Below are 72089 nucleotides of genomic sequence, written 5' to 3' on the forward strand. Positions count from 1 at the left end.
TTGGCTGGCTCCCTGATGTGGTTTCTTGGGAATCTTGAAATCTGGGCATAACAGTATCATCTCTTTTAAAACTCTAATTTTACAAATTGGGAAATGAATCTTCACTCTCAGAGCTGGTACTTGGGGAGTTGCAAACCAAGGTCTCCTGGCTCACAGTCCCTTGGGATAAAGTCTGGACCACACCTCTCCTCCGGGAGCATCTCTAGTCTAGACCCCTTGTGCCCGCTCTTCTCTCCCCTGTGTCTCTGCACATCGGGTCCTACTCTCGGGATGCACTTCCATCCTCTTAGACATCTTTTGCTATCCTTCAAGGCTCCCCTCACATGCCACCTGCTCAGGCATTCTCTAGGCTGGGTCAGGCTCTCTTTAGCTGCCTGCACACCACTATGTATGGGTGCGGCATCCTGTCCGGTGGACGGACAGTCCCTTGAGCCTCGAGTCCTGTTCGCCTCTGCATTCTGGTGCCTCCATGAGTGTTTGAAGAAATCAATAGTCCTAACAGTCAACATATGAGAACCTACTATGCACCAGGCACTGTATTTATGTATTAACCCCGTCTTTTCAGACTGCTATTCAAAAGAGAGAGAGAGAGAGAGAGAGAGAGAGAGAGAGAGTGCCACAGATTGGGTGGCTTAGAAAGAGCAGAACTTAATTGCTCACAGTTCTGGAGGCTGGAAGTCCGAGTTCAGGGGGCCAGCATGGTTGTGTGAGGGCCCTTTTCCGATGGCACGCAGGCTGCTGACCTCTGGCTGTGCTCTCACCTGGTTGAAGGGGCTAGGGAGCTCTGTGAAGCCGTTTACAAGCACTAATCTCATTCATCTCCACCCTCATTGACTTAAATGCCTCCCAAAGGCCCCATCACTTAACACCATCACTTTTGGGGGGAGGATTTCAACATGTGAATTTGGGGGACACAGACATTCAGACGATGGCAGACTCACTTCATCCTCCCACTGATCGTAGGAGATGAGTGTGATTCTGACCTAATTTGTCTGTGAAGGAAACAGCTTTTGCTGAAGCCACCCAGCTGGGGAGTGCTGGAGTGAGGCCCCAAACCCTGGTCATTTAGATGCCTTTCGGATCAGTGAGCAACCCCAGTGTGTGTGTAGCTGAGGAAACGGACATTTAGTGAATGATAAAAGGAACTTCCCAGGCCACACAAGCATCCCACAGTGGAAGCCAGGATGTCTTTGAAGCTGATGCTGTTGCCCCCTCACCAGACTGCGTCTACATTTCAGTGGGAAGCGGCGTGGTGCTGACCATACATATTTTAGAAAGACTCATGAGACTTTCCAATTCTCTCTTACAACCCCTACTTTAAATATGCAGTTTGTGGTATAGAGATCCCCAAGGCTCTCCTTTCTTTGTGTGTCTGAGACATGGAACCAGCGTGGGTGAGTGGAGGTCATCTCCCTCCAGCGGAGGGAACCTTCCCTCGTGCTGAGATTGTGAGCACGTGGCTTTTCTCTGGGTTCTGGGAGTGCTCTTTCAATCATACCTGAATGAGGCCCTTTCACTTGAACTTTTCCATCAAAGGGATGCATGGAAGGAACTGAATTGTCTCCACTTGCGGGGTGAGGCTCTGAAGCCTGTCTCTACGGGGGCCTTAGGAAGGACTAGCTACCTGCAATGTGCCCTGGGTCTCTGATGCTCCTCTGCCTTCTCCTCACTAGGAGCTGGGAGATTCCTCCAGCCCGGAGGTGGGGGGCTGGCCGGAGGAACTGTGGGTCCTCGTCTTGCTGCTGGTGGCACTCTCTCCTGGGGACTCTGCATGTCCTGCTTCGTCTCCATGTGCGGCAGTCATGACTTCGGCAGGGAGCTGGCTGTCAGGCCTCCCTATGCTGCTGTAGGTGGCCTCACTGTGTGTAGGTGAGGCTTAAAAATGAAGGAAATATCAACACACTGATGTCCTTGGCTGCAAGGTCTTGGAGCAGGTCTTCCTGGTGAGCTCTTGTTCGTCCTGCTGGCCACAATCCTGCCATGTGCTCTAGCCGTCAGCTCTCAGTGCCATCCTATTTGGCTCCTCGAGGCCTATGAGTGTATTTCTTCTGATCATCAGGTTCCCATTAGACCTGCCTGCAGTTGGACTCTAGTTTGAGTCTACAGATCCTTTGTGAGCACAGTGTCCTTGGTCCACAGTGTCCCTCGGACCACGCAGCTGGTTTGTTGGTGCTGGCCCGGCCCAGTCCATTAAGAGATGGTGAATGGTCACGACGATAGGTTATCAGAGCATTGCCTCAGACCACACAGACAGCTGCCCGGAGTTTCACTGCTGTCTGCTTTGCTACCTAATCAGTCACCATGACCTCCCCCCAGCTGTTCTGACATTCTGTTCTCAAGGCCTAAGGAATGCTCGGGGCTCAGTGGCTTCCTAGTACATGAATTGAAAACACACATAGTGCTAGGGCCTCCATTTCAAGGACCTGGTGGGCACAGTCATGTTTGAGGCAAGGCTAGTGTTATCAAAGGAGGCAGGGAGTGGCAGTGTGAGAGGGACAAGGGCATCCTGATGGTACAGTGTCATGAAACCAAAGGATGAAGGAAACTAATCTTCAGATGCAGCTACTGTAGGAACCTGTCATAGTCACTTATTTCCTTTTCTTGGGGAGCCGAAGTAGGTAGACATTCTTGTTTCCAATAAATAGATGAGGAAACAGAGGCCCAGGAAGACTGCCACCTGGATACAGAACTAGCTAAGTCTGATTCCAGAACCTGCATTCTTTATCTTTTCTTAATATATATTTTTATTGATTTCAGAGAGATAAGGAGAGACAGAAACATCAATGATGAGAGAGAATCAGTGACCAGCTGCCTTCTGCATGCCCCACACTGGGGATTGTGCCCGTAACTCGAGCATGTGCCCTTACTGCGAATCGAACCATGGCCTCCTGGTTCATAGGTTGATGCTTAACCACTGAGCAACACTGGCCAGACAGAACCTGTGTTCTCTTCACTGTACCATCCTGTCAGAATCAGCCCTTAAACCAGGCTCCCGTGCCGAGTAGTTCACTACACATGGAAAGAGCTTCTGAGGCCTGTTCCGTTTGATTTGCATAATTCATTTTTAGAACATTAATTAGCCGGGATGTGTAATAGTTTTGGTGCCAATTTGTGTTTCAATTTCAAATGCAAATACAAATTAGCAAATGTTATTCCTGTGGCACCTTAAGGAGAAAACATTTGCTGCTCGTCGGGAGTATTAATCTTTACATTTCTGAAACTGTGACTGATAGAAGCAATGATACTTCTAATTTGGAGGATTGAGAAAGTCTAGTCTAGTGTTGGGGGTGGGTAAGGGGTGATTCTTTTCCAGCAAAAGAAAGCAGCATGTTAGGTATCCATCTACCATCCATCCATCCATCCATCCATTAAATACTATCCAGCACCAACTCATTGTCAGACTCTGTGGTAGGCCACAAAGATGGTTCCAGAAAGCTCACACACTTAGTGGATGGGAGAGCTACATAAATAAACACTGTAGTGTGATAGGTTTTAGAATAGAGCGAAGCTTTAAGTGGGGGAACAGAAAGACTGGAAGGGCCCAGGAATGCTTCTCAGGGAATGGGACCCTCAGCAAGCCGAGTCTCAAAGTAGAAGTTGGAGAAAGCCAGGTAACGGTGGATTGCTAGTGATGAGAGAAGACCTTCATATGAGATCTGGTGTAGGGGGAACTCCCAGCCATTCTGCCCACCTGGAACTTAGGTTTATTGCAGGTGTAGTAATGGGGGGAATTGGGGTGAGATGATTCACAGCCTTGTCTACAGGCTGCATTGTTTGGAATTCTCCCTGCAGACCTTCGACCGCCATTGACTAAAGTAGCTGGTCAGACTGACATTTTAGAAAGCTCACTCTGAAGCAATGTGGAGAATGTTTGCGGGAAGAAGGCTTTAGATAGGGAGCTAAGAGTCTGTTGGAACAGCCCCCAGAAGAGAAGTGATGATAATGGCAGTAGCACCGGAAGTAGAGAGGAGGGGACACCAGAGGAGATACTTCAGGAATATCACTAGTGGGGTGGTAATCTGGGGCCATGTTTAAGTGCAGAGGCTGTGAATCCGCCCCGCTCTCTCAGTCTTGCCTCTGACCTCGGGCAGGTCTCAATTGCTCTCTGCTTTAGTACGCTCCTCTGTGAAACTGAGATCATAATAACAACAATAACTATCTCAGAGGGTGGCTGTGCACATAACACATATTCCAGACTGAACAGGTCTGATACTGGCGGCAGGATGGCTCCTAACTGAATGTTGGGAGAAAAAAGAGTCAAGAAAAAAATGCCCAGATTTCTGATCTGGAATGGCGGTTGACTTCCAAAGGCATACAGTGGATTTTTACGGGGTCACTCTGGCACATTTTGTTGATTAAAACAATTCACAGACAATCCATATTCAATGGCTTGAATATAGGAGTGTGTGGTCCATTCAGGGCTATTGTTGGTAGGTTAGTCATGTCATGTTCAGCAGTGGCTAAACTCATTACCTTATATTTCCCTGGAAAATATACCAAACCTAAGCAAATGTAAAAATAACTGAAATTTCAGCATCACGTTGAGGAAGATGTGCAGGGAGATAGCTGAGAGAATACAAGTTCCCCCTTATCCACGGGGATATGTTCCAAGACCCCCAGTGGATGCCTGAAAGCATGGATAGAACCTAATCCTGTATATACTGTTTCCCCTTACACATCCATGCTTATGTTAAAGTTTAATTTATAAATAGGCTCAGTAAGAGATTAACAACATTAACAATAAAATAGAACAATTATAACAATTTACTGTAATAAAATGGTGTGAATATGTTTTTTCTCCCTCTTTCAAAATATCCTATTGTAGTGTATTCACCCTTCTTCTTCTTGTGATGATGTGAGATGGTACAATATCTACATGAGGAGATGAACTGAGGCCAGTGACGTAGATATTTTCATAACGTGGTTCACCGTGGGTAACTGAAACTGCAGAAAGCAAAAGGGTGGGTAACAGAAGTCTACCGTGTACGCTTTTATCCAGATAACAGCTACTCAGCTATGGAAACATCAGCACGGGCAAGGCCAACTTTTCTTGGGCAAATTAAAGTTGAATGATGGGATTCTCCACACAGAATGACTGTCCACCTTTTAAGGGCAAATACCAGAATCTAAAGCCTTTGCATACGTCTTTAGAAAGCCAGACTGAAATATATGTTAAGAAAATGTAGCAGCTAGAAGTGACATTTGGCAAGCTAGTGACACTCAAGAGATGGACAACAGAAAACCTTCCTTGAGTGGACCCAATAAAGATGACTTCAATTGGAGCCTCCACGCATTCAGTTCCCCTCTGATTTGGGTAGCATAATGGGAAGAAATTAGGGTTCTAATCCTACCTTCTCTGGGACTCAGTTTTCCTAACTGTAACGAAGGAGGTTAGATAAGTTTTTAAAGGCCCAGTCTCCTCTTTCTGTAATTTCTTGAAGAGTCCTTTGGGTGAAGATACTAAATGTGTCAGTCTGTAATTATTTTATCTATTATATCAGGACAGTCATTTTGCATTGCAGGGTTCCCTCACAAATGAAAAAACAAGGTGTTTCTACAGAAAAAAAATAGTCCTAAGGGTATTTGATGGAGCTAGAGCCTCACATTTATCTAAGGCCATCTACATTTACTTGCTCTAACTCCCAGAGTTTCACTCTTTCCCAGTCAGTGTCATATGCAAAACCTGGCAAGACTGTGAATTCAATTTATATTGTAATTCTGAAACTCGTAGGATTAAACTTTGGGTCCTGACTTTCATCTGTATCAAGCTTGAGGACATAAGAAATGGAGTTTCTTTTAGGGCCAACACAGGAGTTTCCCGGCATTCAGACTGTGCCTTAAGCTAGGCGATTAAGTCAGATCTTGCCATTCTCTTCATTAAACTCTCCAGTGGAGCCAGAGGCAGCACCTCTCCGCTCATCCAAGTTCTTGTAATCATTACTTGCAGCACCACCAGCAGCCTCATCTCTGAGCCCTTCCTCACAGACAACAACCACAGGCCATAACTTACCAGTAAGTACAGTGGGGCCTTGACTTACGAGTTTAATTCGTTCTGTGGCGGAGCTCGTAACTCAAATTACTCGTATGTCAAATCAATTTTCACCATTACAATGAATTGAATGCTGGGCTGATGTTGTGGCATTCACTGTGACGTTTGCTGCGCCAACTAGCGGTGGGGTATCTGAAGCTGGCTCGTAACCCGAATTTTAGCTCGCAACTCAAAGCAAAAAATCGGCTGAGAGACGGCTCATATCTCGAAAAACTCGTTAGTCGGGACACTCGTAAGTCAAGGCCCCACTGTACCTGTTCTGTCCCTACATAGCTACTAGTTGTGGGCCGATAGTACCAGAAACTGGCCTGCTAGTAATCCACGTTCACTAGCTGAGCAGATAAGCAATCTCAGGTGACCAACCTGGAGAGCTGGTTTCCCAGAGTCCATAGGCATCTGTGTCACTGGCCTGTGGGAGTGACGACTGCTCCAGATGCTCTGCTTTTCAGCACCTTGGGGGCCCCCGCGGCTGCTTCTGTTCTGTTCCTCCAGAGTCAGAACCCTCCGGTGCCCCTGCCACTGGGATAGCTGCCTGCTGCTGCCACTCCTAGAGCCACAGCCATGAGAGTTGTCCTGCTGGCACAGCCCTTCCCACCTGGGCAGGACCCGGGAGCCCATACCTGCCTGCTGCTTCTATTGATGCTGCTAGAAGAAAAAGTAGCAAAAACAAAGTGGCTTCTCCCTCCTCCTGCCTTTCAATGTCCTGGCAGTGCCTCCCATTGGCAGAACCAAATCTGGAGCCAGCTGGCGAGGGAGTCTGGGCTTGCATATAGTTTCCACGCTTCCAGCCGCCTGCGTTTCAGAGCAGAGCAAACAATAAAGTGGGGACAGAGCTGTTAGCAATCAGCAAAGTGGTTGGTGCCTATCTTATCGCCAGCCTAGTTACTAGGCACAGTATGGAGTTGGAAAACACTGAACCGCCAGGACAACAATAGCCCTTGTTTTTCCTTCCTGTATCCATGCCATGTAACTTTTTAGCTCCTCTATTAAGAAGGGGGGTCTATTTCTCCGCCTCTTCAGTCTAGGCTTGCCTTATGATTTGCTTTTGGCCAATAAAATATAGCAGAAGGGAGAGTATGCCAGTTCTGAGCCTCAAAGGGCCCTGTGTGCTTCCACTTACTATCTTTGAATCCTGCCTCCATCATGACAAAAAGCCCAGGTGAGCCTGTTGGAGGTTAAGTGACTACCTGGCACAAAGGCAAGTGTGCCAGCTGAGGCCTCTCTAGACCAGTTAGCCCTTGTCACCCTGGCAGCGAACCACCAACACCTGAATGAATTCAGCCAAGAACAGCCCATTCCAGCCTCCCAGACAATTCAAAGTGGTGTGATTCGAAGCCACCTAGTCTCAGCGTTGTTTGTTATGCAGCATTAGCTATCTGATCCATCTGCCCCCAAGACAGCAAAATCCAGCAAAGAGATGACACATCCACACAGAATAGAAGCAAATGACAGAGCATCATTGAATCAGACAGCATCTCATATCCAAAAGGTTTTCAAGAAGGATGCAGAGCTTGTGGACTGAGATTCCATGGAGTCTTCCAGCAAGAGATGAAACTTGAACGGGGCCTTGAAAAATATAAGCAGTATTTCAGTTGATTCTAAAACGCAGCAAAAATCCTTGGAAAAATGGTTATGCCCTCCAACTATTTCATGCAAAGAAGTCTGGTGTAGCAAGTAAAAATTTTGAAGAAGTCATCACTATCTTCTCTTTCATCTACACAAATACTCTTTGTGTGGCTAAAATTGAGACTTGTCACAGTAATTTAACATATTCACACACATGTATTTTTAAAAATGAGTTAAATTATTTTAAATATTTTTCTAATAGGATAATAATTTATGGATACTACAGAAAATTTAGAAATTATACAGAAGAAAAATTTCTCATCTAATCTATAATCCTACCAACTGATGGAGTTATTGTTACAGTTTTAGTATAATGCTTTCTAGTCTTTTTACATAGCTATTTACATAGTTAATATCAAGTGGTAGATGTAATTTGTGTTATTCTTTCCACTTTATATTTTAACGTAAATATTTTCTCATTTATTAAATTGTCTCAGAAATGTAATTTTTAATTTTCATCTTCTGAACGTACCATTGCTTGTTTATGTTTCTCCATTCTGTTGGATATTTATGTTGCTTCTTATTTTGTTCTATTGTAAATAACTCGATGAGAGCCATCTTTCTATAGAGAACACATTTAGATTACTTCTTTAAGACAGCTTGCTTTAGGTGAGCCGATATTTATACACTTTTAAAGGGTCTTGTTGGTATTGTCAAATTCATTCTTTTCTCAGAAAGTGTTCTTTTCCTCCCTTATGCATGAATGATGCCGCTCATTGCATTGCATCTTTCCTGCCTTGAGTATCATCTTAGATATGTATTTGTTGCTGGTTTAATAAATACAAGTTGATAGTCCATTGTTGCTTTAATAAGCATTTCCCTGAGTTTGAGATAGACGGAACGTTTTTCATGCACTTATTGGCTCTTTGTTTCCCTTTTTGTGAATTGACTATTCATGGTCGGGAGAATTGATATTGACATCCAAGTCCTTTTGTGGTTGACCAGCTGTTCCTCGCCTCCCATGGGATATGGGCTGTGCAGTAGGAGAGCTGTCACCTCCTATAAAAATACCTGTAGAATGGGCTGCTGCACATGGCCGTGCTGCAGCTGTTACCTGGATGGCATTGCCAGGGCTCTGCCCTACACAGTCCTTCTCTGCAGGGTGACCTGGAATCTCAAACCTGAGGCTGCATGTCTGTCGTTGCCTCCAGGGTCCTGCACTCTAAGCTACTTGTGCGCTAGGGGTTGTTTGCTGTAAATGATAGAAGCATTTTGAGAGCTTTCAATTTCCCAGCGGTACAAGGACCTGCTGTGACCAAGAGGAAAATGGGAGCCATACGGCTGCGTTGCTTGGGTGGTTTTCAGGGCAATTGTAGGCTGCTTGGCCTGAACTGTCCCCTTTCATCTTGGGCTCCGTGGTGTGAAATGCTGAAGGCTCTGAGAGAGAGCTTTCGAGCCTCATTACCCATCTGGAGTACCATGTGATTCTTCAGTGGGCCACCTGTTATTGCCAGAGGAAACCCCAGATTTGTGTATGAGGACTGGAGGCAATACAGCTATTTTGGGTTAGAGAGGCAGCGTGGTAAGGTGAACGATGAAGATAACTCAGAGATCATCTTGTTGCTGCTCTGTACCCCGTGGCATCAGGACACCCCTTTATTACAGCGTTGCTCACACTAAGGTGGAATTGTCCATCTACTCAAATGCTCTGCCTCAAGATGAGGGGCTCTGCGGAGAATTAGGCAGCATCTCATTAATTCCCAGATCTCCAATGCTCCGTACAGGGGCTGGCACGGAGCAGTTTTTCAGCAAATATTTGTTCAATCAGAAGAATGTTATCATTTGGAATCTGAGGAAAAGAAAGCCTTATGAATCCTTGTGTGAGTAGGCTGTTTGCCAATAAAGTTCCCCAAAGCAGCGAGTGGCAGATGGGTCTGGTCTCAGGGTTGCTGCAGACTCTGCCTTGCGCTCTCTCCTGTGCATGGTCCCGCCCCGGTCTGCCCCCCCCCCCCCCCCCCCCCCCCGCCCCACTGCTATCCAGAGGCTGTGACTGTCCCTGACAAAGACACGAGGAGACCAGGTCCAACTGATTCTTGCCCAAGCCTTGTAGCCAAGGCTTTCCCACCTGGTGTGGTGCTCTGGATAAAATGATGTTGCTCAGAGATATATTGAGGTGCTAACCCCCAGTCCATTAGAATGTGGCTCTACTTGGCAATGGTTAGTGCAGGCGTCATTGGCTAAGTTGAGGTCATACTGGAGTAGGGAACATGGCCATGGGAAGACGGAGGCAGAGAGTGGAGCTTCAGTGCAGAAGCCAAGGACACTCTCAGCTCAGAAGCTGGAAGAAGCAAGGAGGCCTCCTTCCCTAGAGGCTTCGGAGGGAGCATGGCCGGAGGACACCTTGACATTGGACTTCTGGCCTTCAGTTCTGTAAGACAGTAACTTCTCTGTGCTAAGGCACCCAGGGGTAGTACCTGGTCAAGCGGCCCTCGGAAGTGAACACACACGCTTTGGTACAGGCCACCTTTCTGTGGGGGCAGCCTACTTTTCTATGGGGGCACGTGCGGTGCGAGGGTTCACACATGTCCGTGCACACAACCCTCTTCTCCAGAGCTGACCTAGTTTCTGAGAAATGATCAATAGGCCGCGGGCTGGTCTCTGCAGCCTGCACTCGTCCGCCTCTACCCTGGGGTTGCATTTGATTTCCCTGCATGGGTCAGACTGAGAGCTGGTTTTGAAGCCAGAGCTATGTTTTTATCATCCAGCGGGCATTGTGCCTGCTCCCCTGGCTTTGTGTAGGCCACTGGGGAGATACCTTGGGCTCCTTGAAGGCACAGAGGTCCTAGCCATTGCCTTTTTGGGCAGAAACACAGCCAGCTGTTCTTCCAGATTGGATCCTTCCATGGGCCAGAAGGTGGTGCCTGGGGTCTGACACCAGCATCCTCAAAAGAAAGGGAACTAGACTTGCAAGTCCTGCTACTGGATCTCCTTCCCTTCCTCGCCACGGGATCCTGGGCAAGTCACATCTCTGCTCTGGACCTCAGGTTCTCCGTGGACACAGCTGGTCACAACCTGTGTCTCAAAGGGGTTTGTCCCTTCTGCTGCGTCCAGACAGGTCATGGGTACCTGGGCTCAGATGCAGAGGGAGGAGATAGGTGGAAACAAAGGACATGGTTCCACACAGGAACCTGCCTTAGGGTAACGGCAGTAAAAGGAAACCAGGAGCTTGATTTCCTAATGAAATCCTTGTGGCTTGAAGGTCCTACTCAGGCCCAGAAGACCTGGCTGGAGCCCTGATTTGAATACAGTCAGTCAGTGTATATGGGTGTCAGTTCCTCTCTGAGCCTCGTTCCCTACCTGGAAAATACAGGTGAGGATGGCCAGGCAGGGGCCTCTGTGAACTCAGATCAGTGGGCTCCAGTGTACCTGGCAACTCTAAAGCTGTTAGATGCTGAGGTTGAAGCGGGGGTAGGGGGGGTGGTGGTGGGGGGATTGTGTGCATGTTTTCTTCCTTCTCGGTCCCCTTCCCCCACCGGCGGGCCTCTAATGGCTTTGGCATCTCTGCAGTCCATTTCCTGGAGGGTGTAAATTATTTAGTGGATGAACACATCTGCCAGCAGGCCCCAGGCGCAGCCTCTGTGCATGCCCAGAGAGGAGGCTGCAAGTTGGCCCGACCTGCTCCCCGCTCCCCGGAGGCTGCCTCCAGCCTGTGGCGTCCTCCAGGATGGGGACTTCAAGCTGCCCACTAGGGCTGTCCCTAGCTTCCTCTTCTGGTCTGGCCGGCTGTGCTCTGAGCGGTGGGTCCCTCCCTTGGAAGGAAGTTTGGCCTCTTAATGGCCATGAATAATTGATGAGCTTTTAGAGTGGGTTCTGGTGAGAAACACTCCTCCCCATTAGTGACCCTGTATGTCCCTGCGGATGCCCCTCTCCGGGCGCCCTGCCCCTGCACACAGCCTCTGGCTGAGCTGGGCGCTGTGAGTGTTGATGGGAGGGGCCAGGAGGCTCTGAGAGCAGTCAGGGTGCACCCCACCCCCGCCCCAGGGAGGGGCCGGAGGGGCCTGTCTACCCACCTGCTGACAGTGAGGGTAGTTACCCAGCAGGGAGATGTGTGCAAATATCCAAATACAGTTGTTCTTGACCTTGGGGCTGGCGGGGCCAGGTATGTAATGGTTTGTTTGGAGAATTCAAGGAAGCTATAGATGCTCCTCCAAAGGCTGCCCTGGCAAGCCATTTTGGTTGGTCCTCAAGGGTCTCCTGGCTTCCCTGCTAGTGGCTCCTTGTACTGGGGTGAGCCCAGGCTCTGAATTCAGCTGGCTGTCCAGGTCCCAGAATATTTCCTCTTCCCCAGGCCTCTCCCAACCTCAACCCTCACTCTTCAGGTCTCAACAAATGCTTCTCGGCCCCCAAGTGCGTTTAGGTCCAAGAACTCTGTACCCTCCTTCCCCTGACATTGGTCACTCTGGTTCTTATGGTGTTACTGTTGGTCTTCTCCAAGACAACAGCAATCACTGTTTTCTTCTCCATCACGTTTCAAGGGCTCTAACAGCATGCCTGGCACATAGTAGGTGCTCAGCAAATATTCATCTTGGGCAACTCACTCACCTTTCCATGTTATTATACTCCTGGAAGGGATGAGCAGAACCCACTTCCTAAAACACAGCTGGGTTACTAACTGGGAGAGGGTTCCCATTTATCCTGCAATTATTCAGGTTTTTAGGTATGGCCCTGCAGTTCTTCTGGCCTCCTACGCTTGGGGGCTTACGGATCAGAGAAGACTTGTGTGGTCTTATCCCCCGGATGGAGACAGCCAAAGGTCCCTGTCATGCCACTTACCCCCTGGGTGATTCTGACAAGAAAACAGAATTACTAGACATAATTTTTTACCAATCAGGGAAGAATTCAATCCTGGATAAAGGAGATTGAAGAAGCTTGCCAGGGAGACTTGTAGTTTAGCAAGGATTTGGGGCAACAATTTAAGGATCTAAGTCACCCTGGGGGCAGAGAGTAGGGGACAGGAATGGGAGGGGAAAGAGGAAGTCACTATTTAAACACCTGCCATGCACCAGGGTTGGTGCGAGGCACTTTATTTATTTGGTTATTTGCTTCTCATATGGCTTCAAACACTAAGTACTTTCAATATCCATTCCTGGAAGATAAAACTGAGGTTCAGAGTGGTCACATGACTTCCCTGAGTTCATAGGGCAGGGAAGGCAGGGGTTATATTTGAGCACATGGCGTGTGCTAAGCAGGAGTGCATTTTCTGAGAGGTCTTAGCCACAAGCTCACATGGTGGGCAGGAGGATATCACTGTCCCCTTTAGATAGGTAGGGAAAGTGTGGGGGCAAGCCTGATAGTTGAATAGAACCTCGACTCATCTCCCTTGATGGGCCAGGCCTAAGGGCAGCTTGGGAGTGGGAAGGCCGGGGGCTGCCACTAAAAGCTTAATGTTCTGGGGACCCAATTGCCATCAAAGCAATGTCTCCTATAGGAGCAACATTTCCTCCTTTCTGAAGCACTTTTACATCTACTTCCTCCTTTAACCTTCCAAACCGCTCTGCAGAGTAGCTACTCTCATGCCTGTTTTGCAGACAAGGAACCTGAGGCTCCACACTGTCCTGTGACCTGCCCAGGATCACACTGCTGGGAGGTGGTAGATCCCCATCTTCCCAGCTTCTGGTTGGTTGTTCACACTCAAGGTCAAACTTTGACCATCCAAGCAAGTGACCTTGCTTGTCCTTTGATTGTCAGCCGGCACTACGCACAGTGGTTCTGGGTGGAGGCACTGCCCCTTCACTTTGTAAGTCTGGCTGAAGAAGGAGATCTCGCTCCTACTCGGGTCTTAGGAAGAGAGCATCGCTTCCCTTGGTGGTCACGAGGAGCCCGTGGATGTTGGTGGGCTGCCTGGGGCTGGAGAGCGGCTATCTGGGAATGTCTAGCGAGCTTCCTGCGCCGTGCCAGGGCATGGCGTCACCGAGAAAAACACATGCAAGTCCCTTGTCCCTCCGTTCAACCCAAGTTAGCAGCTGCGCAGAATGGATTTGTCTCCAGTGTCTCTGTTTCATTTTCTTCTTTGCTGCGAGATCTAACAGGAGGACATTCTGATTGTGAGCGACTAAGAGAGTCTCTTACCTTTTGATTCATTCTTTTCAAGCCTTGCCAGTGAGGTTCTGCCTTTGGTACATAACAAAAGGCCTGTCGCAGAGGCTCGGAGCACCAAGGTAGGGGGTGACTGCTGAGACCACAGACACCCCTAGCTGTGCACCTCTGGGCAAAGCTTTCCCTTGCTGTCTCCCCATCTGTGAAAGTGTGTAGGGCCAAGGGAGCCAGCAGGCATGGGCACTGCTCACAACAACCCCAACCCCCGGGGCTGTCACTGTACTGTGAGAGACTGAGGCCTGGGCCTTTGACCAAAGTCCCATGAGCAGTAATGGAGGCAAGTGGGGCAGGGGTAGGGGAGGGGCAGGAAGCATCTGGGCCTGTCCAATTTTGCTGCCGTGTTCTGTGGGTGGCACCACACCCTCTCTGGTTCTGGCTGTGTTTTGGCATCACTCACATTTAGTTTCTCACCTCTGATCCCTCCTTCCTGACTTGGGTCAGGACTCCATTGGCTCTCAAGGTTGCCACTTGCATATTGGTCTCCTCTCTCCCCAGCCCAACCACCCCCTGACCTCCAGAAGGTCCCTCCAAAGCCTCAGTGTGGCCTTACCAGCCTCCTGCTGCGGCCCTGAGCTGCTCCTCATGGACCAGGAATCTGCTTCGTTTGGTCCCCGGCGGCCTTAAGTAACACCCAGCGTTGGCAGGAGGGATGCACTTTATTAAAGAAGAATCCACAGATGTTGACCTCGCAGCTTATCACACCTCTGACTTCCGGCCAATAGGTCGAGGCCTCTTTCTCTGAACATTTTTCATGTGCATTTATGCCCCATGACACTTCCTCCTGAGTTTTCTTCTTCCTTCACCCCCCTCTCCCACCAGCAGGCACTCTCTGATCTCTGCCCCAGCCCAGAACCCACCCTTGAATTTCTGCAGTATCACAGGCCAAGCTTTCAGAGATGAGGACTCGAGTCTGAGCCATCACTATCCCACGAGACTCAGAAATGTTTGCTCAACAAAAAACGCTAAGTTGCATTGAATTCATTACTATCAACCAATCAATACTGTTGCCTTTGCTAGAAATGCCATTTGCATGGAATTATTATTTTTACCCCAAGGCTGTAAAATACAGTGGGCATAAAGGGATCGGGTCCTGGGAAAATCAGGCAGTGGCTCTGTGCCCACGTGGGTGTCCCCCTGGTAAGCATGAGGGAGAGGCAGCCATGCTCTCTGTTTTTTTGTTTTTATTTATTATTACTAGAGGCCTGTTGCATGAAAATATTTGTGCAATAGGCCTTCCCTTCCCCTGGCTGCTGGCACCGGTTTTCCTCCGGCACCCGGGACCCAGGCCTTCGCTCTGGCCGGAGCTGCCTTCAAGCCGTCACTGCTCCGGCCAAAGCCGCGTTCAGTCTTCGCTCCGCTGCTTTGTGCCTACGTATGCAAATTAACCGCCATCTTTGTTGGTGGTTAATTTGCATATCCCACTGATTAGCCAATGGGAGGCGTAGCAAAGGTATGGTCAATTAGCATGTTTGTCTATTATTAGATAGGATTATTTTTTTTCTTTTTCTTTTTTTTTAATTTTTATTTTTCGCTAAAAGTATTACAAAGGGTATTACATAAGTGTCCTTTTTTCCCCCCCGCCCTTAACAAGCCCCTGCCCTCTCTTACCCCCGAGTGTCTTATGTCCATTAGTTATGGTTATATGGATGCATACAAGTCCTTCGGTTGATCTCTTACTCCCCTCCCTCCAGTCCCCCAACCCTCCCTGGTCTTCCCACTGCAGTCCGACAATCAGTTTGAGGCAGCTCTGCCTCTGTATCTATTATTGTTCAAAAGTTTGTAATGGTCTTAATTATCCATGAAAGAGTGAGATCATGTGGTATTTTTCCTTCATTGACTGGCTTGTTTCACTTAGCATAATGCTCTCCAGTTCCATCCATGCTGTTGCAAATGGTAAGAGTTCCTTCTTTTTAACAGCAGCATAGTATTCCATCGTGTCGATGTACCACAGTTTTCTAATCCATTCATCTACTGATGGGCACTTAGGCTGTTTCCAGATCTTAGCTATGGTGAATTGTGCTGCTATGAACATCGGGGTGCATATATCCTTTCTGATTGGTGTTTCTGGTTTCTTGGGATATATTCCTAGAAGTGGGATCACTAGGTCAAATGGGAGTTCCATTTTTAGTGTTTTGAGGAAACTCCATACTGTCTTCCATAGTGGCTGCACCAGTCTGCATTCCCACCAGCAGTGCACGAGGGTTCCTTTTTCTCCACATCCTCTCCAGCACTTGTCATTTGTTGATTTGTTGATGATAGCCACTCTGACAGGTGTGAGGTAGTACCTCACTGTTGTTTTGATTTGCATCTCTCAGATGATTAGTGACTTTGACCATGTTTTCATGTTTCTCTTGGCTTTCTGAATGTCCTCTTTCAGAAAGTGTCTATTTAGGTCCTTTGCCCATTTTTTTGATTGGTTTGTTAATCTTCTTTTTGTTAAGTTGTATGAGTTCCATGTAAATTTTGGAGATTAAACCCTTATTGGAGATAACATTGGCAAATATGTTCTCCCATGCAGTGGGCTTTCTTGTTGTTTTGTTGATGGTTTCTCTTGCTGTGCAGAAGCTTTTTATTTTGATGTAGTCCCATTTATTTATTTTCTCCTTAGTCTCTCTTGCCCTAGGATCTGTGTCTGTAAAGATATTGCTATGACATATGTCTGCAATTTTGCTGCCTATGGAGTCTTGTAGGATTTTTATGGTTTCCCGTCTTAAGTTCAAGTCCTTTAGCCATTTTGAGTTTCACGCTCTCTGTTTGAACGAGGGTTTTCAGGGGCAGGTTTCAGACTCCTCACTCCACAGGGGCGGCCCTGCCTCTCCCCCAAGAACCTCCCAGAATATCCATTAGCCCACACCTTCCCTCATTCAACAAGGGTAATAGCGCTCGATGTAGCTAATGGCAGAGGAATCACGGGCTGATAAGGGTGGTTGTGCAATATAGGGCAATGTCAGACAAACCTCGAGCTAATCCTGACTCCACCTCTCATCACTGGGCCACGCAGAGCCCCAGGGACCTCAGATGTACAATGGGGGTTATGAGAATAATAGCCACCACTCGCCATTCCATGTGCAGGAACTGTGCCTATGTGTGTCTATGTATTCATCTAACCTTCCCCAAATGCAATGAATTCAGTGCTACGACATTTCCAGTTTACAAATGGGGAAACTGAGGCACAGAGAGGTTAGGTCACTTGACACACTGCTGGGAGAAATGGGCCTGGGATTCAGTCTGAGCAGTCTGGCGAGCGAGGCGCTGTGCCACCTGGGATTGGGACTAGGTAAAAGCAGGCACGGTGGGTGAGAGCTGAGCACTGGCAGAGTCCATACATGTGATTGCCTTTATGCAGCCATTGCTCATTTTAGAAAAACACCGGCCCTAAAGGCACAGACAGCGGCCTGCTCTCCAAATTTTCCTCAGAGTCACATTTTTTTCTGTCTTCTCTCAAGCCGTTTCTCATGCTGACCTCTTTCTTTGCAGCTCTGGGAAAATTTTAATGCTTTGGAAATGGATGGGTCACAGAGTTTAGGTGTCTACTTCAACCCGGCCTCCTCCTCATGGCATTTAAGGACCCAGAGAAACGGAGAGAACGTGACCAGGCGCCAGAGAGCCCCTTGCCTGGGGCTGCTGCTCTGCACACGAGGGTGCAGACCTGCCTCTCTTACCTGAAGTGCTGGAGGGAGGGGCGTTCTGCTCGTCCCTGCATTGCTTCCTCTCCTCACCCGGGAAGGGGAAGTGTCATTAGCATGGCAGCTCACGGTGTGATTCAATAACAGGTCAATATGAGCAAGGAAATGAATTCTAGGTGCTCCACTCTAACGGGTCCGGAAGATCCGATCCAGTTTTCAGGGGAAGCATTTCAGCAGGATGGAGCCTGGGGGAGGCAGGCGTGGCTCATAAGACACACCTGGGGACCCGGTCCATCCTGAGAGTGACGGCTCCTCACACTCAGCCCCAGATGCCTTTCTGGCCTCCCTCTAGTCCCGGGCCCTGGGTTTGGGTGCCTCCTGGTTATAAGGAGCTGTGGTCTCCTTTCCAGATGGAGCCAACACTGAAGGTCTTTATGGCCTTGACTTAGAGAGCTGGGGGCAGGGGGGTGCTGGAGGGGAGTGGGAGGCGGTGCTCTGCGGGGCAGCGCGGGGGAGTCAGGAAACAGGAGGCGTCTCTGCGTGGACTGTAGGGTGACTCAGCGGGCAGGACCCTGTGTGTGAGCCTCTGGTCTCTGTGTTTGAGACTGGCCAATGATTCTTCTTGGTGATGTTATACTTGCTTCACTGTCAGACTTTGCAGGACATCATGGAAGGGTTACCAACAAACATGTAATGAAATAAAACAATGTGAAGTAAAGTAAAATGTAAAAAACTCAAGCCACGTGTGGCCCTGGCAGCCCCTGCAATGGTAGCCCAGGCTCTGTGCAGGGAAGCCACTTGTGTGGGGCGGGGATCCTCAAGCCACGTCCGATGGAGCAGCAGTTCCATCAGAGCCACTTAGTGGGGAGGAGGCAAGAGAGGGAGAGAAGGTAAAATGTTGAACTCCCACAAATGGGGAAACTGAGGCACAGTTTCAAACCCTAGGTCCTCTAGTTTTAGCAAGTTTTAGCCATTAGAATTTGGAACACTTGATTTAATTTTTCATGTGCTAAATAACAGTTTGAAAATCGCTGATCTTACGACCTCTTTTAGAGGACACCTCTTGATCTAAAGGGGGCCCATTTCCCCTTTAATTTCTGACCTATTGAGGACCAATGACTATGTCCCCAAGCCATAAGATAGCTGAGACCAGGCTACCACAATCCGGAGCTTTACTAAATGCCTCTGGAATAACAACAGGGAAATACACATAGAAAAACTTTTATGGAGGTAGCTTGGTACATAAGACCCAGTTCATTCCCTAGTGTTAGAAGGTTCCATCCTACCTCTTGGGCACGGCCTCAAGGGCTACCCAGAAGACCTTCTTGGTTTCAAATGTGGCTCTGAGAGAGTGAGGCCTGGAGACTTTGAACTTAATGGAAAGCAAGTCTCCACTTTGCACTCAAGACTTAGATTCTGTGTCAGAGTGTCCTGTGTGAGGCCCACCTCTTCCGAGGATGAATGACATGGGGATGCCCATTCCGTTCAGCAGTGACCCTTCCTATCCATGAGGAAATGGCCTTGGGGACCCTTAGAGGGTAATCCTCAGAATACAGCCCAGCCACATCCGCTTTCAAAGAGGAGGGTCCCCATTTTACTAGTTAATCATCACCAGGGTGAGCATAAATCTGGTTTGCCTGGGACAGTCCTATTTTATGCCTGTTTCCCTGGTGTAATTATTAATAGCTCCCCTTTCACTCCCCCAGTGTCCTATTGCAGGTGATAAATTATACGGTCACCCTAATGATCATTATTATGATCGGAGTGCTTCTTGACCTCAATGCCCTGCTGATGCCTACCTCCTCCAGGAAGCCCTCCTGCCACATTGACTTGAGCTGAACTTCCCTTCCAGATAACCAACGACCAGAGTGCCATGTGAATTACTAGTCTTTTCCCCACTTCATTCATTCAACAAGTACTTCGCGCTCACCTACAACGAAGCAGGGAGTGTTATAAACTCTGGGGAGAGAGGGGTGTGGATGATGTCAGTGCTGGCGAGGGTGGGAAGCATGCACATGGACTAGGAGTACCCAAGGGCCATCTGTCTTTCCCACAGCAAGGCCTGGGGTTGATGATCAAATCATGATGGCCTTGGCGGATGTCCGTTGGTTGGGTCACACATCAGTCTGTGGTCTCTGTGGCTCTGGGTCAAAGCTTCATGGCACAGCCTGACTCCAGCCTTGCAGTGTGACAGACTGCTGGCCTCTCATGGGCTCACAGAGGTTCCCAAACAATCTAAGGCCCAGGCCATTCCCCCAGATGGCCACTGATGGTGCCAGCCTCCAGAAGGGCACCGTGGCACCTCTCTGCAGCTCAGCCTGCTTCACAGAATTTGACTGAGACAGATCTCAGGGGAGTGACTGCTTCACTCGATACCATTCCATGTAATTTATAATTTTATAAAGTCATTTACCAGACTGTGTGTCCAGAAGGCTAGGAGTGTGGCCCCTGCTTTAAGCGAAGTACCAGATTACATGTTGGCCCCAGGCTATTACATTTGTTCGTGTTGCATTCTTCTTTTTAAGTGTATTTAAGTAGATGTTCTCTGTACATTATAGATGTTGCAGTTGTGTTTCTCTTCTGCACTGACAACCAGGAAGCTCCTCTCCAGCCCTCTAGGTCATTGGTGGTAACTGGGTGGGAGCCATCAAGAGCTCTAACCTAACTCACCCCTGGCTTCAATGGACCAGTCTACCCTTCTTTTCTCCTGTGTTCATTTTTCATCTTAGTGAAACGAATCTTTTTGAAGTGATCTGGGTCTTCACCCCTAAGTAAACCACTTTTTCAGACACCTTCATGTGTAAATAAGTTTTAAGCACCTACTATGTGAAAGGTAGCACATTAGGATCATGAAGGATGAAGGGAATGGCAAAAAGTGTCACAGAGTCTCTGCCCTCCGGCTTGAGTCTCCTTCTCTTTGCCGGTCAGTTTCTCATGGGTCAGGTCTCAGTGAAGGCAGGCATTCTATAGAATGAAGAGAATGACCCTCAAATTCCATCCTGCAAAGGATTAATTATTTGCATAATTTATTTTGTTAATAATGGTGCTGGACCTAGTACCTGCAGAGAGGAAATAGTTTTGTTTTTTTTTCAAAAGAAGATGGTTGGGTCGTCATTACTTCACCATGTCTGTGTTGGTGTCTTTGTCTTGAATGTAATTAAGAGCCTTAGTGTGAGTTTTTAAATGTCTGATCAACCATCCCCCACACTTTCACCCAACATGGCCACAAAGGAACGTTGAGACTCATTCAAACCAGAACTTAGCAGCCTCATACAGTCCTATGCATGAGGGGGGAGGGGAGGGGTTTGGGGAGAGAATATATTGAGATCTGCCCTTTGATCGTGTTCAATGCGACTTTGCATTTACCTGAGGGATTAAAAGTTCTCATTGACCAAGGCTCCGGGCTTCCTACTCAGCCTTTGACGGGACAAGTGTTAATTGGACAATATAATGGGGACAATGTTAATTCCCCTCTTAGAGTTCCTTTTCTTGCTCAGTCAAATAGAAAGAGCCTTTTAAATGGCAGAGAGAGGAAGAAAGAAGCTGGTTTATAAGGGTAATAGACTGCACATCTTCCCCCTTGTCTCAGAACAAGTGCAGTGGAGTCAGCATAAAGCCGGCCCTAAACAGGGAAAGAAAGGGAACGATGTGGTGGTTTGCTTAGAATGTCACCCTGGATTAGGGATCAGGAAATTCGGCCAGTAGGCTCTGCCTGTTTTTATAACAGTGGGGGGTGGGAGGGGGGAGAGTGGGGAGAGGGCAAGAGTTGGGGAAGACAGAAGCCCATGAGACTCAAAAGTAAGGAAGGGACAGTTGGATGAGGGTAGGAGGTAGGGGTGACATGGGATGACAAGGACAATCAGAGACTTGGTGGGATTCACTGGAATCCATTTGGATGGAGTGTGATACTCCTAAAAGCCAAAGAGCTCATGATGGTGCAGGGGTGATGGGCAATTATGGGCATTCTAGAAGCAACAGCCTGTTTTTAGGGGTTTCTGTAATTAGAATCTTCCTCCTCCCAACCTTAAAATGGGTTGATGTTCAGTTGTCTGTGGATTCTGGGAGCTGCTTCCTACTTCCTTCCTTGGACCTTCCTTCCAGAACTGAACATTGCCCTCTCTGGTTCCATCTCCTCAGCACTCGCACTTGTATCTCTCCTATAAAAGTCTTCCTCTTAAATGCCAACTACTACTTTCCAGCCCTGGTTTTTTTGATAGTGACAATGGCCCATTCAGTTTTTCATTTGTTAATTTATGCAACAGACATTTTCTGGGCGCCTACTATATGGCAGGTCCTCTGTGCCCTGGAGCCAGGAGCGGAAACTTGCTGTGCCTCACACAGTCAGAGATGGGAATAATTGCCCTGGCTTCCAGTCTGTAAGGTTCTCTTTGGGATCGATGGAGAGAATAGATGTGAAAATGCCTTATAGATGGTAAAATATGTGAAATTAATATTCTTTTTATTCCCTGGGGAGATGAAAGGAATGCATGAGAAATGATGAGAACCAAAGACAAGACAATCTCCATTGAAAGGCAAGCTTTCGAGGCATAGACAGAGCATGATGCAGGAAACTCAAGATCTGAGTGATAAGAGTGGGTGCAATTGGCCAAGCAAACCCCCAGTGGGAAGTGCCAGCCCTTTCTGGCACCCAGTTTCTCAATCAGTCAAGTGACAGGTTGAAGCGTCTCACTGAAGGCTCAGCACCCTCACAACTCAAACCTTCTGTGATCCTGCCTGGATGGGTTCTTTCCAAGTTCTTTGCAGATCTTACAATCGCACCCAATTGGGATCATTGGAGAATGCTAAACAAAAACTAAACCTGCAACTTTTAACCCCATGAAACATTCTTTTGGTTTTAGGGTTGACTAAAGAAAGGGAAGTAGCTGTCCATCCATACTTTAAGACCAAGCCCTGGAGAAACTCCTGGAACTTAGGAGGGTCTAATTTTATGGTGAAACAGCAGAAAAAGAGGGAGGCCAGCCTTCACTTTGATTACTCTGGGGTTCTCTCTCCCAGGTAGCAAGAGGGCTGTGCCTGTTCCTTACTCGCCTGTCATTTCCTAGATCTACACCCAACTTTCAGACTCTCCTGGAGCTGGACGTCTGCAAGCGACATTGATTAGCTTCCCTTGAAGGTGGGCTTCCTGTCTGCTTCCGCCTATGGCAGACTGACCAGGTGGAGAAGGAGAAAGCTGCTCTGGCATGGGTGGCAGTCACTGCAGTCACTGTCGTGGCAGCAGAGTGGAGTGAATCTGAGTTTCTGTGTGCCAATGAGAGTTAGCATCTTGTTCTGCAGCTGCAGCTCTGGTTGAGAAGATTCCTTTCTGGTGGACCCAGAACCAACTGAGACACCGTCTCCAAGAATCAGTAGCAGGTCCAGGCTCCCAAGCGCTGGCCCAGGGACTGTTAGCAGCATCTGACCTCTCAGTGTTACTCCCTGTTCCTTTTAGTTTCACCAACGCCCCTTCATTCTCCTGTTTGGTCTTCCAGCCCTTGTGACGCCTTTGTAACCAACTTCCTGTATTAAATGCCCTCCCTTGGAAACACGAGAGCCAATGATTTCTTATTGATGCAAAGACAGTACCGATATTCTTTGTCCATGGTTTTGGAGCTGAAAACAATTCCTGCTCAAAGGTGAAAAACGTAGTTAACATTGCTCCTTGTGGACCCTGAAACCAAGGGCAGAGGAGTGATTCCTGCTACCTCCCTGAGCCTCTGTTTTCCCATCTCTGAAATGCGCATAATAAGTTCAGATTGGCTCCCTGGACTGTGTGGCTCAGTTGGTTGGAGTTCCATCCTGTACACCAAAGGGTGGTGAGTTTGATGGTCAGGGAGCATACATAAGTTGTGGGTTCAATCTCCAGTCAGAGCTCATACAGGAGGCAGCCAACTGATGAGTCTCTCTCACATTGATGTTTCTCTCTCTCTTTCACATCAAGAAAAAATAGATTCAAGTTGGCATTCCTCATGGGAGTGAATTCTTGCTCACAAACAGGCGGCCCAATGTGTCTGTGCTCAGTCTCCACGCTGTGTGGCCAGGGTGCACTTGGATCTGGTATACTTCCTCATCAACTTGTCTGCGTGCATCTGCTCTATCTTCCAGCATCCGGCCTTTGATGGGCTGTTCTCCACTCTGAGCTGAAAGCTGCACACTTCAGCCTCACCAGCCCTTAAATATTTCATAGCAGACTGGCTAGAAATTAATATTTAATCACAGACTCCTTGGCACTTAAATATTTAATCACTGACGAGGAATGAATCAGCACCCAGGAAAACTTTTGGTCTCGAGTGCCAGTTTTAAAGGATTTTTGGTTCTGGTCTCAGAAGACAGAGGGAACAATGGCATGTTTATTTCTACATTAAGTTTCATATTTTTAAGGGCTCAGAAAATGCCCTCAATACCAATTGTAGGGCCTGGGTCAGAAAAATCTTATTCCTGAAGACCACAAATAAATTGGAAATAACCAAAGTTTGGAAGAATTGGCTGGATGGCTAAAGTAATAAGCATTTATGTCAGTTTACATCCTAGGAGAAGAGAAAGGGATATCCTCTAGACACCAGAGGTGGTGGGGTTGTGTGGGAAGTTGGGGTTCCTTGTTTTCAGTAGGAAGCGGAGAGAAGGTTTTAAGGAAATGTTAGAATACAAAGAATTTGGTGCAGGGAGGAGAAAAAAATTAAGGCTGGAAGAATTCATGGAGCTCCATATTTAAAAAGTAAAGAGTAGCCCTAACTGGTTTGGCTCAGTGGATAGAGCGTCGGCCTGTGAACTGAAAGGTCCCAAGTTCGATTCCGGTCAAGGGCGCATGCCCGGGTTGTGGGCTCGATCCCCAGTGGGGGACTTGCAGGAGGCAGCCGATCCATGATTCTCTCTTATCATGGATGTTTCTATCTCTCCTTCTTCCTTCCTCTCTGAAATCAATTTTATATATATATATATATATATATATATATATATATATATATATTTTTTTTTTTTTTTTAAAGTAAAGAGTAGTAAAATTTTTTGAGTTGAACTTAAAAGCAAACCTGCTGGTGTCCACATGCTGTGATAAGAACATCTTCATCACCAGAGTGAAGGATGCTTCTAGAATTCAGCCTTGAAGGGCTTCATTTCTCAACTCTGGTGGACACTTGTCTTTGCCACCCAAAGGCCACTGTCCCTATTCTTTACTGCTGGAGGATCCCTGAGTTTATCTGGGGGTTTACCTTTCCATGTCTCTATATGGGAGGGGGAGCATTCTATGCCCAAGGGTGAATGTTGATTAGTATAAATGGACCCTGGAAATTCCATTCCCTTCTTGTCATTGCTTTAGTCATCAGTAGGTAAAACCATCCTAACCAAGATGGTGTGAAGAGAAACTGGGACATCAGGTCAAGGGGCTTCTGGGAAAAGTGTTCCTCAGGACACAGTTGTGTGGACTTGTTGTCATGAGAGGACAGGCTGAAGGCCATCGCTGAAGATGGGAGAAAAGGAGAACAGAAGCCTTCTCTTCCTGCCACTGAGTTGACCAAATATAGGGACACCTCATTCTAGACTTCTCATATGTTTAAGCTGCTTTTAGTTGAGAGCTTTTATTTTTAGCTCGAAGCATTCTAATTAATGTGCCATGTGAGTGGAGGAGGTACGGTCAACAGTGAGCGAGAAGAAGTTTAGCGACAGATGATGGTAAATGAAAAGTGAAACAATAATGAGACACTTTTCCACACCCATTAGATTGGCTTGTAATCAAGGCTGACACATGCTGACCGTTGGTGAGGAAGGAGAGCAATGGGGATCTCTCCTGCACTCCCAATGCAAGTCTAACCTGGCCCATCACTCCAGGGAATAAGTTGGCAGCATCTAGTGAAGCAGAAGGCGCACATAACCCACAGTCCAGCAAGTCTCCTTTTAAAAATAGATTTTTATTTGTTTCAGAGAGGAAGGGGAAGGGAGAGAGATAGCAACATCAATGATGAGAGAGAATCATTGATGGGCTGCCTGCTGTACACCTCTATTGAGGATCGAGCCCACAACCCTGGCATGTGCCCTGACTGGGAATTGAACCATGACCTCCTGGTTCATAGCTCGACGCTCTTCCCTTGAGACATGCCAGCCTGGCCAGCAAGTCTCGTTTTTAGCAAATAATAAGAGATACCCATACCTATATATAGAGAGACATGTACAATAATGCACACAGCAGCGTTTTGTAATAGAGGAAGTTGGAAACAAACCTTAATGACCATGAATGTGAAATCACTTACCCAGACTTTGGTCCAATGAATAAATTGCAGCTTCATGTATCAACATAATTAAATATAAAAAACCCCCAAAATTTCGAGTGAAAAAAGTAACTTTCAGAGGGATATGTAGGATCTGAAACTATTCATATAAATTTTAAAAACACAAATAATGTGATGCAGTAAAAATGTAAAGAAATACATTGGGATGAAAAAGAACATGTTCAAAATGGTGGCTTGCTAAAATTTTACCCTTTGCGACAGCCTGGATAGACTCGGAGAACATTATGCCGAGTGAAACAAGGCAGCCAGAGAAAGAGAAGTACCATATGATTTCATTCATATGTGGAATTTAATGAACAAACTGAACCAACAACCAAAATAGAGACAGACTCATAGACAGAGAGCAGGCAGACAGCTTTGGTTGTGGGGAGTGTAGAAGGGGGTGGAGGGATTGAGCAAAAAAGACAAAAAAAAAAAAAAAAAAAGAGAGAAAGAACTCATGGATATGGACAACCGTGTGGTGGATTGTGGGAAGGAGCGGGATGGGTGGAGGTAGAAGTGGGTATGGGGGGGATAATTGGTGATGGAAAAAAGATTTTCAATGCTGGCTTCCCTTGAGGAAAGAGTGAGGGATTGTTTTTACCAAGTGGAGCTGGCTGATATAGAGGTTGTGGGGGAACGTGGCTCACTCTCTGTTACTATAGAGATGCAGCCTTCAAGAGCATGTTATTGAGGTATTTGAGAATGGTTGACATCTATGAGCTACAGCCTATGCGATGCAAGTCTTGCTTTATGGGCTGGTCATTTCCGGTGCTGATAAGTAAGGGGTGTGATGGATGCTTTGACAGAAGTAGGTACCTAAGTAGCCAGGAGATAAGACTCCAATAGCCGTTTTCTCAGTCATAACTTTGAGGAACTGATATTTCTCCACAGGTACTCTATAGAACTGGGTTCTGGAAGGTTCTAGGAGGCAGATAGGAAGGTAAGAAGAAAATATTCCTCGCTGTGTGAAAGTAAATGTCTTTGTTTATAAACCAAATTTTCTCTTCCTGTATTTCTTGTTGTTTTCCCAAAGCCATTAATAAAGTTCTGTTTCACTGTTATAGCCAGGCCTCAGCTGTGTTTGGTGGAGTGTTAAAAGCAGAGTGCCAAGTGACAGAAAGCATTAAGAATCAGTGAACAATTATCTCCACCTCCCCCACTCACATAGGACTGGGAAATTTCTGCACCAGAGGGGAAAAGTCCATGGACCAGTAAGACCTGCCCATGTCAAATGTGGATACTGGGAGGCTGTTGTTGTTATTTTTTGAAAGAGGGAAGTCCTCTTGGATACATGATATATACACTCAGCATCTCAGCCTGCTTCTATTTCCCTGCTCCTGGGAATCCTGTTCCTCCAGTCCAGGATCTCAGACATCACAGGTGGGGTCTGTAGGTCACTCAGTAGGAACATGCTAATTATTTATTGATGTGAAACAAATTACCCCGAAACAACATAGCAGTTCAGAACAACCACCATTTATTATCTCCCATAGTTTCTAAGAGCCGGGGATTGGCTGTGGCTTAGCTGGTGGTTCTGGCTCAGGGTCTCTTGTGAAATTGCAATCCAGCTGGGGCTTCAGTCTCCGGAGGGTTGTATGGGTCCGGGAATCCACTTCTAAGCTCCCTTACATGGGTGTTGGCAGGAGAATCCAGTCGTTCCACATGGGTCTCCCCCTTAGGGCTGCCGGTGACATGGCTTCCCCTAGAGCCGTGGTCCTCAACCTTCTGGCCCTTTAAATACAGTTCCTCATGTTGTGACCCAACCATAAAATTATTTTCGTTGCTACTTCATAACTGTAATGTTGCTACTGTTATGAATCATCATGTAAACATCTGATATGCAGGATGGTCTTAGGCGACCCCTGTGAAAGGGTCGTTCGACCGTCAAAGAGGTCTCGACTCACAGGTTGAGAACTGCTGCCCTAGAGCAAGTGACCCAAGAGCGAGAGCATAACAGAGCAAGGAAGCAACAAAAATAGAAGCTTCAGCCTCTTATAACCTAATCTGGGACATACTCTTGCCTCTGCCCTATTCTACTGGTCACACAGACCAACCCTGGGTCAAAGCATTGGCTGTGAATAGCAGGGGTCAGCATTGAAGGATGGGACTCCAACTGCAAACTGAAAATGTAATTTGCTCCAGAATGATCCACTCTGGGCATAAGGAATGCTAATATTTATTCATTCATTCAACAGGCTCTTATTGTGCCAAGCACTGTTCTAGGTACTGAAAATACCACAGTGAACAGGACCTTCAAAATTCCCCATGTCAAGGATTTTCCATTTTAGTGAGAGAAACAGAGAATGAACAAAGAAATTAAGTAGTTCTAAGTGCTATGAAGAAAATAAAACAAGGGGCGTGTTTAGAGGGAGAACATATCTGTATGGTGTGTTTACTTCCAACTCAACCTTTCTTCCTAACAACCTCTGGGGCCCACATTATCAGAGCCCCCATTGCCCACGTGAGGAAGCCAAGTCTCAGAGAAGTGATGAGGTTTTCCCAGAATCCCAGTTAGTGAGAGGCAGGACTGGGCTTTGAACCCAAGTCCTTTGCCTCTTTCCCAAGCCTAGGTCCATCCCTGCAGGGTGGCCCAATCTACCATAAGAGGACCTGAGAGCTGGGTTTGTACTTTAGAACTTCTGTTGAAGGTCAACTATGGGACACATTCTAGTTGTTGCTAGATTGTAGGCTCCTTGAGGATAAGCCTGGTGCTCTGCCAGGCTCTGTGTCCCCTAGGAACCCGGATATCATAAGACAGACTGGCCCCCAGCCCTCAGCATGCTCCTCCCTGGGCTCTGCTCCATGCGCACGCGCATCACCGTTGTCCCTGTGTGGTGGCGGGGGGGGGGGGGGGGGGGGGGAGCGGGGAGCGGGGGAGCTTCACTGGTGTCTTCACTGGATGTAGCCCGTGAGAATCCGTGTTGAGGAGCTGTGGTCACATCTAATGGCCTCATTTCCAGCAAGGGCACTTTGAGAGAGAAAAGGGTGGGCCCTTAGTGGGCAAAAATGGGTGCTCAGAGTGTAAGTGCTTTCACATGAGTTGTCTCACTGTCTCTCCAAACCGACTGGGAAGTTGGCAGAATGGGCCTTACGGGCCAACATGACAGACGACACCAAGTTTTAGAGAGAGAAAACCACCTTTCCTAGGGCTTCCCAGCATCACCCGAGGAGGGAGGGCTTCCTGATCCCGCAGCGTGATCTCTCTTTCCCCTCTGCAAAATCCATCTCCACGTGCTCCAGGTAGCGTAGCGCTTCTCAGGCTTCCACACACAAACAGATTACCTGGGGCTCCCCCAGATTGCAAATCCCAATTCTGTAGCTCCGAGTGGTGCCTGAGATTCTATTTCTCTGGCTGGCCTCCAGGAGTGCCCAGGCTGTGGCTCCATAGACCTCGGTTGAGTAATAAGGGTCTCCCTCTGGCCCGCCTCCATATGTCAGCACCCCAGCCATCCTTTAAAATACCAGCAAACCATCCTTGTACCCATGAAGCTAACAATATGTCTTCTGCTGAAAGTGCCACTTTCTCCCTGAACGCCATCCCACAGGACACTGGTTACATGCTACTTGCTCTAAAGTGACCTGTGTTCCCAAATGCTCCTCACTGGGCATGGCCCCCGCTGGGTTGCCCTCCTGGTGGCTCTGAATTTCTTTAGTGTTTTGTTGTTGACCTTGTGCACCCCATAGGCAGTGTCAGCAGTGAGAAAGTGGGCACTGGGCTGCTCCACTGGACTGAATGTCTTCACTCCCATGTCCTTTCTGCTGGTACATCTCACTGACTGATAGAATCTTCTAGTGAGATTGACAAGGCAATGCTTTCAGGCTGGTGGGCCACTGACAGACGCTGGGCTCTCAGCTTTTGTACAAGCTTCATAACTGGCAGATTTCAAGTCAGTTGCAACTGACCTTTACTTAGGGGGGAAAAGTCTCAGAAAACAGAAGACCTAGACATAGGTTGAGCCTCTTCTTGGTGCCAGGCTCCGGTTTGTAGCAGATCTAAGCCTCTCAGGGGCCAGGGCCAGCTGTTATTCATATCTAAATCCCATTATCTCGAACATGTAACATACTCAATAAATTCTCTCACACCAACAGTGCTGGGCACGTACATGCATTATTACTTTAGAAAACCTAGGAAGGTGTTATACACATCCTCAGAGAGTCTCCGTCTTTTGAAAGTTTAGGATTAGGCCATCTTCTAGATGAGGAAGTTGGTTAATCCTTTTTGCTGGACAGATGGGCACACAGATGCTCTGGGGAGTTCATTAACCCCACCCTGACATTTTTGCAGTCCTGGCTTTATCTTACAGTGGATCTTGGAACACATCCAAAATATACTTAGACATACTTCTCTGGGAGAAAAGCTTTTACACGTTAGAAACACACACACACACACACACACACACACACACTCCCTTAATTTGAGGTTGAATTTTTCTGCCCTAATTAGCTGCGTCTTTGAGCTTCAAGAGCTAGTTTTACTGTGGTTATTAACGAGGCCAATCTCTGATCGCTGGCCTTTTTCAAAGGCATTCCAGCCTGCTAAACAGTGGCCTTTCATGATTTACAAGTTTGGAATCCTTGAGAGTTTTCAACAATTAAGGTGCTAACTTTTCGCACTCGCCTGGTCTCCAAACTTCTTAATCACAAAACCTTGAAAGTGGTCTGTGGCTAGGGGAGCTTGGAGCTCCCGTGGGTTGCCTCTTAGACGTGGGAGGGTCCAGCAAGCTCGTCGGGTCCAGTGGGCATCGCTGGCAGAGAGGATGTTGGCAGGAAGTCACTGGCGCTGCTCATGAACGTGAAGCCTGCACAGACTTGGTATGAAGTAATGGCCCAGACAGAGTGCTGTCAGACGGACTCCAGCGGCTGGAGAGTGAACAGCCCCTCTCTTTAACCTCCCATGTCACTATTCTCAATGTGCTTACAAACTCCGACACTCCCTGGATCTTTCCAAAAAGGCTGTGTGGTGTGCAGACAGGTGCTCTTATTATGGAATGGGCAAAGGGGGGATCAGAGAGGCGAGGTGACTTGCCTAAGGACACACAGTCAATCGCAGAACCTGGACTCAAGGATTTTCTGGTTCCTAGTCCAAAGCTTATTATGAGTGGTGCGTCAACTCCTCCAGCCTAGAAGCACACCCCTTCCTTAGAGAAAGAATGTAAAATGCTGGCCGAACACCTCTCTACCAGGATCAAGGAACACACTCTAGCTTCACAAGATGGGCATGGACCCTTTAAACTTCTGATGGCACTGTTTGATCCAACGATGAACCCTGATGCACACCATCAGTAAAAAGTTAAAAAATCCCTACAGCTTGCTGCTAGTTAGTATTGAAAAGCAAGCACATAGATGACAGGTTATGGAAATGTAGAAAATAAAGAGGAGACCACATCTCAACAGCAGGCCCATAGGCTATGTTATGAATGGGTGAAGGTATATTCTATCTAGACAAAAAGAAAAAATACCCAGGATCCCACCGCTGTTGTGGGTTTTGATTGATCTGAAATGAAGGGGTAGGGATGACGCCTACTCTGGGGAGTGCTGTGTCCATGTGAGCTGTTTTCTTACCATGATCATAGGTATCGGGGCCTAGCAAGTTCTCAATACACTTAGATAAACCTTATGAACGGACTAAAGAGCGTTGTTCCTCGGAGTGTAAAAGATTAGGTCTCAACATTTAACTTGAATTCTTCCCTTCTCCTCATATCTACCTCCAAAATGTCTGCGTCGACCTGCTTCTCGCCACACCCAGCTGGTTTATTTCCACCATTTCTTGCCCAGGCAACTGAGCAGCCTCCCCTGATCCTTTGGGTTCACCAGTGCCTCAGAGGCTACTGTATAGCAAGAGTACAGGAGCCTCCTTTCTTGCTCAGCCCATTCATTCTCCACACAGCAGCCAGAGCGACCTTTCAAGTCATCCTCTTCCTTAAAACCTGACAGTGGCTTTCCGCCACATTTAAAGATCACTCAACCACTGGCTGGAACCTAAAAGTCCCCCATGACCTCACCTCTGTCCATCTGGCCACCCTCACCTCCTGCCTCTTGATACCTAGCTTACTCGCCCCAGACCGCCTCCTGCTGGCTGCTCCTCGAGCCCACCCATCTCACTCCTGCCCTAGGCTTGTCCTGGCCTCATACCATCTGTCCGGAGATCAGCACAGGACCAGGTTCCCCTCATCATTCAGATGGATGTGCTCTTCTCAGCGTGGCCCTCCCTGGTCACACCATCTGGAGTAGCTCGTTGTCTGGTCTCGTCCCAGGCGCTCATATTATCAGATGACCCTGTCCTTTCTTTCTCTACACACTTATCCTCACTTGGAAAATACCTTCTCCCGCTAGAATCTAAGCTCTGAGAAAGCAAGAAAATGGTTTATTTTTTATTCACTTTGGTTTCACCAGTGCTTCAAACAGAGGCTACTGTACAGCATGTGCGCCATCAATGTTTGTGACTCGATGACACATGGACAGATGTAGGGGCAAAGACAAGGCACATTGGTTGCGCATCTACCATGTGTGAGGTCTCATTCACCTTATCTTTTGCCCTCCAACAATGGTAGGTAATATTGGCTCACTGGGCACAGAGAAGTAAACTAAGTCTCAGAGAAGCTTACTGGTGTGTGTAAGGATTTGGAATGATGAACAGACCCGTAGGATGAAACCTTGAGATAAGTGGCACTCTAAAGCTTGCGGCTGCTCCACTACACTGCATGGCACTGTGTGGTATACACGGCAGCCGGGTATCTGGGCATCTCCCCACTAGCAGCAGGTACCAGCTAGAACTTGTTAGCTGAGGGAATATGTACGAAGAGGAAGTGGGACTACATTATCTGTGGGTGGACCACCAAGGGCTCATCATTCAAGCAAACTAACCCTAAGAATAAAAATTTAGAAGATGGCATGCAGCAACTCTCCAGGCTGGCTCAGTTGATGTGTACCTCTCTCTCTTGGTAATTTCCAGGGATTTGGGTAATCATCATAATTATGAATTGGGAGGAAGGAAAGCAAATCCTCCTTTCGTATCACAGTTTTTCTAATACTTATCTTCACAGCAAACATTTGGCTCTTGCTGTGTCTGTTCTGTTTTTCTGACTAGACAAGGAGCAGTGTCACTTTGAAGCCCCCTTCCCAGCACCTGTCTCTCCCCAGGGCCTGATAGAGGGGAAACACAGTGTGTGCTTGTGGAACGACTATGACATTGGGTCTCATCTCTCGTCAATCAAGAATGGGTGGGTGGGTAGTCCTCGTTATCTCTTAAAGAATGGGCTCAAATTGAACTTGGGAGGGAAACCCAGTGTGGATTAGATGACCCTGTGAGGATAAACCTTAATAAACCCCTTCAGTAGACACTGTGTTCTCTGCCCAGTCTGACCTAAAATCCACCTTCTTGTTGTCAAATGGCAAGTGATACACCAAAGGTGACGTCAGATAAAGGTGCCTATGGTTACATGCTTTTTCAGCTTATAGTAATGTCAATAGCTTGCAAATCCTATTGTGAAACTTCATACCTAGTGTTATGGGTTGAACTGTGTTCCCTCAGAAGAATATGTTGAAGCCCTCATCCCCAGAATACAACCTTATTTAGAAATACGGCCATTGCAGAGCTGGTTACTTTCACTAATCTCCTGCCCTTCTACTTCCAAGTCCATGTACACAATGTGCCAGAGTGGTCTTCTAAGAGCACACATTTTTGTAAGTCTCTTCTCTGCCAAACATCCTTCAAGGATTAAATCATTGTGTTCAGAGTAAGAACCAAATTCTGTACATGTCCTATGAGATTTTGCATAACCTGGCCCCTGAAACTCATCCAGATTCCTTCCATCTCTCTCCGCTCTTCCTCCCAATGCTGATGCCAAAATGGGTGCAGAAGTCTTTTAGGGTTTATTTAGAGCCATCCACTCCCCTGCCCTGAAGGAGAATGATAGCTGGCTTGTGATAGCTCCCTTAAATGAGTGTTGAGTCTCGCCCCTCCCTCCCCTCTCAGGAAACATGGCAAGTCTCCCTTAGGACTTATTGGAATGCATTGACGATTCCTGAATTAATTCCTTGGCTATGGGAATGTCGTGTATTGATTACATGGGATCTGAATTATCTAAATAGATGACTGGTGCAAGGAGGATGAGTTGACCTGATTGGGTAAAGTAACCAGGATCTACTCCTGAGCCCAGGGGTAAGAGAACCCCCTTTCTCCTACCCTACCCCCCACCCTGACAAAAACCCACCACCTGGCTTCCTTAGCCATGGGGAGGTAAGAGAGGTACAGAAGGAATGCTGAGGAAGCCACAGTGTTAAATACCATTGTGCTGGGCTTCTCCTTTTTATCCAGGGAAGTCCTACTCATTGTTTGGGGCTCAGCACAAACATCACTTACTCAGAGAAACCTTCCCTGAACCCTTCTCAACAGCTCCACGTATACACGAGGCCTCTCTGTTGTATACTGACACAGCCCCCTGCTCCGCTTCCTATCATCTATTGCCATGGCTATAAGTAATTGAGTTACTCTGATGTACCTCCCGCCCCCACAGAATGCCAGCTCCAGAGGGCAGGTCCGTGTCTGCCTTTTTCGTGGCAGTGCCTATAGCTACTAGTACAGTGTTTTGTACATTATAGGTGCTCATTTAAATGTGTTGCCTAAACCAATCAAAATAATAAATAAAATCTTAGATTACAGATAAGTATGAAGAAACAGTAAACCCTTCAATCAGCATATCCCTATCTGAAGATTACCAATGCCAACAATTTTTCCCATTCTTTTTCCTATGAATATACATTTTTGCATGATTGGGTTTATGCAGCATATATAATTTTGTATTTTGGGTTTTTAACTGACATCATAATGCATACATTTATGGAACCATTTCCTTATGAATGGGCCTATGCAAATCTCTACTTTTGAGGACTTGATCTATTTTCTATATAATAAAAGCCTAAGTGGCTGTTAAGGTGGAATGACCAGAATGACCAGTCGCTATGATGTGCACTGACCACCATGGGGCAGACGCTCAACACAGGAGCTGCCCCCTGGTGGTCAGTGCACTCCCACAGGGGGAGCGCTGCTTCAGCCAGAAGCCGGGCTTGCTGCTGGTGAGCAGAGTGGCGGTGGCGGAAGCCTCTTCCACCTCCGTGGTGGCACTAAGGAGCAGTGAGCTGAATGGTAAGGAGCAGTGAGCAGGCAGGCAGTAAGGAGTGAGGGGTCCCAGACTGTGAGAGGGTGCAGACAGGGATGAGGGACCCCCCCCCCCCCCCCCCCCGCCGCCAGTGCACAAATTTCATGCACCAGGTCTCTAGTTTACTTATAAGCAAACACTGTGATGGGCATTCTTCTGCCCAACTTCCCATTTATAGTTTAGATCAGTCATATTCTTGGAAGTGGATTGCAGGCACAAAGGACATGATGAATTTTAAACTTTTTCTGCAAATGCTAGTCATACCATTGGTGTATGAAGCATAGGCAGCAAAACGATGTTTTGGGCCAGAGAATGGACCCAACATGTATCTGTTAAGCGAAGTGAAACTGGCCTTCGATATCATAGTAATAGTGATATTCTAAAGACATCCCATCTATTTAGGAAGAATTAAATTCATCCCCAGATTATGCAAATCTGGGATTATTTATTTTGAGATTTGCTGAGAAGATTCAAAAAGGCAGACATGGACCTGCCCTCTGGAGCTGGCATTCCATGGGGATGGAAGAGGAGGTAGTCTTTACAAAAATGCTAAAAATACAGTTTCTGTGTTCCTGCCATTAAAAAAAAATCTTTCTCGTAATCCCCACCGCTCGTAAATCCTTGTATTCCTTCCTGTCACGGTTTTTCTTTTTCCTTTTCCCCCTCCTGTCTCCCACTCACTGCCATAGAGCATGGGCTCTCGGGGAGCGCAGGCATCCAGCTGCATTCTGATCGCTAACGTGGGTTAATGTCTAAAAAGACAAAAAGGTAAACTCTGATCTGTCCTGCGAAACAGTTGAGCACTTTGTAGGGCTCTGAGCCTGAGACTCTGTGAGAATGTTAATTTTTTTCTTTTGCTTTTCCTTTTCATCCCCAGAAAGGGAGCCCATGGAGTTGTTATCTTCATCCTCTGGCTCGTTCTGATCTTTTCCAAGCAGAGCGACAGGGCTCTGTGATCCTGTGCAGAATATTTATTTCTCTCAGAAAGATTTCTGGGAGATATATTCCCCGTTTGGCACAGAAGTCATTCCCCCAGTCACTCTTTCAGGAATATTTAGTGTGTGTGTGTGCGTGTGTGCGTGTGTGCGTGTGTGTGTGTGTGTGTGTGTGTGTGTGTGTATGTGCTCGCACATTATTTGTTGGGACCCCTGCTGGCCACTGGAGACACTAGGAGGAAAGATCAGCCATGCCCTCAGGGAGGCTGCAATCTAGTGGGAAGCTGATAAGCATGCTAATCACCACGAATGGGCTAGGATGCTGGCAGAGGGCTGCCCAGGGCAGCGGAAATCAGGGTGAGATTCCAGAGGAAGTGGCACCCGGGGTGGCTCAGAGGCTGTGCTATTCCCAGACACAGTAGAAGCCTTGTGCTCCCTGATATCTGGTCATGGGCATCTATGGGCTGTTTCAGACACAAATCCTTATCATCCCGTTCATTAGCCTTGCCCAGGGTCTTCCCATCAAAACTTTGGAGAGTTGCAGTGTGGACCCAGAAGTGCCCAGGTCTTGGAGGCTGAAAGGGTTAGAAATTCAATCCTGCTATCTGCTTGCTGGGTGGCCCCCAACAATTCCCCTAAACTCAGAGAGCCTCAGTGTCCTCCTCTGTAGAATGGGACTCAACTGGAGTAGGGTGGTGCATGCCAGTCACTTCGGCGCTTGGAGCATGAAGCTGTTGGAAGAGTGTACCCAGGGCCGGTTTCAGAGCTGCGTGCCTGTGAACACCGCCGAAGTGGTGGGTTGCAACACGTAATCCTGCCCCCTGTGAACTGGTGACCTCCCTGGCCACGGAAGCAGACAGGTCATTTAAAAAATGTAATTTTCGCATTGACATTCTTCACGCTAAGCCCAGGGCAGCGCGGCCTTTCTGCTCAGGGAGAGCTCCGGGGCAGTAACCCAGAGAGAAGAGGCAGCCCTCACTTGGCCATTCTGCGCCCGGGCTGCTGACAAAAGAATTGTGCAAATGAACCTTTAAATCCGTAAATAGTGCCCCCACAATGCGGGGAAGAATGCGGCGGCGACAAAGGGCAATATTCACAGTTTATCTCAGGGTGATGGATCTGAATGGACGCATGAACGCGGGTTTGTTAGAGAAAGAGCAGGCCACAGCCCCCCGCCGGGAACCCAGTGGCCACAGTCTGCAGTGCAAACAGTCAGTCTAAATCCCCAACAATTAGGGGAAACCAAGCTGCCATTATCTGAACTTCAACTTGTTCTCATGATTGATATGGGAAATGAAAAGTTGTACCCGGCTCGGGGAAGGCTCTGCTCGCGCTCACCGCACACAGGGCCTCCGAGAAGGTGCACAATGTATATTTCATACACACGTGCGTGGCCTGCATGCCATCCCGATCAGCACTGGGACGCATCAGATCTGCACCTCAGATCATATATCCAGTCCAATATCCCTCTCCCATCGGAGTTCTCTGAAAATCGAACTCAATATCCCAGTAAATGACCATTCTCAAGACACAGGATGAGATTTTTCTCTGTAGGTGGAGGCTGCATGACCTTGATCTGGTCAGCTAGTCTATGTGCACCTCAGTTTTGTCAGCTGTAAAATGGGCATAAGTTCTACTTCACAGAAAAGTATGTGACTTGATGAGTTTGGTCCCTGGCACTGTTAGGTACTCAATAGATATGAAATTCATTCATTCATTCATTCATTCATTCATTCAGAGCCTGAGCATTTGCTGAGTCCCAGTCACTCTGCTCAATGAAGAGAATGGTTCAAATGTGAATAAGACACCTCTTGGCTTTGTGGGGTGTGACGTGGGGCCAGTGAGCAGAAAGAGTGGGATTTGTACCCAACAGCCTGTTTTACGCCTTTCAAGGGCTGGGGCTGTGGCTTCTTTGAGTCTCCAGTTTCTTGGCTCAGAGTCAGAGCCGCACGGTATTTGTTAAGCTGAAGGGAACCCGGTGCGGTGGGGAGGGACAGGGCACAAGGTGTGAAGCCTTTGAGGGGGCCTTGCAGGGTGATGGGAGGTGAGAGGCTGATGTGAAGGGGAAAGGCATCCTTCCCAGCTGCAGAAACAGCCCAGCAGGAGCTGGGAAGCAGGGCTGCACATAGCCTGGTTGCTGGAGCATGGGGTTCACAGAAGGGAAATGCTGGTGCAGAGGCTGGAAAAATAGGGAGAGCATCCAGGGTGTTGATGTGGACAATAGGGAGTGATGGAATGTTCTGGAGCAAGGGAGGGACACTGGGAAGGCACTCTGAGGCTGGCCTGCCTAGACACTGCAGTGGGGCAGGAGTGGCCTGCAGAAAGCAGGGTTAACAGGGCTTGGCAACTCATTGGATGTGGGGATAGAGGGGTCAAAGGTGACAAAGGTTGTGAGCCTTCCGCTCCAATTCATTAATTAATGCAACTCTTCTTATTTCTTTCTAAGAGAAAGGAATGTCAGAATTCCACACTAGTTGCCAGGGACTTATATAACCAATCAACTAATTAACTGGGCACACTTTCAGGGTGAGAAGCAGAGGAAGCAGACTTTCTAAAATCATTCCATCCTTGCAACATGCTCACATGGGAACTCTTGCCTCTTCTATTGCACAGATTGGGAAACTGAGGCCCAGTGGCTTAAAGGAATGATTTGCTCCAGTCTGAGCTGGGATTTGAACCAGGGTCTTTCTGATGAGAAAGCCACCCCCTTTCTTTGATGCTAAACCGTTTCTGGTGAGGCCGGCGGAGGCAGGCATGCGATGGCACAGAAAGGCCTGCCCTGGGCCACCGGGACAGCGGCTGAGGCACAGACTTCCAAGAACCCTCTTCAAAGCGGCCAGAGGCATTCAGCAAGGCCGGCATTCATGCTGGAAGGATTTCTCCATTGTCTCCACCAGCAGAGGTAAGTGACATCTTGAACGCCTCAAGAAGATTAAATAGCCCGGCTCTGTCGGAAAGCTTAAAAAAAAAAAAAGGAGTGAGAGAGAGAGAGAGAGAGAAGAAAGGGCCCAAGTTGGCTATTATAGAGCTGGTCCTTTTTTGTGGGAGAAAGCGCTTTCGAGCACTATTGGAAGAAGCAGGCCCAGATAAGAAGACAATGATGGGAGCGACAGAGCTCCGAGAGGAACCCGGGCCGGCGCTGTGAATGCGGATTACCGCGTCCCAGCCGCCAAAGCAAAGGGGAACCCTGGTCAGGAGGAAAATGAGGAATTACTGTTTTCCCTTCCCCTTGGAGACTCCAGGTCACTGCGCAGCGACAATGCGTGATGGGGGGCACTTGACATGCCCCTCTTCCAGGCCATGTTGGCACCCCATGTGGGGCCCCCGAGAAACAAGGGGGGCGCAAACCCAAACAAAGCCGATCTTAACCCAATAAACTCACCCCACATTCTCCAATAGAAACAATGGACACTTGGGATGCTGAGTATTTGTCCACGGCCCAAACACGGGGGACAAACAGGAGCTTGGCTCTGCGGATGTTTGAACGTGTGCACATTTCATCTTTTAAAGAGGATTTCTTTCAATTTTAGTTTGCAATGGAAGGTAGGCCAGCACTGTTTGTGGCTTCAGTAGAACTTGTTTTTGGTAGGTGATGAGGATGTGGACTTTGGAGAACGAGGGGACCTAATTTGCTCAGTTCCTGGGAACATGATTTGCCTGAAAATATGTATATACAATATTTTTATTGATATCAGAGAGGAAGGGAGAAAGAGAAACATCAACGATGAGAGAGAATCATTGATCCACTGCCTCCTGCATGCCCCACCCTGGGGATCGAGCCCGCAACCCGGGCATGTGCCCTGACTGGGAATTGAACCATGACCTCCTGGTCCAGAGGTCATTGCTCAACTACTGAGCTATGCCAGCCAGGTGATGATTTGCATTTTAAACGTAGGCTCTCCTAACCCGTCTCGGAGTGGCCACCCTGTATATTCACTGCTCATTTGTGAAACGTGTTCAGAGGGAGGTGGTGGTGACGTAGCTTTAGACCAAAAGTCAGGAGATCTGGGCTGGATTCTGGAATCAACTTGCTGATGGCTGGGTAAGAGTTTCAGTTTACTCAGAATGCTCTGCTGCTTGGCTAAGGCCGCTAGGCATTGAGAAATGCCTCCCCCTGCGTCTCCAAAGTGGGTGGCACATGGTAGGCGTTTTGTAAATACCTGTGTGGGCGATTAGCGCTCCAGCCTGCCTCCTTCTCTGAGAAAAACCAAGTAAGATGGTAATTGCAAAATTAGGTTCAAAAATGTAAGTGCATTTTACAAAATGGAGATATTATACTTAGTATTTTTCCTTGTGAAAAATCAATCATTCAAAAAATATATAGTAATAAGCAGTTAGAGAGCCTGAGCCCCTAGATGCAACTCAATTCAATGAGAATTCAAATTATTTTCATTTACATTCCATAGAGAATGCTTTTAAAACCTCCTAATATCTTAAAAACAAGCACATGGCAGGTATTGAAATCAGAAATGTATCAGATACCTGGATAATGAACTTGGTAAATCTTTATTCCTTTTATAATTCTAAGCCATTAGCCAATCATTTGGTACCTCATATGTACTGTAGTAATAGTCATTTACATCTAGTGTTAATTTGTCTTTTCAAATCTCTCTCTCTCTCTCTCTCTCTCTCTCTCAATTATTAGAGTTGGCATGCCTCTCACAATGTAAGGTCAAAGTGGAAAGGGGATGTGGCACCTTTGGGTGCAGAAAGGATGTTTCTATCACTTCAGAATCCCCACTTCTTGCAATGGGAGCACTGAGGCATGAAGTGTAGTGCCTCACTTTGAGGGTCCCTCCTCTACAAAGGGAGGGGAGGGGCCTTCTCACAGCAGCACATGAACCCAAGGTCCCTATCATCCCTACACAGGAAGCCATGTGACCAGTGGCAGGGCAGTGAACTTTAGCAGAAGCACACCCGGAACTGACACCCCCACACTCCCTTCTAGCCATGGATCCTCGAGGGAACCATTGACCTGCTCTGGGGCTTGACATCCTCGGATTCTGAGATTAAAAGGGGCTGGTGTCCCTGATGCTCCGTGAGGAGCTCCCTGTAAACAAGAGGAGTGTGTGGAACAGGCAGGGGTGCTAACAGCTTAAGCGTATGGATGGTGGAGGCTTAACCTGGCGCCACCGCTTCCTAGGCACAGAGGCTCCTGTGCCTTGGACTTTTTATCTGTAAAATGGGGCTACTAGTAGGAGTCTTCATGGACTAGTAAGCGTGTTCATGGACTAGTAGGAGTCTTCATGGACTAGTAGGTGTCTTCATGGACTGTTAGAAGGATTTAGAGAGGATGTAAGGAAGGATCTTAGAATAATGTCTGGCATGTGGTAAGGGCTCAAATGCATGTTAATTATTTTTAAAGCTTCCTTGGCCACAGAGTGGAGAGGGAAGTGGGAGAACAGGGGATATGCAGGAGGAAGATTAGCTGGACAAGTCTGACTGCTCTCAGTTCCGACCACACCTCCTGAAGAGGGCTTACTCCAGGAAACCAGTATTTGGGTGGCTCTCCAGTGGCCAGAGCAAGAGGAAGCTGAATATCTGAGCTTCTCCCCTGCTTTACCCCCCCCCCCCCCGCCACACCCCCCACCCGTCCCAATTTCACTCTATCCTCTGGGATTCCAGGTAAAATCACTCAGTGCAGAAAGATTGACTTAGATGTGGTGGGCTGTAAGGGTGTTGGGAGGGGACCAGGAGATGGTGACCGTTAAACTTTTACAATGTTGTTTCAGCATGTTAGTTGTGAAAATTTCTTCCCCTTTGATATGGAACATGCTGGATTTGTGGCTTTCCCCTCGGTCAGGCAGTGGAGACAAACGCTGGTGCCTCCTGCCAGCCCAGACTTACCTCCCACTCCAGCTTCCCTTCGGTGGCAGGTATACCAGAGCTCTGCTTTGCTGCATGTGTCCTTTCTAAAAAAGCTCTTTTGACTAACCAAAATTCATAATGGTAAATAATATTACTCTTATAACTAAGGCATATTGAGCCCTTGTTATAGAGAAATAAACCTGAGTTTCAAACAGTGAAACTTCTTATGTAAAACTTTTGTTACATTTCATGTTATGGGGAAGACATGTTAAATAGCAAAACCACTTTACCGTACTTCTGGTTTATTTTAGTTACCAACAGCAAAATATTCTAAATATGCTACCTACAAATTGAATAAAATGGCAGCAGTTAACTTATAAGATTCACATGCGGCACTCTACAATTGTAACACATGATGATCACAAGCATAGCCCATCACAGTTCCATCGAGCCATTGTAAATCCCTTAATAGAATCACACTAAGAGAGACAACATCAAAGATGATTTTGTAGAGGAGACAAAAATATCTTGCTGCCATTCCGGATCTCCAAGTAGACTCCAGGGAAGGTGGGTCAGCCCAAAGGTGACTCCTTCTGTCTGCAGGTTAGTGGACAGAAGAGCGAGGTGGTGTGGAGAGGGCCCTTGTTGCCAGGGAGAGCGGTACTGGCCAGGGAGGACCCCTGGTGGAGGGGACTCTTGGGGAGGGTGTCCTCTCTCTTTATGGGATAAATTGTAAACTGGATGGGGTGGTAGATGGTTCTTTTTTGTGTCGCCGGCCAAGAAGGACTTGATGTTTTTGCCGGAGCTTTTGGTGACGCTCGCTAATGGGGCTGTTGTCTGGCTGCAGCACAGCTTTGAATGTATTGATTATTTTGGCTTCTTTGGTTAATTCCATGCTAATTCACTTTCTTCTTTTAGACAGTTTTTAAATAAGTGTTTCACTCTGCCACCTAACAGCTGCTTCACACCGCCTCTGATTCATTTTGTGAGACATCGCAACCAGATGCCTTTGATGCGGCCAATTCCAAGTCCTCAGGCTTCAGGCCGGCTTCCCCACCAGCAGCAGCCCAGTCGCTCCTCCGTTAGCAAGTGCTCACTTAGAAGCTGCTTCTCTTTACGGTGAGAACTTGTTCCACAGGCAGTTTAGGATTTCCTGACATTTTGTTTCTTTTTAATAAGTTTGTCCACTCCATTTAGAAAAATTGGGGGGGTGGGGAGTGTTAATCCCCACGCAAGGATATTTTGCCATTGATTTTTAGGGAGAATGGAAGAGAGAGGGAAAAACAGAGAGAAACATTGATGTGAGAGAAATGCATCAATTGGTTCCCTCCTGCCCATGCCCTGACCAGGGCCTGAGTTGGGGAGGAGCCTGCAACTGAGGTATGTGTGCTTGACCAGAATCAAACCCGGGACTCTTTGGTCCTCAGGCCAATGTTCTACCTACTGAGCCAAACCGGGCAGGGATCCACTCCATTTTTTATATTCTTGTAAAAGCAGGTTTATGCTTCTATTTTGATTGACATTTTTCTCCAACTCTCTGTTAGTGCTCCTGGAGCACTTGTACTTCTACGTACTTCTGACGGGGATTTGAGGATGTTTCTGTTGAAGCCACTTGCTGTTGGATTTGCTTAGCTGTGTTTTCTAGGGACTAGACGTGTTTCTGTCAGCCATCAGCAGCACTTGCTGTAGCGTTTAGATTTCTCTTCCTTTCATGCTTTTCTATAAGAATCTATTTTAAGACTGAGTAGAGGATTCTGGCTTTTCAGCTCATTGTTCATAGTTCTCACAGTGGCTGCTTCTGATAGTTTGTTCTGGAGTCTGACTTGCAGGATAGTTGATCTAAGGTCTCCAAATTCTCTTTGAAATTTCTAACCCTCTTAAATATTTAATGTCTTTCCCCCAGAAAGACAAAAACTCCAATAACCAGCTCTTTGCTGCATCTTGCATAGTAACACAAAGTTTTAAGTATTAAAAACTCCCATCGTGACTGTGAAAAACATAGGGGTAATTCTCCCACCCAATCCTTGGGGCTCTGGGCCTGGACTAAGCTCCCCTGACAGATTCTCCAGTACCAGCATCACACAGAGCATCAAGGCCATCAGAGGGCCCTCTATGGCTCCCAAGGTCACTGCTGTATTGCCTAGGTTTCCAGGCACCTGCTGACCACAACAGATGTCAGAGCCCTGCTGTGAGCATTCGGCCCAGAACCTTCTCAGTGCCTGGCCACCAGTGCAGACCCCAGTGAAAGGAGGGGGCATATGAAACAGTGTCTTCCAACCTTCCCACATCTTGACCCACAAGGCAAATGATCATATCACATGGCCTGGGTGAAATGAAGTAGGCCCTGCAGGCAATGGTCGGTGGTTCTGCCCACCTTCAGTCCTTCCCGAGGACCTGAGGAGATCCATATCTCTCCACACCAGTAGCCATCTGGGTCACCAGATAGGAGGCTTCAAGCTGGAGGATCACAGGACACCAGCACTGACCACTGTGCCTTTCTCTCCCTCTCCTTTTTAAAATTGAGGTGACATTTATATAACATAGTGTTTTAACTATTTTAAAGTAAACAATTTAGTGGCATTTAGTACCTTCACAATGTGCAATCACCACCTCTATCTAGTTCCAAAACTTTTTCATCACCCCAGAATGAAAACCTAAAATCATTAAGCTCCTATTCCCCTCTCATCCCCCTCTTAGCAACCACAGATCTGTGATCTGCCTTTTTACAAAATTATGATTATTATTTTTTTTAATCCTCACCCGAGGATATTTTTCCATTTATTTTTAGAGAGAATGAAAGAGAGAGGGAAAGACAGAGAGAAATATCGATATGAAAGAAATACTATGATCTGCCTTTTTGGATGAACCTATTCTGAATATTTCATATAAATGAAATCATATGATAGGTGACCTTTTATATCTTGCTCCTTTCATGTAGCATAATGTTTTTGAGATTCATTCACATTAGAGTATGTATCAGTATCATGCATTTCTTTTAAGGGCTGCCTATTATTCCATTGCATGTATATAGCACAATTTATTTATCCATTTATTCATTGATGAACATTTGGATCATTTCCATTTTTTGGCTGTTTTGACTAGTGCTGCTAAAAATGTGCAGGTACTTGTATTTGAGCACCAATTTTTGGTTTGGGGGGTGTATCTAGGAATATACTGAGTGAAATTGCTGGGTTATAGGTAATTCTATGTCAAACCTTTTTGAGGAACCACCAAATTATTGTTCACAGTGGCTGCGATAATTTACCACCCCACCAGCAATGCACATTGTTCCAGTTGCCCCACATCTTCACCAGCACCTGTTATTTTCCATTGTTTACATTATAGATGTCCTAGGGAATGTAAAGTGACACCTCATTGTGGTTTTGATTTGCATTTCCTTCATAATTCATGATTTTGAGCATCTTTTCATGTGCTAGTTGGCCATTTGTATATCTCCTTTGGAGAAATGTCAATTCAACTCCTTTGCCCAAACAAAAAAGTTGTTTGTTGCTTTGTTTTTAGTTGTAAGAGTTCTTTATATATTCTGAATACTAAACGCTTAGCAGACGTATAATTTGCAAATATTTTCTCCTATTTTGTAGGCTGTCTTTTCACTATCTGGATAATGGCTTTCAATGTATAAAAGTGTTTAAGTTTGATGAAGTTCAATTTATCCACATTTTTGTTGTTCATGGTTTCGGTGTCATATTTAGCAGTCCATTGCTAAACCCAAGGCCATGAAGAATTACTCCAATGTTTTTTCTAAGAGTTTTATGATTCAGCTCTTATATTTAGGTCATTTACCCATTTTGAGTTAATTTTGGCACATGGTGTGAAATAATTGTATCTTCTTCATTCCAGGATCAAGGTGAAAGGTGCACCCTCTCTCGGGTGCCATTGGCATGGCAGAGGGGAAAGAACAACAGCTGACTATCAACAGCTTTTAAAAACACAGCTCTGACATGGTAGATGGTTGGTCTGCTCGCATTGGTTTGGTCAGTGGGGCGGTACATATCCTTCTTCCCCAGGAAGTCACTGAAGACACCCATGGCAATGGCAAGAATGTACAATCTCTCACAGGGGAGAGAGAAGATGATAATTGGGGTCGATAATACAATCGACTACACAGACCCTAGAAATTATAATACATGAATCCGAAAGATATAATTCAGAGACAAATGGTTTCTTTACTGGAAATGTCCAAACATTGAGTATAAGCTCTATAATCCCTGTCTGACACCACTGGGGCCAGATGATTTGAGAATTCAGAAGCTTTTGGATTTTAGAAAAGACATATCGCACCTATGCTATATGTGTAACATATAACACTCCCAGCAGGATCCAGGGCAGTACAGGAGTATTTTTGTAGCAAGATAGATAACTCTCCACAAAGTGGAAGCCTCACATTAGTTTAGATCAAATTCAGTTTAGATCCAATTTTGCTGCCAAATAATTTTGGGTCAAGTCAGGGCTTGCTGCCAAGTGAGCTTAAAGCAACAACAAAATCTACCTTTTACAGGAGTTTTTTGGGATTTTGGAATTGCAGATAAGGGCTTGTTGACTTATATTTCAGGCAGTCAGACACATCTTAGAATAATTCAGGAGGAAGCAATCAGCAATCACCTACCTCCTTTTCTGATTTTTCTAGGTAGTAATGAGATAAGACCTTTCCTAGACAGCTAGATGAATTATAGAACACTCTGTTAGCTATGCATTTTTTTGTCAGCAGCTGGAGATCTCATGTATTGGTAATGTATCAAGTGATATTTCTGGTCTGCACAAAGATCTAAACAAGGGGTCTTTGGATGAAGACCAGGCGGTATCTGGCCTGGTCCTTGCCCTCATGGTGTTTATGACCTACTGGGGGAGATAGAGAGATGGTGGTTGACAAGCAGGGTTCTTTCATGGCACGTGGCTGTATGGATAGAGCCTTGGAAAAGGGCCAAGGATCCATGAGGGCTAATCAAGGCAGGGTCCTGAGGGAGGGCGGGAGGGTTGGTTCAGTTGAAGGGGAGCCTCTGAGCATTCCAAGTGGGGAGACTCCCTGGAGGACTGGTTCAGAAGCAAGAGAGTCAAGGCAGGGCCTCAAGGGGTGGGCAGGGCTGTGGAATAGGGGACGTCCAGTGTCACAGACTAATCCAGAAGTCCACTTACCTAGTCCCAAAGTTTGTGAAGAGAATGGCTTCTTTAGTTCCTTTTTAGTGGAGTTACTACAGAACAAAGGACACGTTTGCTGGAAAGCTTAATTGAAATGTACTTCCTCAGAATTATGTTCAGAGAGCAAATGAGTTTGAGCAGGTCGCTTGGCACATAGCGGTTGGAAGGCGCTGATCTCCTCATTCCTGACTGCAGGGAGCGGGGAGGAGGGTTGTGCACGGGGGAGAGGAAGTGAGGTGGGTGGGAGGTGGTGACAGGAAGGGCTCCTGTAGGAACTTGCTTGGAGTAGGCTTTCCAGGCTGTGGGTAGGCAATTCTTCCTACCGTCTGGGAGCCAGCCTTCTGTGAGGGCTTACAACGCAGCAGACACCTGCTTTTGGATCTCTCAGGGAATTTTCCAGACAAATGCTCCCTGTCTGCTGGGTTATGAGTCAGGTTCTCCATCCTTGTGATCAATGGCACCTTCCTCAGACCTGCAGAGGCCTTTGAAATGTGAAAACTGCCTGATGGAACCAAAGCTCTAGAAGGATAGACTCTGGTGGAAGATGAAATTAGACAGACAGACACATTGGCGGGGCTTCACTGGACACCGGCCATGTGCTTGGACCTAAAGAACATCCGAGGAGATACAGGCACACTTACTGCCTTTGCTCTGCTCCCTTGTTGGGGGAGCCAGCTGTTCTAGAAACAGTGATTGAGTCTCTGCCATTGTCTGAGCCCTTTCTAATATGACCGAGTTCCAAGACCGAAAGGAATCGGTTTAGCACCTGTGGTAGGTTTTTGTAGATTCTGAAAAAGGTGTGACTGAGGAAGTCTTCACGAAGGAAGAGGATGATGGACCAGGTGTTAAATGATGGGTTAAGGAAGTTAGCTGGTGCCCGGGGGTTGGCGAGTGTTGGAACTGAGCCTGGGACCCCCAGTTCCTTGACTGGGAATCATGTTCTAAACCTCCAGATTTCCAAAGAAGAGGAACTGAGGCATCCCGGGTCCTTCCTTGGGTGTTTTTATATGTTACACACTCTGTTTCTTCTGCTCAAAGTCCTCCTCTCTCAAGGACTCTGGGAAGAAGTGACCTCTTCACAAACCCTTCTGTAAAGACTTGCAGGCGGTGTAGGAGACCGCTGGGCCCACAGTGCCAGCTGCACACCAGCCTGGAACTTTCCTCTCTCTGTTGTCACTCTTACTCAACTCCGAGCTTCCTGGGGGCTCACAGGCTGGCAGCCCAGTGCCAGGCGCAGCGGGGTGCACAGCACCTGGAGGTACATCCAGGGTGCTCTGTTCCTGTCGGTCATGGACTATTAGTGATACACTGTGGGCCCGGAGCTCTGATCCCTGTGTGGTGGTTTCCAGGTGTCAGAATCGAGCATCATTGACTTTTCCATCGCACTGGATTAATTAATTAACAGGAATCAATATGGTAGGAACATGAAGAAGGTACAGAGCACAGAGCTGCCATGCTGGGGAGCTCGGTAGGCTGGTTTGGGAGACTGGGTTCCTGTGCTGAGTGTCAGCACTCTGGAGGAATTCTTCAGGCTACTCCCCCACACCGTGTTCGGAGAAAAGAGAGAAGGGAGAGGGCCAGTGGGTGTCTGGGTGGGGGTTGAACTCAGGCCCAGACATGTCCCCAGTCAGGGCCCACAGTGATGGGAGACTCTTTGGGGAGAGCTGAGCACGGAGGGAACAGTGTGGGGGCAGCAGGAGGAGCAGGGATCCAGATGGGGAGGCCAGGCCTCAGGGTGGGCTGCAAACCCTGGAGTGAGTGGGGCCCCCAGGCCCCACCCCAGCCCCAGTCCGGGTGCTCCGTGGCCTCTGAGCTTCCTGTCTGCTTCTCATTCCTTCTGAAGACGTGGTTGCCAGAGGCCTCTTCATAGGGAACAGAACATGCTGCTCTCCTGCTCAAAATCCATCAGCGGCTGCTCATTGTCTGCTGGGTGCAGTGCGTGGGATCTCCAAGTGGAACGCCAACCCAGCTGTGGGAGGTTTTACAGAGCCGGAGGCACGTGAGCTGAGTCCGGACAGCAGAGCAGATGTTTACAAGGCAGTCTGCTGAGGGAGGGGGAGCTGGGGGAGGGGGGGAACAGGCTCTCCCAGGAATCATGGTGTGCAAAAGCATGGAGGTATCAAGCAGCAATGTATGGTAGGGCAGTGCCGAGAATTGGGGGGCAGCGGAAAACCAAGGGTGGGAGGTAGGCCATGCGGCGAGGACTCTGGAAAGATGACAAGGGCTGGATTGCAAAGGGTCTTGTAGGGTAAGTTCAGAGGTCAGTGGGACGCCCGGGAGGTCTTTGTTTCCTGTTTTGATATTGCAAATCAACGACAAGTTTAAAAACAAAAACAAAGTTAGGCTCTTGCTGTAGTTGGGTTTCTAGTCTGTTTTTCATTCAGCATTATTACAGGGTGAGCATTTTCACATATCATCAACACATTTTTATGAATATTTTTGAGACTGTACATAATAGCCCATCAAGAAGATATATCAAAGTGTGTTTATTGTGCCCCTATTTTGGGATATTTAGGTTTTTACTTTTATTACTTAAAATGAAGTGACAATTAAACATCCGATGCTTATATCTTTGTTTGTCATCTCTAATTATTCACCAAGAATTGATTCTAAAAGGAAAACTTCTGGATGAAAAGGAATGGACATTTAAAAAACTCATGATATTTATTGTTGAATTGCTCCCCTAAAATGTCAAATACATTATATATTCTCTACCCTCAGGGCACCAAAATGCCTATCTTGTAACCCCCATGGACAATGAGAATGGTCACTTGAAAAAAAAGTGCACATCTTGAGAGAAAAAATGGTTAGTTACATTAATTGGATTTTCCTTAATATTTGAGGATTAAAAAAATTACAACTGTTCATTTGCCATTTGTATTTTTTTTTTTTTGGCAAATTATTCATTTCCTGGCCCAATTTCTATGGGATTATTTTCCTTATTCATTTAAAAAAAAAATTCGTAGATTATGCATGCAAACTCTACCTACAATTTTAAGTTTCCCCAGTTTATGTTTGTTTTTTAAGTTAATGAGTGTTGTAATTTAAATATCTAGAATTTAATGACTGCAGGCGGGTGAGGTAAGGGAGGATGGGGTCCCTAAGGTCACTTGTAGGTTTCTGGCTTGGGCACTAGGGACATGGGGGCCCTCAGATTGTTCAGGCAGCTGAGGAGGAGGGTGTGAAGTACTCACTGCACGTGGCACCCTCAGGTTGAGATATCTGAGAAAGAGTCGGGAACTCTAGAAAGAGCCTCATCCCTGGTGTGTGGCCAGGGAGTGTCTGAGAGAGAATGCGTAGCTTCCTCAAGTTAGAGCTCAGCAGAGAGTTCTGGAAGGAGATGTAGCCGTGAGTGTGTGTTAGGGTCAGAGGGCAGCCTGTCCCTGCCTCCCAGGCCTGTGCTCCTTGAGAATCGAGTGGATTTGGTGTGGGGTGTGGGTGGGGAGGGTGGAGACTTGGGTGATCAAATCTAGGCAGCATCTGAGTTTTCAACTTCACTGTACTTTCTTTTTTTTTTTTTTTATCTTCATACTTTCCCCCAACCTCTAATTGGCTTCTTTTTTTTCCCATGGGGAGGTGGCTATGTTTTGGCCACCCCACGCCGAATTACTCTTGGAGGCTGACACAGGAACTTATCAAATGATTATCACAATGAAGCTGCTCCCATCCGCATCCATGTAGTCTTTTCCACAACAAGTGGTGTTCATATAGCATCACTGACTTTTCCATTGCACTGGAGTAATTAATAGGAGTCAATATGGTAGGAACATGAGCAAGGTACAGAGCAATTAAAACCATCCACAATTAGCTCCCAACCCCTTGCATTCGCATCATGAGACAAACCAGCCACACCGCCCCCCCCCCCCCCCACCACATGCCCCCAAACTCCCCTGCATGAGCAGAGATTCTTTTTTATAAAACTCTGCTTTGGGACTTGGTAACACTGGCTAGAACCGCGGCGTTTTGTTTTCCCAGCATGCCTATCATTTGGCGTCACTGGCATAAAATGTTCCTCCAACAGGTAAAGCATGCAGTCACGGCTTTTCCTTGGGGCCGGATCTCTGTGAAAGCTATTTGCAATGGAGGATCTGCAGCATCGTGGGGTGGGGCCAGGAACGTGAGCACAGGTTGCCAAGAGAATCTCTTTGTCATTCTGCTGTCCCGCCGCCTCCCCCTGGGCCAGGACGCTGCCCCACACTGGCCTGGGCTGGAGAAGGAGGCCAGGGCTTCCCAGGACGCTGGCCTTATGGGTCCCCGTGGGAGGCCCTGCACTTTGATTCACTGCATGATGCAGGGGACTGTCCAGATCAGAACCTGTGCTCAGATGCCCGCTTGTTGTCATCTAAAACAGTTCTCAATTGATCCTCCCCACCCATGATGGTCCTCGGGGCAGGGATGGAGGGGGGAGGAGGGACAATGAGGAACAGAGAGGGAAGGGAGGAGTCTGAGGTCTCTCAACAATCAGGGACCGACCCTTGGGAACAATTCAGGCCTTTTCATCTTAGAAACTATCCTATATAATAAAGAGCTAATATGCTTATTAGACCTGACGGCGGAACGATCTTCCGGGACGACCTTCCGGATGACCTTCCAGAATGACCAGTGGGAAGGGGGCAGGGCTGCAAGGCAGCCGAGGCTGCTGCGAGGGCCAAGGTGGCAGCTGGGGCTGGGACGGCTGAGCCCCTTGCACGACTTTCATGCATCGGGCCTCTAGTTTGAAAATAAATGCCCAGAGGGTCCATCTGCAGCATTGTCTACAGAACCCTAATTTTTACTTGAAAGATCTCTTGCAGAAAGAAAGCCAGGCCGAGCCTGGCCTTGCAAATAACTGTTGTTGATATTTTAAAAATGTGGTATGTATGGTTGGATTTCTGCTATGTTTATTTCCCCTGTTTGATTTTTCTGTTATTCCAACTGCGGACTTACACTTTGAGACTCAAAGGCACACAGACGTGAAGAAGGAACGGCCTGAAGAAAGGCCCCATGAGCCTCTGGGGCCACGGATCGGGGCTGGGAGGCCTTGGCGGGGACTGCGGGGTGAGGCCCGGCCAGCTGGCTGCTTGGGACGCCAGCCCCACCGGGGCCTCTGGCGTTGCCTGGAAACAGTGCAACAATGCCTCCGAGCTCTGAGGCCATCTTTCCTGAAGTGGCAGCCCCTTCAATTATTTTATTTCCATTATATTATGTTAATTAAATCAGCCAAAAGAACAGAGCACATGCCTGGTCCAAGTGGAGTGGCTGTGAAGGTTACTCGGAATGGCCCTGGTGCCGCTGGCTGAGCAGACACCCCACGACGCACGTGAAGATGGACCATCTTCCTACCGGTCCAGGCCCCGGGACCAGGAAGCACCAGGAGCCTCGCTCACACCTGGTTGGGTGTCTGTTTCCACAGCTCTCCCGAGCCACTGCTGCCCATGGTGGGTGCAGGTGCAGCCCGGACACCTGGCGGCCACTCAGAAACCATCCTATGACCCTTTGAAGAGCCAATTAGCACCACAGCCAGCCAGCGATGAGAGGCCTTGTAGGCACAGCCTATGAATGCTCTCAGGCAGAGGCTTTCAACGCATCGGAGTGCTCGGCTGCAATGCAATCTTATATTGAACCCCCAAATATAAACCATGTAATAGTACAGCCACTTTGATTAGGGGCAGAGCAGGGGTGGGGGCGGGGGGCAGCACCCTCCTGCCCCATCAGAGATGCCAGCACGGTTTCAAAACCAGCGCATGGAGCTCCCCAAGGGAGACCAGAACCCTGGGTTTTCTCCCGACTGTCTCGTGTTGGACATCTGATGAACACACAGTTGTCCATTCTGGCGTCCCGGGCCCTTACAAATGGGCATTAGCATCCCCTGAGGAGTTTCCGAGTTTGAAGACAGAAAGAACTCCCTGCCTCAACTCACTTGCCTATACAATGGACATAATATCCCATGTGGCCTCCTGGGTTCTTAAGCCATAAGAAAGGACTCCTCACGCTACGTTCAGGCTGCCTGTGGTGAGATGACCAGCCTCAGCGGAAATGCATCCGAGTAAACGCTCTGCTGAAACCTCCTTTCACACGGGGTAGTGTTTGCTGCTCGGGGCTATCATTTCACTCCTGTTCTGCAGAGACCTGTCCAGTGAGACTGGGACCAGCAACCCGATTCCGGTTTGGGTCGCTGGGAGGCAGGAGCCGGACCCTCCCTCCTCTGGTCCGTGGTATCCGCCCATGTCAAGCGAAGACCTTGCCGTTGTCGGTGATCTCTTCGCTTCCTCGCAGCTGTGGCATCTTCTCATTTGAATACCATCAACCAAAATAGCAGCGCAAAGCCTTATGTTTAAAAGACGACGGAGCAATTACTCCACAGTTTATTCCCTGCTCCCTTGCCTTTCCGATATTGCAAATCTCCTCGGTTTTAAAATTCAGTTGTAAATGAGATTTGAGTTCCACATCACTCACTTTGTTCTCTCTCCAAGAGAAAGAGTTGAATAACCAGTTCAAAGAAAACGTACACATAACTGAAATTCAAAGGGGCCGGGAGGGGTTTCCTCCCTCCCAATCTTGGTTCCTGGGCTCGGCATCTGATTAACCTCCCACAGGCACCTCGGAGATCCGACACGCTTAGTAACTTCCCCCTGTTTACAGGACTGCGTCCAACATCAGCACCACCACCATCATCACAGGGATCATAGAAAACAGTTATCAAGTGCTTACCCTGGACCAGGCATTCCACATACACTAACATTACAAAAAAAATAATGCTCTCAACCACACTTTGAAGTTGATATTCTTACATCCACTTCACTGATCAGGAAACTGAGGCCCAGATAGGTTAAGTGAGGCACTTCAGGTTTTACAACTGGTAAGTGATGGACCGGGGACTCCAACCCAAGCTGTCTGTTTCCAGGATTCTTTGCTCTTCATCCCTGAACTTGACTTGCATATAACCTCTGCGTCAGAAAAGGAGGGCCTGAAAGATCACCTGGTCAAAATTCCATTGGGACGTTCAAATCTCCTGCAAGGCCAGCTGACAGGAGGCTGTCCAGCCTGACCTGAAACTCTTTGAGGGCAATCGGTCACTCATTCATTCGAGAATCACGCATGGTCCCCACTCGAGTCCGCATCTCCTGCTCACTACTGGGCATAAGGATGAATACGTCACCATTCCCTCTGCTGAGGGACTTGTGGTCCAGATCCAACCTGTTAGGTCCTTGAATAGCTTCGGTTGTGAGAAAACTCTGCCTTTACCGGCCTGGAAAAGATCTCCCGATGATTAAAGGATCGTATAATTGCTGTCCAAACCAGGACATGCCTGAGAGGGGGCAGAGGCTCTTAAAATAATTGTGTCAGGGTGACAGGCATACACTGGGCCTGTCCCTGGCTAATCGAGATGCACACCCCTGACCTACGATGCGTATCCTGGGTGCCTGCCTGGCTGTGAGTCCACTCAGGGGAAGCTCACTCCTCCGTATCAGCCCTTGGTGTGGAGACCAGTGCCCGGCTGGCTCTGAGCCCTCCGCTCTCCATTCATGCCCAGTTCCTATGCGAGTCTTCTTGTCCTTAGCTGGGAGCCCTGCCTTAGCATTCCTGGCTTTCTGGTCCTTTCCCCGATCCGGCCCCAGTTCAGCTGGGAGGAGAGGGAGCCTAAGTCTGCAGTGGCCTGTGAGGGAAGGGCTGGGTCTTTACCAGGAACATGAGAAAGCCTGGGATTCAGACAGAAAAAGGAAACTAGAGGTGGGCCGTGCCAGGGTGGCTTTGTGGTTGACAGTGGTAGGGGCCGGGGTCAGAGGGTGGGTGGGCAGGGAAGGAGGGTTTAGAAATTGAAGACAAAACAATTTGGAGGGAGAGGTAAGCGAAATATGTTTCATCGGTATTTCTCAGGCTTAGAAAACTTTAGACAAACATATTTACTTTTTGGTCAGATCCTCTAACCAATTGGCCAGAAGACCATTCATCTCTTCATCACTCAGCCAGTCAACAAACATGTGACTCACAGTTATTTGCAGGGCACACGGACGACACAGTCCCTGCTCTCTAGGAGCCTAGGACTTGGGTGGCGGCTGAGCGCACAGAGGAGAGCCTCTAACGCAGCCCCTCCGCCATGTTGGGACGGCTTCACAGGGTAGATAATGACTGATGGTTTTCAGAGAATGAGCAGAAATTTTCCTGGCAGAGGAGGGACGTGAGTGACATTCCAGGCAGAGGGAACAGCATGTGCAAGAGATGAGAGGCAAGAGGCAGGGAAGAGCCTTGTGCATTCAGGTGGCTCATGTGGCTGTTTGGGGGTAGGAGGGACAGGGGACGGGCAGGACCCATAGGTGGCCTTGGATGCCGTTGGAAGCGTTAGGATCTGCACTGTAGAGACCTGGACTTTCACGGACCACACTCTGCAAGACGGAACACGGGTGGGCGGATTCAGATGTCCCTGCAGTTAATTAAAGGGAGCGCCAGCATGAAGCCCAAACGAGAAGACGCTTTTAATTGAGAGCCATGTTTTTCAAATGTTGCTCAGCTGCCAGCTGACTCTGCGCTCTGGCAGGAACGGCGAGTGATACTTCGCTTTCTTCAAGCTCCATTAATCGGCCCATTTTTTTTTCCTGCCTCAAATTCCACTTCAAACACGCAGTGGCTCCTCAGATTCAAAATGAAATCACTGATTTATAACCCCGGTGGGAGCCAGCGAGCCCCTGACAGGTGGTAGGGTGGGTTGGGTTGACCCAGCTGGTCTTCATGGCGCGTCAGAGGAAGACAGTGGCTCTCCTCCTCTCCCCACTCTTGCACACACATGCACACATGTACGCAGGCACACACATGAACACACATGAACACACACGAACACACACCCAGCTGCGCAGCCCGTGTCTGCATTTTCAGTCCCTCCTGTGACCACATGGGGGCTCCTGGAAGAGCCCAGTGACCCAGCTCAAGGAGTCACACCCCAGTATCTTCTGTGGGCACCTCTTCCCACCTCTCTTCAGAGTCTGATGTCACTGACAGTCACTATTCACAGAGCATTTCCTTGGTGCATGGAACCACATTAAGTACTTTCTATGCAACATAACGTTATGCAAAGCAAGAATGTGTTACCTCTCTTCTTAGTGAGGAGAAGACTGAGGTACAGAGAGGTTAAGAGAGCTCAGGTGCCAATTTCTTTTTCTTCCTTTTTTAAAAATATATTTTATTGATTTATTACAGAGAGGAAGGGAGAGGGATAGAGAGTTAGAAACATCGATGAGAGAGAAACATCGATCAGCTGCCTCCTGCACACCTCCTACTGGGGATGTGTCCACAACCAAGGTACATGCCCTTGACTGGAATCGAACCTGGGACCCTTCAGTCCGCAGGCCGACGCTCTATCCACTGAGCCAAACCGGTTAGGGCTCAGGTGCCAATTTCCATTGAGCCAGCCAGCGGGGGAAGAAGGACCTGAGTCCATGCACGTGGTGCCCCTTTCGCTCTACCCGGCGACCCCCAGCTCACCTCCTCTTGTCCACACTTGGGATACAAAGGCTGAATCCCTGCCATTGCCCATGGAAAGGTCTTGGGAATCAGGAATGTGTTAATTCTCTTGTTGACCGTGAGTTTGGGAGGGCCTGCAGGAGTGCTGGGCTCAGAGGTGGGGTGCAGAGAGGAAGGTTGGAGCCGTGGTCTGGGGAGAGGGAATTACAGAGATGAGCCATGAGATGTTGAGCTAAGGGCTGGGCTCCGGCAACGGGGTGGAGGGGTTTCCCAGGAGAGAGACCTGGAGCAGAGGGTTTCTCGGCACCCTCCCCGCCCCGTCAGCCGGGCTCAGCCATCGAGGGGTAGAAGGCTTTTTGGTCACCCTCGATGGATGGAGCCCAAATGAGCAACTTGGAGGGAGGCAGAGAGGAAAGCAGAGGAGTCTTGGGGGAGCCCCATCCCCCGCTCAGCAACTTCTCCTGTTGCAGCTTGGAGGGTAGGCTCGGGGCCAGGCCCAGGTGTCCCTGCCAGACCTCCATCTGCAGAGCTGAAGTGCGTTTTGTGCCTCAAAGTTGCAGGAGTTGTACAAAGAGGGTTGCCCATTCTCACCTCCTCTCCTCTCTGGAGCTGATTCCACCCCCCCCCCCTCCCCCCCGACACCCTCCCTGCCCTGTCCTTCAACCTTGCTCCTTGCTGGTTAATTCCATTAATTAGTTGAGCTGAGTTGTTAATGACTGACCATGGCTCCTGCATTTTAATAAGGGGCTTCCTGTCTTACTCCCAAAAGTAAAGCTAAGCTGCCACTTTTGGCACCAGAGTCAACCGAGGGAGAGGCCTGTGTGTGCATTGGGGAGGCAGGAGCCTGCACACCGTACTGTGCTAGTGGCTACCCCACCCACACCAGGGCCGTGGCTAGTCCACATCACACATGTGGGCAAGTCAGGAGCCAGGGTGAGGTTTCCCGCTTACCAACTCTGCTGGGGCCCTTGTTCCGCACACAGCATGTTCAGCTCTTCAAGGCTGGCCTACAGCCTGGCCCGGCTACACCTGGCTCTAAGGTGTCCCTTATTCAGCCCTCCCCCACCCCCCCTCCCCAGACAGAGGACTCCTGAAGGCACTGGGGACTGGCTGTGGCTACTGCCAGAAAGGCTGCTTCTCTTGTCACCCCACGGAAGACCAACAGCCTCAGAGCCCCGCCAAGCCTTACTTGCAACCTCTCCGTTCAAGGGACTCGCTGCCTGCAGCCTCAGGACTGGCTGGAGCTCAGTCGTCTGGAAAATGAATGGCAGGCTCGTCTCTTTCCAGGCCTATTTCCCACTGAGCACTGAGCCCACCTTCCCAGCAGCTGTCATTGTGGCTATGCTGGGAACTTGCCTCCTTCTTTCTCCTCCCTCACACGGGTGGCTGGGAGCACTGGGTGGCATTGACACCCAAACGGATCTGCCAGGGGACCCCTGGCCCTTGGTGGCCTGGTCCAATGGGCCTCCCCACCCTGCCTCTACCTGCCTCTCTCATAGGGTCACACAGAGGAGTCAGGGAAGTTACTAGGCATGCAAATCTATACTAATAAAAGGGTAATATGCTAATTAGACTGGACGTCTTCCAGTTGACCATCCGGACATCCGTCCTGACAAAGCTAGGTGAAGCTGCCTGCCCGTGGTCCCAGGTGAAGCTGCCCACCCATGGTCCTGGGTGCCAGTGCATGCGGCTGCAGCCCGGGAGAGGGAGAAGCCACCCTCCCATGGTCCCTGTGGCTGTGGCCGGCCCAGGCAAAGCCGGCCCGGGTCCCAGGTGCATGTGGATGGCTGGAGGAGGGAATCCTGGGTCCCGGGTGCAGAGCCGAGGCAAAGGCAGTTGGGGGCAATCAGGCCAGCAGGAGATCAGTTAGGGGCGATCAGGCAGTCAGGCAGAGGGGTTAGGGGTGATCAGTCAGGCAGGCAGAGGGGTTAGGGATGATCAGGCAGGCATGCAGGCAAGCAGTCCCGAATTGCAAGAGGCAGTCGGACCTCACCCATGGGGTCCCGGATTGGAGAGGGTGCATGCTGGGTAAGGGACACCCCCTTGTGCACGAATTTCATGCACCAGGCCTCTAGTGTTTAATAATTTTTAAAGCGAAATTAGTACCATGATTTGTTCCAGAATCCAGTGACGGAGGTGTTTCCCCTTTAGAAGAACTGCCGAAATAACAGCACAAATTATTAAAGACATTTATAATTACAAATTCTAAACCACGGATGCAGTGATCAGCATCCACTCGCCTGTTGTGTGCTGCCGAAAGGCTGGACTGAGCCTGTGGTCAGAGGGGACCACGGAACTCAGGTCTGAAAGCTCTTTAAGAACAAAGGCTTGAGGGCGTCTTCTGACCCTCTACCCCCAGGATGGATATCAATTCTGAATGGAAAAACAGACCTACTTTTCATCAAAAAGACTGATCGTGTAGGGCAGTTCTCCTTTGTGAGCAGTATCACCAGCAATGTTTTCAAATAACTATGATCGTTATCTTGGTGGCAGAGGGGAAAATCAGTGAGTCACCTGTCCACCATCGACGCTGGGCCTGGAATTCAATTGGAGTGATGGGTGCTGTATGCCAGGCCTCTGCTCGGCTCGGGGGAAGAGATGGAAATAAATAGTGACAGTTCCTGCCTGTGGGGAGTTGGCTGTCTAGTAAGGAACACAGGATGTATCCGGAAATGGTTGTAACAGAATTAAAAAGCACTTTGGGCGCAGCGGCTGGGGGAGTGGGGGAGGGCGTGGGTGGCTGATTATTTTTAATTAGAAGGTTTGGAACAGTCTTCCTAGGGGAAGAAGCATTGGGGATGGGCCTTGGAGGGCGCTGGGATTTCAGGAGGTGGATAGGGGCGAGGTGGGCACCGAGGACATTTCAAGAGCGGGAAGGTGTTTGCAAGGCGGAGACTGGGAAAGGCCGAGCCTATTGGTGAGCGGTGGGCCCTCCAGGTGAGCTGAGGGGCAGGGCCTTCGGGGGCAGCAGAGCAAGTGAAACTGGAAGCAGACACTGGGTCCAGGCTATGGAGCTGAGGGTGTGGAACTCATTTCCTCACTCACGGCTCCCTCGTGTGCCAGGTTGTGTCCATGTGTTAGGGATTCCGAAGAGAAATAATTCACAATCCTCTCCTCCAAGGGCCCACAGTTTGGTTGTGGGAGATAAAAGCTGAAGAACTATAAGGATACGATAGGGTCAGTCCTGGACATTATGCCATGAACTGAATGTCTGTGCTCCCCACATGCGTGTGTGGAAACCCTAACTCCCAGTGTGATGGTCATCGGAGGTGGGGCCTTGGAGAGGTAATGAGGGTTAGAGTTGACCTGAGGTTAGAGCCCTCGTGGTGGGATTAATGCCCCTTATAAAATGAGATCTCTCTCGCGCTGTAATAATAAGAGTCCCTTGGAAGGGTTCCATGTAAATGAGGGGCCCTGGTGCTCAGGGGTCATTAGCTTCACTGTGAGCCAGGCCCCTTCCACTTTGGTCCTTGGCTTTCCCTCCATAGAATGATGGGGCGTTAGCCAACGTGATGCCTGGGCCCTGTCCAGCTCGTCATGGCTCAGGCCCACACATCTTTTTTTTAAAAAAAATATTTTATTGATTTTTTACAGAGAGGAAGGGAGAGGGATAGAGAGTTAGAAACATTGATGAGAGAGAAACATCGATCAGTTGCCTCCTGCACACTCCCTACTGGGGATGTGCCTGCAACCAAGGTACATGCCCTTGACCGGAATCGAACCTGGGACCCCTGAGTCTGTAGGCTGACGCTCTATCCACTGAGCCAAACCGGTTAGGGCAGGCTCACACATCTTTGAGCACCTTCCTCAGACAGGAAAATGTCAGGGTCTCTGGGACTGTCCCACCGCCCACACAGCATGAGGCAGAGCAGAAGGTCACATGTCCACACAACGAGCTGAAGAGCCCAAGGCTGCCAGACCCCAGGCCCAACCAGGTTTTCTGTTTCTTTCGCTGAGTTCGTGTCCCTTTGCTCCTTTCCCAGGGACATCGCTTGCTGCGTGTGGGCCACAAACCGCAGGATGTGGTGGTTCCCCTGCGATTCTCTGCGATCATCAAGCACGAGGTCCAATCCCGGCTGCTGCCTGCCTGCGAGCACCGTGAGGATACACCTTCGGAAGAGGCATTCCGAGGGGCTGGAACCCAGGGAAGGAGCCGCCAGAGCCTGTGCTGCTCTCAGGGTGTCGCTAACTGGCCGTGATCCTGGTCAGTCGCTTCTGCTGGGGGCCCTCAGCCGAGCGCTTGGGCTTTGCTGGATGAGCCGAGATCTTTCCAGTCGGCCCATCTCTGGATGGACTTGGCAGCTTGTGCTGCTGCTCCCAGGCGTTCGGTGACCTGGCCCTTCTGAGAAGACGTGGGGATAGGGGAGACTCCGGGCATTGACTGTGGAGCTCCTCCTGTGTGGGGTGGACTCAGCAAGAAGTCCAGCACCCTGCACAACAAGCAAGAGAGCATGTAAGCAAATTTGCTGGAATAAAGTTTCACTACAGAAGTGCTGCTCTTGTGCTTTGGAGTGTGCTGTGTGTGTGCTGTGTGTGTGTGCGCTGTATGTGTGTGCTGTGTGTGCTATGTGTGTGTGCTGTGTGTGTGTGAGTGTGCTGTGTGTGTGTGTGAGTGTGCTGTGTGTGTGTGTGTGCTGTGTGTGCTGTGTGTGTGTGAGTGTGCTGTGTGTGTGTGTGTGTGCTGTGTGTGTGCGCGCTGTGTGTGTGTGTGTGCTATGTGTGTGTGTGTGTGTGCTGTGAGTGTGCTGTGTGTGTGTGTGTGCGTGTGCGTGCGTGCGTGTGCGTGCGTGCGTGTGCAGAAGTGGGAGCGGGGAGGAAATGACCTTTGCCTGGCTTGGTTGCATTATGCAGGGACCCTCCACCCCCCCGCCTACGGGCAACCCTCCCGCAAGCAGCCCGCTTACGGGATGCAGGAGAGGGTCATCGGGCCTTCATCATCAGAGGAAGAATTCCTCCGTCTGGCTGGAGAGGAGACAGTGCATGAAAAATGGTGGCAAGGGGTCAGGAGGCGAAGGCAAGAGAGAAAACACTTTCATCTATTATCCTGGGGTCAATGGGTTCCCATCAGGGAACCTGGAGGCCGAGCTGAATGGCCCGTTGCAGGAGGTACAGCATTGTGCGGCCGCCGCGGACCTGACAGGGCAGCGCGCAGGCTGGAGCCGCATCACAATCCCAGTCTGGGGACAATAGCGCCTAAGAAAGTGGTGGGTGGCTCGCCTCCCAGGAGCCTGCTTCTCCTTATCAAAGGGCTTTCACAGGAACGCCCTGGCCGGCTTGGGAAGGAGGGAGCTGACAGGCCAACACCGCCGAGGCATTTCAGGCTCATTCCAAAGCCCCCGTCATGGCCATTAGGTGGGCCTGGATTGAATTTCGTCCAGAACCAGTGTGGGTTTCTCAGCTGTTCCCGCTTTTAGAAGCCACACATATTCTTGGAACTGAGTCATTTTTGTTTGACAAACAACACATTCCTGTTTAAAATAAAGCCCATACCCTCGGACGTGAAGGAGACACACATTCCCTCCAAGGAAGATGTCCAGAGGGCCATGCATGCCCATTCAGCAACAGCTGGTGCGCGGCCCAGGCAGCCAGCCCCTGGTTGGGGGCAAAGCCACCGTCCTGCCTTCTTCCTGGCACTTTCTCGTCAATGACCCGTGGCTGTGCGTTTAAAGACACCCCGCAGATGCGTTGTGGTCTGATCCTGTGTCTCCTTTCAGTGAGGCAGGGCTGTGGTGCTTCTGTGTCTGAAAATATGTCAATGGAATGAAGAGAACACAGTTTCCTTCCAGTGTTCCCCCAGTTCCTGCCGCCCTGAGCTTTGGGATCAGGCCCAGGGAAGAAGTGAGCAGTGGTCGGAGATGGGGTTTTGTGGCACCATCCCGGCATCTGGCATGGAGCCTAGGACTCCGTATCCCAGAAGGAGCATGCCTGGCCCTTACTTAGCAAATCCCCAGCCTTCAGATCTAGGACTGATACTCACATGGAGACACCGTGGCTGCAGTGCCTTCCCGGTGGGCGAAAGGGATTGGACACAAGCAGGGACTTGGTGTGAAATGGAAGGTTGGTTCTTATAGCCCAAGGCCTTGCAAATGTCTCTCTTGCACAGTCAGATGGCAATTTACTTATCAAGACTGTTGAGGGATGGATTCCCAAGAAGCTAGAGATACAAAACAAAACAAAACAAGCAAAAAAACTCAGGATTTGGTCCCTGCCCATGCTGGGAACAAACTAATCTACTGACGAATGCAAACTTCGGTGATTACCATTAGGAAAGTGCTATGTATATGGTACACCTTAGGCTTTAAGCACCTTGAAGAAAGCATCACATAGACTTTATTTCTATAGCACAGCAAGGAGCTTACCATAGTGCACTGGGTTGAAGAGTGTCACTCTAAAATTCATGTCCAGCCAGAACCTCAGATGTGACTTTCCTTGGAAAACATGTTTGTTTGCTTTTTGTAGGTGTAATCAGTTAAGATGAGGTCATACTGGATTAGGGTTGTCCTAAGTCCAATGACAGGTATCTTTATAAGAATGCCACCTACAGACAAAGGCGGAGATTGAAGTGATGCAGCTAAGGAGTGGCAAGGATTGCTGGCTACCAGCGGAGATTAGGAGAGAGACATGGAACAGATCCTCCCTAAGATCCTGTAGAAGATGCCAACCTCAAGGACATCTTGATTTTAGACTTGGGGCCTCCTGAACTGTGAGAGAATACATTTCCGTTATTTTTAAGCCACCAAGAAGGTGGTCATTTGTTATGGAAGCCCTAGGCAACTGATACACATAGTGTCTCATCAATGAAATTTCATTAAAAGGATGGAATGAAAGCTTCCACAATTATATGGAGTGGGAGTGGTGCTGAGAGCTAACCGTGGAGAGAGGTGAGGCCAGAACAACAGGTAAAGGAGAGGTGGAAGTGGAGAAGTGTGACATTTTCATCATCAGATGTGATCTCTTGTCCCATAGAGAGTGCTCAGAATAGCAATAAATTGACAGATGTTGCAGTGAAAGACAAAAAGATAGAGCTGCCCACTTCTCCATAATACAGTATTGTACCCAAAACAAAACAAGCACAAATGATGCTAGGTCACAGTGCTGTGATGTATATGGCACAATTTAAAAAATGAAATGGCATATCTTAGAGTTGTCTGTTTACCCTTCCCATAAGACACAGGGCCAAAAAGGAAACAACTTTCTCAACTGGGAGGACTATCATACCAAAGGATCCTGTAGAAAATTTTCAGGGAATTTTTATTCCAAGATAGTGATGCATCTTCCCTGGATCTTTCCTGTGTGGTTAAAATTATAAGGATTTGAAAGCCAGGAACTCAGAAGTCTCTTGAGCACTGGAAGATAGGAAATTTCTCCATTAATGAATTAACTAATGAATCCATCCACCCCAACTATCATCCAAAAGTCATTCTTGACTTCTGTTCTGTTCCAGGCACTGCCCAAATCCTTTAGGAAATGCAGAGAATCAAGCCATTGCCCTTGTTCTTGAGAAGTGCCCAAGGGATGTTCTTGACAGAGGTGATAGCTCCTGGAATCATTTGAAGGTTCTCTTGCCCACATGTTTGGTGCCTGAGCTGGAAAGACTCAAACATCTGGGCTGAAACAGCTGGGCTTATGTCATTTTCTCAGGTGCTTCATGAAGTCTTCTCAGAGTCAAGTTTACAATGATTAGTTTGCCCCTTGTTGAAGCTCAGAGGATGACTTGCCTTGAAGCTAATGACATAGAATCATCAGGGCCCCTCATTTACATGGGCCCTTTCCAAGGCTTATTGTGTAAGTACCAGGCCCCTCTATAGGCTTCTTTCCTGCAATTTCTTACAAAGGCAGTTGATTATTGCTCCTGCTGCTCTCCAATGTGCTAGATGGGCCAAGAAATTGCCTACAAAGGTCACAACTCCAATGCCTTCAGGCTAGGCAGGTAACACCCAGGTGTGAGGTGAGGAGTGGGATCTTCCGTTAATCAAACATGGCATTCACTTTTTCTTTTTAACACTTGGGTACCAGACAACAATGGCTGTGGGTCAGATTCAGCCTCCTGCAGGAGGGGGTGAGCTTGTGAACTTGACCTGGATGAGAAAAAATCAAACCCTTCACCTTCACATCTAGGATCCACTACAGTCAGCCTTCTCCAACCTTCTTGCCCACAGCCATCCAGTCAGCACTCTAGGAGTTACCTCATCAGCCTGACAGGAGTTTTGCTTCCTCGCTCCTGGTTCTGCTTTCGTTCTGCTGGGCCACTTTCTCACCTGGTCAGCCCAGCCCAACTCAGGTCTCATTCTCTTCTCCAAGCTCCGTTGAACTCCAGAATCCTCATGGTTAGCATCACCAAGTCAATGTGGAGCCCCCATGTAGCGGAGAAAATGGTCCTCTGCCTCTCCTTTGTCTCCACACTAGAGTGGGGACTCGCTGAGGGCACGGGGGCTACTTTTATCAAGCCTCCATCCCCCCACTCTTCTAAAGAGCCACCACAAAACCTGGCTCCTCAGAAGGGGTGCTCAATCAGCCTTACGATCTGATTGATGTTAATTAGTTGTGTAATTTATGTTTCGTTGCCAGCTTCATTGTGAAAGTGATCTGACGGTTGAACTTGAAAACATCAAAATAGTTTCATCAGTTCCTGTTTTTTTGAACTGTGCTGTGGGTGTGAAGTTATCCTGCTTGTATCATCCCCTGGATGATGCTCTGTTGTCCTGACACAGTTGGTCTACAGGGTCCCTCGGCTGAGTCTGCTGCTTCTATGACCCTCGCTTGTGTCTTTCTGCCACCACCCAGCTGTCAACTCCAGGGACAGGCCCTGGGTGTCATCTACTCCTGTTTTCCTTAGTTCCTCCCCCAGCACAGAGCACCTTGCAAGTGACCAGATTTCTGACTTTAAATTTGTTGATAAGTACGGAAATTCGGATACATGCCAAATAAGTCTTTTTGGCTGGATTAGATTTTACATAATAGAATTGTAAGTCCTCAGTTCATAAACACATCAAATGTGTGGCTGGTGGCGGTGAAGATGAATTCCGTCACCAGAAGCGCATTTAAAACAGGCTGCATCAGACAGAGCGCTGGGCATTGCACTTACTCATTTACTTTTATCCTCGGAGAGCTCCTTTTAGCGATGTGGGAACTGCGGCCCAGCAAGCAAAGGCATTTTTTTTTTTAACAAAATCACAGCGCTAGAAAGGGAGGAAAACCCTTACCTGGCGTCAATGCCAGGAGGGGGTCTTGCTGATGTTACTTGTCTGAATTCTTGGTTTCCCTAGTGGAGCTATTTTGGACATCTTTCATCGTCCTTTGGAGACCTCAGGCAACCCCTCCTCAGAAAGCGATCATTTCATCTCCTGCGGAGACTTTGAACAGCTCTGCCGAGTTGCTGAGTGTCATTGCTGTATCAAGAGTTTCAACTCCCTCTGAGTGGACTATCAGAAGGAGAGGCACCACCCCTTCAAGTGATGGGTAAGCCATAGGAAGAAACCCATCCATGAAGCGGGGCGTCTCTTTCTGCAGGGAAGAAAGGAAGCTCAGTCCAGTCTTCTGTGGGGGCTCATAACGGCTCTCCCAGAGGGAGGAGGACTCGGGCGGCAGGGACGGGGCCTTAGGTATCTGGGAGACAGCAGCAGGCACATCAGGCCTCGTACTGGCCCACTCTGCCCTGCCCTTCACCCAGAGTCCTCCCTGCTCCCCCGGCCTCTTTTGGAAACTGGCTTCCGGAGCCTGAGACATGTTTCTTTGGCCCCCACTGTTTGGATCTGTCTCCATTCATGAAGCAGGAAGGGAGCTCTCAGAACTGCTTCTGCAGTCTCATGTCATGAGCAGTCACACTTCGGCCTGTGCGACTTCAAATCAGGGATGGCCCAGGAGGCCACGGCGACCTCGCTGAGCACCGCCACGTCTCAGGTGTGATCTCTAGTCCTGTGACCACCTGCACACTAGATGTCATTACCCTCATTTCCAGGAAGGGAAACTGAGGCTCAGAGGTCGTGGGGCATCTCAGAGCTACACAGAATCGGCAAGAGCTGAGCCCAAGTTGGCGTGACTTTGAAGTTCTCAGAACACTCGACTCACCACTGTTCATACCAGCAGAACACTGCAGGCACCTTCCCAGCTCGTAAAAATCAAAGAGCTCATCTTTAGGGAATAACCAGGCCATCTTTGGGGAGAACCTAATTCTCCCTGGCTGGCCCCTGTCCCCAGGCCTGGCTGGCCTCCGCTGGGAGGAGCCCGGTGTGGAGGGCGGCCCCGCATTGTCACGATAATTGCACAGACTCATTCATCAGTGGAATTCGATTTCAAACAGCCCTCCGACTCTAATGGCACGAAAAGCGTGAACTAAGCACAGTTTAATGAATTCTGATCTCACAGCTGAGGCTGCCGATCGGGGACCACTGAGCTCACACACGAGGCAGGAAAAATCGCCGTGGCCTGAGAAGCAGGGATGCATTCAAATGATCCTTCCCTTCCTTCAAGATGGAGAGTTTGTTTTTCAGCAAATTCATCGGAGACGGTCCTTGTAACCGTGCCAGGCTCTCCTCTTCCTGAGAAAGTGTATCTTTTAACCCGGAGCGCCCTCTGATCTCATTCATGCCGACAGAAGGAAATGAGCTGCTTCACTTTTATTTTCTCAGAGATATTTTATGGGAAATCTTTTTCTAAAAATATTTTTTATTGATTTCAGAGAGGATGGGAGAGGGAGAGAGAGATAGAAACATCAATGATGAGAGAGAATCATTGACCGGCTGCCTCCTGCACACCCCGCACTGGGGATTGAGCCCGCAACTTGGACATGTGCCCTGACCAGGAATTGAACCATGACCTCCTGGTTCATAGGTCGACACTCAACCACTGAGCCTCGCCAGCCGGGCATATGGGAAATCTTAACATCTTAGACAATTCATATACTCACTCCGGTCACCCAGTTATCTCCGAGAAATAGCGAGGCGGAAAGAGCACCTTTTGAATTTCCAGGAGAGAAATGTGAGGCTGGAGAACTGAGCTTCCGTCATGACTCAGAAGGGCGGGGTCTGCCCAGAGCCAGGACCATGCTGGGAGGTCTGGGAAGTTCGGCCCCATAAACCACCTCATTTACACCTCACAACTGCTGCCTTGTCGGGAAGATTGCCCTCATTTTATAGGTGAGGCTACCGTGACACAGAGAGTTTGGGCACAGGCATAGGCTCACACAGCTGCAGAGTGGCTGGGTCAGAGGATGTCCCCACAGCCCAAGGGGCCAATGACAGTTAAGGCCAGCCCCTGCCTGTCAAAGTTCCAGGTGCCACATATGAACATGGGAAGGCAGGGCTGTCTGAACACAGGTTCCTTCTATCACCAGTGGCTCCTGGATCATTCAAGCTCTTATCTCCTTCTAGGAACTGGCATGTTTTATTCCTCGAGGAAGAGTAGGGAGGCCAGCCGAGGAGGCAGGACCAGAGTTCGGTTCCCACTCCGTCCTTTCACATCCTCACCCAATGGGCACATCCCATGGTGTGATCATGGGCACATTGCCGGCTCTGAGCCTCAGCTTCCCCAATGGTAACATGGGGATAATGACAACCTCCTCACAGGTGTGCTGGAAGAGTAAATGAGATCCTTCAAATTAACTGCCTGACACATAATGGACCCTCCCTCTCCTCCCCGCCCAGAGCTTTGATGCCTGCTCCACAGAATGCACATCGGGTTGTCACTGATGTCCCGCCCCCTCCATGGGCCATGTCCTGGAGAGGCCCTTGTGTTCAGTGCGAGTCTCCTCCAGGCCAGTGCCTCTCTGTGGACACTCAGACTCTTTCCTCCCCCAGGAGAACCCTGGGTCCGAGGAGCTGATCTTCTCAAGGACAATGTGGCAAAAAGCAACACCTGGTTTGCGTGTAGAGTTAGGTCTATGGGGTCAGGCTGCATCTTTGGATAATACCTTCTAGACCAGTGGTTCTCAACCTGTGGGTCGCCAACCTGTGGGTCACGACCCCTTTGGGGGTCGAACGACCCTTTCACAGGGGTCGCCTAAGACCATTGGAAAACACATATATAATTACATATTGTTTTTGTGATTAATCACTATGCTTTAATTATGTTCAATTTGTAACAATGAAAATACATCCTGCATATCAGATATTTACATTACGATTTATAACAGTAGCAAAATTACAGTTATGAAGTAGCAACGAAAACAATTTTATGGTTGGGGGGTCACCACAACATGAGGAACTGTATTAAAGAGTCGCGTGGCATTAGGAAGGTTGAGAACCACTGTTCTAGACAATGGCTTTGATCTTGTGAGGGTCTTACATCTCTTCTCTGAGTTAGGTATTCAATAGTGACAGGTGACAATCGTGAAAATGCCTAAGAAATACTGAGGCTTACTCTGTGCTAGTCACAGAGCCAAGCATGCCATTACCTGAAAGGATGGAGAAAATTGGCTCAAGAGACTTGCAACAAACTTCCAGGGAAATTTTATTGACTCCATTGTATGGCCAAAGACTTGAAGTCTCAAGGTAAAGGGCAAAGGGACTTACCTGAAGCCGACTGCTCACACCAGGTGGAGCTGGGGACTTGGTTCAGGTCTGGCTTTCTTCCAGTCCCTGCCTCTGGCGATGCTCTGCTGGGTTCCTTAGGTGAAGGACAAAAATGGACAGAGGACCTGAGCTGGGAAAGGTGAAAGATTTTTTATCTCTGATTTTTAGGTTCGCTTCATGATTTATTTATCACTTGTCTTCCTGGATGAGGTGTTTGGTTCTATGTTAGCAAGAATATAGCTTCTTGGGGCCAATGCCAACTCAGTCCACCACCTGGTGGGTCCCAGAGGTGCTCATGGTAAGGCACATGCTCCCAGAGATCCATGTCCTCCCATGATCCATATCTTCCCCATGACCTGTGTCCTCCCTGTGGTTCATGTCTCCCATGATCCGCATTCTTCCTGACATCTACATCCTTGCCATGTTCAACATCCACCGAAGGATCCACATCCTCAAAGACCAAGCTCTAGCCCTTGACTAAAGCCTGTCCCAGTCATGGCTGATGGGGCAGCTGCTCCTTCCTGGACACAAGCCGTGTGGGCCCTCGAGGCTGGCTGAGTTCAATCCTGGTCGAGTAGGAGACGGATGGGGCCCAGCCTGGAGGAGCGAGCAGCTTCTCCCGTGGTCTGGGTGTGCCCTTCTTCCCTGCCTTTCCTGTGCGGTTCCCCTGTCTGCCATCCTCTTTATACCCGCTCCACCACCACGTCCTGCTCCATCCTCTGGGTTACTCCCCATACTCCCTCTCTCCAGGAGGCTCCCCTTGGCACCCCAAGTCTGGTAAGGTGCCCATTCTCTGTGCTCCTACAGCCTTAGGCCTGTGCTGTACAGCTTCGGGGACTGTCTGCTCCATCAGACTGTGAACTCTCTGAAGGCAAAGGCCTGAGTCATCCAGGTACCCAGCCTGTTGAGACCAACAGTTGTGGCTAGTCAGGCAGGACCAGCTATGCTGCAGGAACAAACAAACCCCAGAATCTCAGCGGCTTAGCACAATGTGGGGTCATTTCTCGCTCACGTTAACAAGTGGTACTAGACATACAGTTCTCCCTGACACATTCCTGTAAGCTCTGCCTGGGGCACACTGGCCTTTTGACATGGCTTGTCCTTGGGAGCACATGGCTTCCTTCCTTCCCAGTGCTCACCCGGGATGATGTGCAGGGATGTCATGGGATGTGCCTGGAAGTGCATTACTTCCACCCCCTGCCCTTGTCCAAACTCAGCCACATGTCCCAGCCCAGCTGCAAGGGAGGCTGGGAAAGGGTGGGACTTTAATGAGCATGAACCCTCTCAGGTGCAGCCCAGAGAGACCAGCTTTAGCTCCGTTTCGGGGGGACGTCCTAACACTCAGGCCGGCTGGGGAGATGGGGCGTCTTCCCGGGCCTGGAGGCGTGCAACGGGCAGACAGAAAGCTGCTTTCCTTCCCTGTCACCAGAGACGCGAGCTCAGACAAACACCAGCCTTTTGAAAACCTGGGGGCCAGGCCCTGGAAACTGCGTTTAGCCCTGTCAGTCTCGAAGGAGCACGGTGTTCCCAGATCCCACTGTCCTTTGTCCTCTGAGCTCCCGAAGCCGGGAGAGGTGACTGCTTTATTCCCGGGAGCTATTTATAACTTCCAAAGGACCCCTGCCCCTATGCTTCTGTGTGGAGCCTCAGAAAAGTGAGTCCACCCACCCCGGCAGCCCTCCCCCCTCGCCAGGCCTCTCTCCCCCCAGAGCAATCCCGTAAATAAAGGATGAAAGGCTCTGTAATTATTACCATTCGACAACACAGAGACTGTCAAAACCAGGGGTCCAACAAAAGCCTTTACATAAATCACAGCTGATACAATGGGTCTCTGCTGAAGGGGAGAGGGGCTTAGAGCCTCGGCGGCTGCTGAAAGGAGGTTTGTGTTTGGGGGAGGGCTTGCCGGAGTCAGCAGCCCTGGGGAAGGGACGGGCCTGGCATCTGAGCCGGGGACAAGCCCATGATCCCACTCTCTGGACAACAGAGGCCACAGACCGAGAGTGAAAATCTGGGGGTTCACTCCAGATGTGGCACATCCATGGGGCGGACGGTCCAGACACTGGGTCTGTGCAGGTCACAACTCCATCGCCACCAATTCCCACCTTCTCCTGTCAGAGCCGTGCACCAGGAGGACGTGCTGGCCTTCGGCAGAGCACGCCAGAGCAGTTTGTACCCAGGAAGCCAGGGACACAGACAGGGCTCTGGGGTCCAAGGAGGGGCACTGGCGTGGGCTGTAGACGTGCCTTGTAGGAAAGGGTGTTTTCTGAGAGGCAGAGAGGAGAGTGGGCCCCTCCAGGGTTGAGCGGTGTGGCTGAAGGAGGTTCGTGGCCAGCAAGAACGCATGCAGAGGGCTGGACTAGCCCAGAGACCCAGTCCAGGAGCTCCGCCCGGGAGCAGGACAGAGACCTGCCAGGGAGTGGCAATTCCACGGCAGGGGGGCGGATTGGGAAGAGATTTCATATGTCTGGGCACCACCATTATGCCTTTTGAATGAACTATTCAGGGGCACATTAAGAATTCAGTGGCATTCAACCAACGCCGGTGGCCCCTCCTGGGTGCCATGCTCTGCCCACTCCCACTGCTTCTTCCTTTGCAGATGAATGAGACATTGTCCTTCAGGTTGCTGGTCTAGGGAAGGAGGTAGACCAGTCACAAGAGCCACAGTGCAGGGGTCTAGTGCAGACAGACAATCGCCAAGAGGCGGTGCAGCCGAGTGGGGAGGCCGTGGCTCTAGAATCAAACTTCCCGGGTTTGAGCCCAGCCCTGCGGCTGGCAGCATGGTGGTTCTTGGGTGAGTCATCTAACCACGCCCGGCCTGAAGGATGTCGGCATCCCATCACCATCTGTGAGCACGAGACTCACTTTCAGATGCTTGGACAGTGACAATGGTTTATAAAGCAGGTTAGCACCTGCGCTCTAATCTGATCCCAACAGAACAGGGCTAATCTGATCTTCCCATTTAAAAGAGGGGCTGACTGAGGCTCAAAGAAGAAAGCAGACGTCCCCATGCTCACACAGCCAGTGACAGAGCCAGGTCTTGCCCCACACGACTCGTCTTCTGCCCTGAGGTGAATGCCACAGGGGTTTTGTCTCCTTGGTGTTGGGGTGCTCTGAGTTACCTGGCGACCATGAAGCAGGTCAGACCTGACCCCTTCTCAGGTCACCGGGAATGCATATCATGACCTGAGACTCGCTCTGCACCTGTTGGCAACTCGCCGGGGCCCAGGGAGCTGCCGAGGCCCACGTGCCTCAGGGTCTGCTCCCTGCTTCCCATGACTCCCCCGTGGTTCTCAGGTAGAACCTCACTTCTGGGGATGGAGCAGTCCCCACTGATTTCCTGGGGTTCTCCACTGTTCTCATGGGTGTCTGCATGCCTACCAGAGCTCCCCACCACATTCTACCTGATTACACCCCAGGTCAGCGGTCGCC

This window comes from Myotis yumanensis, unplaced genomic scaffold, assembly GCF_028538775.1.
Source record: "Myotis yumanensis isolate MYYU_CA2020_CCGP unplaced genomic scaffold, mMyoYum1.0.hap1 SCAF_11, whole genome shotgun sequence".
In the NCBI taxonomy this organism is placed as follows: domain Eukaryota; kingdom Metazoa; phylum Chordata; class Mammalia; order Chiroptera; family Vespertilionidae; genus Myotis; species Myotis yumanensis.